The sequence below is a fragment of the Myripristis murdjan genome, chromosome 10, assembly GCF_902150065.1.
Source record: "Myripristis murdjan chromosome 10, fMyrMur1.1, whole genome shotgun sequence".
NCBI lineage: Eukaryota > Metazoa > Chordata > Actinopteri > Holocentriformes > Holocentridae > Myripristis > Myripristis murdjan.
The window spans coordinates 19,412,645-19,484,733 of NC_043989.1; the positions used below are offsets into that span (position 1 = coordinate 19,412,645).

Below are 72,089 nucleotides of genomic sequence, written 5' to 3' on the forward strand. Positions count from 1 at the left end.
ATTGTGTGTATGTTTTGAATAAGAACAGAACAGGGACAGAGACAGAACAGAGAGAAGGGGGGAGAGAGAGAGAGAGAGAGAGAGAGAGAGAGAGAGAGAGGGAGAGAGAGAGAGAGAGAGGGAAAGGGAGAGAGAGAGGCCTGGCTGGTCCCTGTGTGTGTGTTCTTGCTAAATTGCTGTCAGGTCACTACGTCTAGGTGGAGTTGCTGCACCCCTGGACTACCAATCTGTGTAGAGCGTTTCTCTGAGCACTGGCTGCCCCCTAACACAGCAAATTCATATGTACACACACACACACACACACACACACACACACACACACACAAAGACACACACACAAAGACACCATCCCTGCCTCTCCAGAGGCCTCATCACTGCAGCCAAAACACTGCAGCAGTATACATCTTTGATAGTGCGTTTTCGACCTATTCAATTCTATGGCTAAACTATGCATGCAGACAGTACACTAGGCCTCCCTTGGCAAAAAGAGTTTCTCTCAATGGGATTACCTGCATAAATAAACCATAAGCAAATCCCAAACAGTGTGCACAAAAGGCAATAGTGCACTTACACACAAGCACATACACACCTCAGAGACAGATCTCAAAGGAGCAGGTTATGCCGAACGTCATTTGAATATAAAAGGAAAATACCCGCTGTTTTAATGCTCCCAAAGTACGTAGCCCATGGTGGCAGAAACATCTCCGTATCAAACAGTTTGTAATAGAAATACCCATGCTGGAAATACCCCTGAAGTCTCCAATTCATGAAAGCAACTACAAGGGAAAGGCCTTTGAAGATTACTGTACGCTGTGGACAAGGGGCAAAGCATTTTCCTTCCTATTGCATGCACACATCCATCACATGTTAAGCAGAAGCCTGTAAAGTATTCAAGAAACACCAAATCCACATTTCTCAAATTTAAAAAAAAAAAATGTGTACCAAATATCCGAAAGAATGTCTGAGTTTCTGAGCGGCTGAATGATGAATTAGCTCCTGTTTAATGCCACTGCCGGCTACTCTGAAGTGGATATTTGACTCTTTGTGCAGCGCATTTTACTGGCTCGACTGTGATATATGTGGGTTGTATTCTGACGCTGTCGCTGAATGATGACTTGGGGAAATGGGTTACAAGAGCATCGGGAGATAGTGAGCTGAAAAATATCTATTTGCGCACGGCAGAGCTTCAGTATGTCGCTGAATGTTGCTTGTCATGGCGAAGGCTCTAAATAAATGCCAAGTAGGCATCCCGGTCCTTCATGTCTCTTTAAGCTACAATCAGCCACTTGTTTATGACAGCAGAGACTGGGTCACCGTCAAAATGTAAAAATGTGTCTGCATGTGTGCATGTGTATGTTTGTCTGCCTGCCTGTATGTGTGTGTGTGTGTGTTTGTACATTGTGAGACATGACAGGAGTGAAAGTCACAGAATGGGAAAAAAAACCCAGTGCCAGCACAAATTCCTCCTGGTGTGTGTGTGTGTGTGTGTGTGTGTGTGTGTGTGTGTGTGTGTATGTGTGTGTGCTGGAGCTAATACACACAGGGGCACAGGCACGTATACATGCAGCTGTAAATCCTAGAAGTCAAGGAGGCACAGTACACACTTCATACACTCTTCTGCGATGCATCTGAAATGAGAAATCCTAATTATTATTTCCATTGTGCCCCACTCCTGTGACAAGGACCACTAGCTGTGAATGATTATAATTATTACCCGTAGTAGAATAGCAGTCGTGCTGTTGTATCATCAGCAACATCACCCAACACATCAGGGTCAAATCCAACTTGAAATTCATGTATGCAATTCAATTCACATTCTCTGTGTTAAGATATTCAAAAACATTTCTCATTTGATTTCTGCTTAGATGTGTGGAGCATGGATTATGTTTTGCCTCTGGCATGCTGTGGTAAATGGAAAGTAAAGCACTATTCATCAGCTGACTATCTGACACAGAGAGAAATGCATTTGCTCAACAGGCTCTGTCATTCTATTGCCTAAATCACATGTGGTTGAACTACAACCTACGTCGAAATAGTAATTCTATTCAATTATCACTAATGTTCGATTAAGGGCACAAATTGGCACAGTCTTCAAAAAAAAAAAAAAAAAACAGCACTACAATTAAATCGAAATGAATTAAAGCGAATCTTGGACCGAGCGCTGCAACGCCATGAATTGAAATGCTCAGATCGTATGCTGTGAAAGATTTACAGGGGGAATATAGCCTGTCTGTTATTCGTACATAAATTCACAACATCGTTTAGAGTAGCAAACAAGTCTGTCTTGAATGCCTGGTAATTATGTACAGCAGCAAATAAAGCGTGGTTCCTTTCTGAGGCACTGGTGGCTTGTTAAGTGGTGAACAGACAAAACAGCGTTTAGAAAATGAAAGGTGCGGGGAAACATCCAGGGCACAGCAAGCTTCTCTCCCATTAGAAACAACACTGTCTGTCTCACGACCATTTGTTTGTTCCAACTGGCTGTGCTGGGAGGACGCACCCTGAACCCCCACCACCAACAATAACTATGCCTCTCCCTTTTTTCTGTCCCCTTCTATGTGTTTTCCCTCTGTCTGTCCATGCCTTTCTCAATCTTTCCTCCTCTAATCTTCCCTCTATGTCCATCCCCCTCTCTCCAGCAGCTCCTCTATTTTTACCTCTCTCACTGTAGATCCCATCTCTCTGTTTTGCTCCTTTTCTCATCATCAACCCATTTTTTTCATCTCACCCCTCCCCCCTTCCATCCACTGAATCAAAGATAAGGCTAACGAAGGTGGCTTATTATTCCAGTATTTGGGACCCTGACAGTACACACATCCACCGTAACATGGCTATGCGGCTACTCCAGCTCCACCAGGAGGAATTCAAAAAGAAACATGTTCAAATTAGACAAGGGGCGATGAATCTATTAGTGTTATTATATAACCAAAACCAGAGCTGTTATCGCCACTGTGTGCGCCATTAGAAAGGGAACAATACATGGGAGCACACTGTGTGAAACCAATTAAAATCCAGCCCAGTCATATAGCTCCCTCTCTCCCGAGTCATGTTGTGAATATGCTGCTTTCACACCATTCATGTCAGTGCACCTGTGTCCGCTGCATTAAACCTCCACCTCCTTCTGCTCCTTCTCAAATTTCCCAGCGTCGGATCTCACTGTCTCAAGAATCCAATGAGTTCAAATACAGGGGGCCCAAGAGAGTGAGAGCATGGCAAGGGAAATTTCACATTATCTATCCATCTGCAATATAAGGGTCTGATCTGAAAGCAGGAAATGAGCTATGAATGTGAAGCCTGCATGTTCATAGTCCCAGTGGCCACCAGCCTACATACTGAGATCAAGTAGGCAACACTGCAAGTGGCTTAATAGAGCACATTTTAATTGGACTTTTATTTGTTAATGACAGAAATCTTGATGCATCGCTCTCATTATCCTAGCTGAACTAATTCCTGAACATGATGGAAAAAATATGGTACAGAGCTGGCATGCAGTTGCCCTCCAATTGCCCACCTCTCTTCACTTTTTTTTTTTTTTTTAATCTCCTATCCTCAGAGCACTCTTGAATCCTCTGCTTCTCCGTTCCATGACAACCTCTCTGATAGGACTTGTAAGGCATGATAGTTTAAACCCTGTGTGCACTTGAACCAGCCAGCTGTCATGAATGAAACCAGAGAGAGAAGAGGAAAGGACCGAGGCTATTTCTTTTTTTTTTTCTTTCTTTCTTTTTTTTTTCCCCCAAAGCGTTGGGGCCCACCCAGATCCTATATGTGAGCTCATCCATGTTTGCCAGGTCCTTAGAGTGCAAAGCAGCCTTTGCCGGTTTGGCTGCTGCTGGGGAGGGGGGAGCAGAGAGCCCCAGCCCTGCCGGAGCACAGCTCCCCCTGCAGAGCGCCGGCCCCAGCCAACCACAGGCTGCCTCTGCTTATATCCATAGTCAGCCCAATCACACATCAACTGCTCTGTCAATGCAGACCATTAGCCAATCGAGGAAGAGCTCCTTAATGTCTTTCTGATTGGGCTGTTTTTAATTCATTACATGACTGCGCTGTAACAGTTTGCCTCGGTGCCTCACGCCTCGTACTGACACATATTTTCTAAAACGGGGCATTCTTTAAAGTAGATTAGCACAGTTTGCCTGTCGGCTACAGATGTAATTTTGCCTCTCTCAGCCACAGTGTGTGCGCGTGCATCCGAGAGTGTGCCCGCATGTGTGTGTATGTTTACGTGTGTACAGCAGTAACGTGCAAGTACAAATGTGTGTGTCTTCCTGGAACAGCTCCCGTCTGGGGGGCAGAGCAGGCAGCAAAGAGCTCAGCAGCGCCTCAGTCCCTCAGGACACGCTGCAGCTCTCTCCTCGCGGCCATGAAAAGCAATCAGAGCCCAGCCTTCTCCCCTGGACTTACCTCTGCCTTTAATTACAGAACTCAGTGGCAGCACAGAGAAAGGCTGCCTCTGCTGGGCCACAGCCAGCATGTCACAACCCATACACTGGGCTGAGGTCGACGCAGCAGGCTTCTGCATACACTGGCCCGACACAGACCCAGTGTGCTTAAACATACAATGGGCCCAGAGAGGCTCAGCATGCTTCTACATGGACTGGGACAAAGCACAAGGTGGCTCCATACTGTAGGGTTACAATGTGCCATGACACTGCAGTGCTCCAGACAGAAAACACAGCATGGTTTCATATAGAAGAGGATGCCCCTCTCTGTATGTTTAATGAGATACAACACATGCACCATAGCCTGTATCCTGCTATTTGAAAAAGCAGAGGGTAAACCTAATATACTATCTATTATTCAATATGAGACGACTAAAAACAATTAATCATACGTAATTAAGCTTTTGTGATAATAATAAAGGCAATGTATGCTTTAGTGCTGTGGACAGACATGACTGCCAGACTTAATGAAGAGAGGGACAAGCTAGCTCCTTTATCCATGGTGACTACTGCACACAAGGTGAAAAATGTTAATCAGAAACATGATCCTCACACATTATTAACATGGGCAGAGGTAAGGAAAAGGATAACTGATGAGAATCAGTATAAGTGAGATGCTCTCCCATAAGGCAGACATGGTAGTAGAGGCCCAACACATGTGCCTGAAGGCTGAAGCAGAGGAAAAGCCACAGAGCACACATGGGCAAGAGAAGATAAGAGACTATGTACACAAGCTAGTGGGTTTATTGCGGCAACATAACGCTCGAATAGCATTTTAAACACATTTCCAGAAAACCTGCCAACACTTTCCTAGTTCCTGTGGAATAGAGCCATGATTTTGAAATGTTTCATTGGGCTCAATTTCTCACCCAATTTAAAATCAACAGAGAATGGCACTTTGGTGAAAACAATGAGAATGACCAGGTGGGGATGTGCATAATGAAGGCTGTAAAGACAAATCCCTATTGTGGCTTTAGTGGCACATCACAGGATAAAGATACAGTTTGATATGATAGCTCCAGTCAGTTTCCGCATCTATGATCATCAAACAAGGCCAGGCGGCCAGACCAAGGAGGCCCTCTCCCCTCCACACGTCACGTAGCCTCAGGCCCAATGGCACACTGTGCCGTCACACATGATAATGACACCCACATCAACGTGTCAACTCAATTTGGCCCTCTTATGGGCTCTCTTTGACTCAATCAATGCATGGTCTTCTATCTGGTTTCCACTGCTGTCCACACATTAGAGATGGGAGAGAAGCAGAATTTGTAAAGGGAGATGACAGGCACTTGCAAGCTCCTCACTGATATAGCTGGTGTCTGGCCTTAATGGGTTTAATACTGTATATTCTTTATATTTTCAGCACTCTGATCTCTAGATAGGCCCAGTTCTACCAACAAGTAGCCAATGCAGGCTGGGAAGGAATCCCAGCATCCTCTCATCTAGCTGAATGAAAATGCCCACATATGAATCAAATCAAGTCATATCAGGTCAAAATAGAAATGTGTGCTACACAGCTCATTATTATGGTGAGAAATTCATCAACTCTTACTTTAAAATCCTAACTTGTGAAGCATTGCCATAAACAAGAGCCAGGCAAATTTCTAGCTCTTTAAATTATCATCCAATTTAAAAAATCCAATTTAAAACAAACTTTAACAACTAATTCTAACACCTCCACAAAACTGAGCATGGAGCCTATTATTACAAGCTGCAGCTCATTATTTTTCAGCATGGCTTGTCTGGCTGGCTGTGTGGCTGACTGGGACATCCAGTAAACATCAGTCATGAGGCATCCTTAAAGGGAGCAGAGACACAGTAAGCTACTGATCTAGTGACCCCACAGTGCAGACATTCACACACGCCTTGGTGCACCTGCGTGTGCTCTGATATCATGGTGTTTACGCCAATTTAAGAAATTTGTGTTTATAAGTCGCTTATGAATCATTTATTCGCCATATCACTGTGAAGGGGCAGTGCTTTGGCCGAGCTGTAAGATGATGTGTTATCCCACTGGGTTTCAATAACCCATTCATGAATCATTGATTGGTTTGGACTATAGATTATTCTCCTTTATTCATCCTTTATTCATTTTGGGGCTGCACAGCTCGGGATGCATAGCGTTGATTCAAAATGACGTCCACAGGCCACTGTTTGTCTTCATAACATACAAATAGTGGAAGGTAATGGACCCTCAACTCGTTCTGATATGAACGACCACACGTGGCATTTGTATTTGTGTTGTATTTCTGGGCTTAAAGCAAATAGGTCAAAGCCTCTGCTTTGAATAAGTGGGGGTATTTTTCGCAGGGAATAGGTAATCGATGGAGCAGAGACGAATGAATGTAGGCTACGACAGCTGTCCCAGGGAGGTAGGGCTGCTACTACACCGCATGCTTGGTGTGTTCTTCGTTTGAATAAAATGTCCGATCAAATGAAAAGGAATAGCGGGGATTATGTATAAATCAGGGTGTCATGGGCATTTGGCTACCTAACAGAGATCGCTCCCTATTCAAATAGATACGGCACGCTGAATAGCAGCGTAATAACGTTTCACTGCCTACCTCCAGAGCGTATGCACCCAAACTGCGTTTTTCCCCCGTCGCAATGGGATCCTTCTCAGTTGCTTTTGACAGTATCAGAGATGCGTCTTTCCCCCGAAATGCAAACACTTCCCCTGCATGTCCCCCCCTCCCCACCACCAGCAGCAGCAGCAGCCCGGGCCTCCAGTAATAGCAGGTGGACGCGCCTCTCAATGATGGAGACAGCGCGACTCTCCTCTCCCCCGCCGCTCCATTTTCAATTACGGAAGAATTCGTATTCCAGGAAACGCGCTATAGGGCAGCCAGCATGTCCGAATGTCGCCGCTTTTCACAGGAGAAACAGGGGCCGTCGCCTCTCAAACTCCCGATTCGCGGCGCCCCTTCGCCTGTTATCTACCTTTTACGATATGCTTGATGTTGCCATTGTCACGGCGTATTTTTTTTCTTCCGTTTTTGCAGCTGGACCTCTCCCCCTCCTTGCAGCGCGCAGTCTCGTAGGCGCGCACTTTGCCTGCTCCCCCTCCGATTCTTCTCGGTCCGACCTATGAGCGCGCACAACCAGCCGACGCAGGGCCACGCATTGCTTGACGGACGCGCTGAGCAAATCAGGTAGCCCACTCCAAATAGGACTGTATCATAACAGGGCAACTGCAATGACATGAATAATGAATAGGCTACTCATGTATGCCTGTGCTGGATGATAGGCCCACTCACACCACTTAGCAGAATGGAAACATTTTCGGACGGCCCAGACTTGAGTTTGCTGTCTCCCCTTTTGCTGCACTAGACCTGTTCTGCCTTTCCTCCCAAATTGTTCAAGAAACCAAATCATTGCAAAAACAATGAAATAAGAGCAATATTGCCCCGTCCATATTTCCAGTCAAACAGAGTGGCGCAATTGTCAGGTATTAATTAGTCACTGGATCTTATTTCTCATATTTTCTGACCTCATGACATGCAAAAAATATTATGTCATCCCACACTTTCATTCCAAGCTCTATGGATTTGAATATGACAGACAGTGGAGGGCAGGGCCATATACACAGAGAAGCCAAAAAAATGGCAGTTTCATCCGAAATATATTTTGGTACATAATTATGGTAATATACATATTATGGGTGTAAAGTTCTTTGAATAAATTAAAGATATATCCACTCAACAGCGCTGCTTCAAGATATTTATTGTGAAAACAATAGCGAACGCCGTTTTGGCCTAAGTTGTGTTAATTACAATAAAACACGACCTTTTAAAATATAAATTGACGTAATATGTATTAAGTGTATAAAAACTGTATGCACACACACACACACACACACACACACACACACACAGATGTGTGTCCTGCTTTGACGGTGCACATGCATGCTGACACACAGGGAAAGTCTTTGTCACACACACATGCACACACACATGAAAGCACACTGTACATCACCTTGGGGATATAGACAAGAACTACTAGTTTACAAGGACTTGGGCTAATGATCTCCATAGAAACAGAAATTATAGCCACATTTCTTAAAATATCCCTCCGACTGCTGTAATGTTACAGATGTTTTCAATGCGCAAGAGACAAACTGGCTGACAGCTTCACTTAGCAGCTCAACTTGATAAATAAAACTGCTTTGAAAAAAAAAATGCTTTCAAAACTTTCCTTCTTCATGTATGCACAGTAAACATTTGCTCTGTCTGGATGGATTGCATCCTCAACAAAAACATCAAAATGCTCATCTACAAGGACGGCGTAACGTCAGACAATCATTTCATCTGGCTGGTATGAAGCATTATTTATTAGTAAGCATAAAATCACCAGGTTCATAAGGATGACTCAATTACCATAATGGTCATCATAATATTTGTTTAAACAGATGTTTACCCAACTCCATGTTTCATACTCAAGTCAGCTATGTGATGAATATTGCCACTCAAAGCCTGTGGGAAAATTAAGTGCAGCCTGTTTATGTTTGTCTACTGATATCATGAATGTAACATTATGCAGCATCATTTGTGTTCGGCTGGAATAATTAAACTGCAAAGAAAATTACATCACCCTTATGAACTCTTATGTGTTAAATGAGCACTCCCTATCAAACTCAACTCAGCTAAAGGTGTCATGTGTAGCTCAGGGGAAAATCTTACAAAAACAGATTTTATGAAATGAATATTGAAATGAAGATTTTTTTTTCCAGTCAAGACTGTGAAAAGGAGCAAGGGGTGTTTATAGTGAATATCATGTGACACTCATTAAAGTTATGCAAACCAGCATAATCCTGTGTAGTGTAAGAATAACAGACACAGATTATAGTATTGATTATGGTTTAAAAGCCTGAGGATTTGAGTGGTTTGTGACAGTTGAAAATATGCATCTATCTTGGCGTTAACATTACTGTGATCAGCCAATCACTAGAAAATGTCACTGAGCCTCGTGGTTGGATCTGCGTTAACTGAATTTGTTGAGCATGTTTCAAGAAGAGGCCATGAAATGTGTATTGAGGTTCATATGGTGATTTGTGTGAGCCCACCCTCAACTGGCACTGGCACCAGTTGCAAGCAAACATATCAATCAAGCTATTGGCTGTATGCTCCAGGTTCATAGCACTCTACTGGAAAGGTTCAGATATACTGGATTTTTGGATTTTTGTGGCACCCCCTATTGATAGATTTTCAAATAGCTTTTTGAAAATAGTTTTTATTGAAGTTTTGTTAAGATTTGATTGGATAAATTGGAAGATTTTAAAATGAATTTATGAATTTATGACCTGTTTTCATCTATCCATCTATCCATCCATCTATCTAGCCTTAGCTCCAGATATATATATATATATATGCCAGAGAGTGAAGCACTATGTTTCATGATTATTGAGCACTGTATCCTGTACTGCTTTGAGAATGATGTGCAGACCTTTCTCTTAAATGTCGACTTAACACAGATACCATCACCGCATGCAAGTGTCTGGTCTCTTCTTTCCTCTTTTTTGATGCATTAGCCCTGCACACTTTTCCATTTTTGATTAATGAGTAAAAACGGTGTACAAGACCAGGCCTTTTAAGTTTTTACCTTGGACCATTATTGTTGTTAAGAGGTGTCATTCCCGATCCCTGTGCAAAGCTTTATGCCTTCTGCACGTAGCATTTGGGGTAAAACGTTGTAGAATAGAGGAAAAGTGGTCTTTAGAGTGTTTCTGAAGTAAGAATGTAACTTCTAAAACTGCACAGACCTATTAATTTGCAAAAATAATTGCATTGTTACTCTCAACTAAAAAACTGTTTAAACCTGGCATTTGCGAGGTGTTGAAAAGATTCAGCTTCCTTTATTATTCAGAGATACCTTATTGCCTATGTGTATGAGACTCATTGTAAGTTGTAACAATACAGTACATGAGATTCACTGGGCTTTCTTTGTGCCACACATATTACAACAGTGTTGTGTGGCCTGGATCCAGGCCATGCTCACAGGTTGTATCATCTGTAACATACTGAAGATATCTAGAGTTTGCAGTATCACTAGATCTGAATTTCCTGACTTTAAAGCAGCAGAGGTGTGTGTATGTGTGTGTGCGTGAATATTCATTCCCATTTTGACCAGGAGCATTGATATAGTACACAGGGATTACGCACATAAATTTACACACCCACACAAAACGGTGGAAATAACTACATCTTCTCTGCGGCATCGATGCATATTTATCAAGGCGTAGACGCCCTTGGCCACATACTAGTTTCATTGTAGTGGGATGGGAGTGAGCTGACTGTCTGGTGCAGAGGGAGAGCCCAGGGTCTCAGCCTATTCTGCCTGTTATCATGATGAAAAAGAATGCTGCGGACTTCATCAACAGGCCATGGAAAGCTCATTTGGGATTTGAATGTGTGGCTGAACCCCTCTTATCACCTGACTACTTTGAATAGCTTCCATGGGACCATGAATAAAGCACCTTGAGCATGTTTAGAGGATCAGGTTCTACATATTAAACCCATCATTGAATTACCTTGCAGAATAATATGGCTGATAAAGCATGGTATGGACAGATACGGCGCAACAAGCAGACATCATTCCTGCATATTCTTTGTGAGTCTCCTTTAAGGATGTAAGATCTGAAGGTCGTGGTTTGCATTAGGGGCTGACTCTCCTGCTGCGGTCCATATTAAGGATGTTATTAGAGGCCTTTGTGTAGCCTGCCTGCCTGCCTGCCTTTGCGCCTGCATTATGCTGCACAGTAAACAGAGAGATGGCTTCCTCATTACCTTCTGAAGAAACGCAGACAAACAGCTCACAACAGTGCTAATCACATGCACACCATACAAAACAACGCGGTCATTTAACAACTGATTTTGTGATTCAGTGAAAAGCATAACTAGGCAGAAAGCAAATATTCTGTCTGGGTTCAATAGTTAAAGAGTCCTGCGTCCTTGACTGTATCAACACACACAAAGCCAGGGAAAGGGAAAATGCAAACATTCTGCCCTATCCAATATCTAATGCTTTCTCTCAGAAACTGAGCAGATCATAGTGAATTATGTTCGCTGAATAATTAGCGAATAACCTGGTAGAGGCAGCAGCTGAACATTGTTGGGAGTTGCTAATGAATAGGCACATAATCTCTTCCTAGGTTAGATTAGAAGGACGCCATTAACATCAAGTCATCAGCCCGGACATCTGACGCATGAAAGGAGACCCCATCCAACCAGTAATCATCTAGTTGGTTTCCTTTTAAGCAGAGCTCTATCAAAGTCTACTTTCATCTATAATGTGTGACTTTCTCAGGAGGTGGTAGGGGATACACTATGCAGCCCAGCAGGGCTTGGTCTGTCACTTTATATGCGTGCTTTTGTTATTGTCTGTTTCAATTATAATCATACAAAAGGCCTTACAGAAACTGTGCTCTAATGCATTTCATCCCAAAATAAGATCTGGGGACCTCCAGGGATCTTTGAGGGGTTCCTTGGGGTCCACAGCAAAATATGGAGCAGTTTAATTTCACTGCCATTTTATCCAGTAGGCAATGAACAAAGTGACAGAATGTAGTTTCACTCTATCCGCCCATAGGTCCCCATTTATAGCACAAACAGTTACTTATATAAAAATTGATAACTGGCAACAAAACTCTTCTCAGATGGTGTTCCTTAGGACAAAATCTCATCAAGTGCGGTTCCAAGGTCCAGTGTTTGACATAACAAATGAAAGCCTTGGGCGAATTTGGTACTGCAGTCCTGAACCTAGCAGATAAATGGATGTCATTGACAATGCTCTATTTCTGCACTACGACAGAGCTTACCCACTTGCGTTCAATGGATTTTTCCCCACAGGCAGTTGGAGAAATTTGTCTACTATGAAATCTAAAACCAATAATTTCTTTGACTGCTCTCCTGGGTTTGAAGAGACTCAATTTCTACCCTATTAGCCTTTGATCCTGTAAAACAAAGAATACACTTGCATTATGTATACATATTAAAATTGATATATAATAAGTATTTGAAACTATTTTATATACTTGAAAGCAGAATAAATTTGCTAATAAGTATGATTCTAAATATAACTGTTAATTGGTATTTCTATTCAGAATGTACTGAAATTGTGAACCGAAATGTCAACCTTTCAGAACAGCACAAGGAACATTTGGAAACCATTGACTCATCCTTGTTTAGACAAAAGCCAATGTTTATTATTCTGTCTGCAGAGCACTCATACAGTCCACATAGACCAGAATGCTATGGAGGAGGTTTTATATTTTGTGTAGTACAAGACACCCCACTAATGACTCTCTTCATTTGTAGACAGAATCCCACAGAGAGATTCTTAACAAAATGTGCTCATGACATCAAAATACACCCTCAAAATATGAGGATATATGAATATTATCCATCTGTAAATATTAACATTTACATGTAACCTTCAAGACGCCTAAGCATTCTGATCATACAATCCGAAAAGCTGTCTTAGCAATATTAACATGGTGTTAAAACTCTTCACATCATTCGACAAGCCCTGTAATATCAAGGCTAAATGATATAATGATTGTAGAATGTCCCCAAACGATGCTTTCATACTGGTGCCTCGTGTGGTTCTTACTGTGGTGGAAACCATTCATGATTTATTGTAGCCATTTCTTGGCATTGCTTCTCTAAGGGTTACACTTGCATAAATGTGAGTGTAACATGTTACTGCTAATTAATTCACTTGGGAACTATTTGTATGCCTATACTGCAAATCCAAATACCCGCACATCTTGAAATTACTTTATAACCCTACTGCTTATCTTTTTTAGCATGCCGCGTGTTGAAAAATATGTTATAAACATTAGAAGAGTCAATGTGCAACATGGCCGTGCCACACTGAAATAGTAGCTTTGTGGAAAAATGGCATTGTTCAAACAAAGAGGAAACGCACATACATATTTGTGATAAGAGGCTTTTCAATATTATGTAGTAATATGTACACATCCTTAGTGAATAATAAAAAAGGCTAACTCCAAATTTAAATTACAATGAAATATTTTAAAAATAGTTCAATCAACATACGTTTTTTTGTCAACATCAAGGCATTTATGTCATTCATTACATGTATACTCTCACCTGTGCCCAATGCCATGAAAGATGTGAATAAACCTGATGTCAAAAGAAGGGAGGGGGACTCAACCTTGTTGACTAACAGATGTCTTACACACACACGTATGTGATACAATGTCTCATACACTTGGCTTCAGCTGAGGCAACTGGCATAGAAACACCATCTCTGGACATCGGCCAGTGGTAAACACACTCGCTCCCTTTTCTGCTCCTCCTCTTTCACTTTGGCAAGCTATGGCCTTTATCCATAGGAGGAGGGGGAGGGACACTCACATGGGTGGGGGCTTGGCTGGAACAGGACTGCGTGGTAGGGACGTGCCCCCAGCACCCTGCAGGCCTGGAGTTCCAGTGCAAGACCTTCTGAAAGGGACAAGGAGGTAGCAGCTTCTCTCAACAGGAGCAGTTTCCACAGCCCTTCACGCTGTTGAGGATCTCCTTCTGCAACCGACTCCTCTCCTCCTCCTTCGGGGACAGACGCTCGGCCACGGGCTCGGGCGTGCTGTTGTTGCTGTTGAGGATTTTGCTGTTCTGGGTGTTCCACAGGTCTGCATACAGGCTGCCTGGGATACTGAGAAGGGTCTGATGGTTTCCCCGCTCTGCCACTTTACCCTGGTAGGGAAAAGAGAAAAGCAGAGAGAGAGAGAGATAGAGAAGGAGAGAGAGCGGGAGAGAGAGAGAGAGAGAGAGAGAGAGAGAGAGGGAGAGAGAGATAATGAGGTAATGAGCCAGGCTGAGCGCCAAGTTTACAAAAAGTGTCTGCAAAACCAATGAAGTTAAAATGGAATGGGCCATGAATACCAAGTCCTATAGTTAGTTTCTCTTCATAACCAAACAACACCGGCCACACTCTCTGTGGAGAGTCAGCTCTCTCCTAGAATCCCTGCCGCCTCCCCAACAACTGTTGCCTTCCCATTGCAAAAACATGGACACACAGACACACATCCTCATACATACAAACACATACAAAAAACACACATCCCTCCCACACAGTCAAACATGAATAAAGGCACCCCCTTCCCCCACCTCCCACAAGCACATGCAGAGGTGTTGGCATCATCTTTAGCGTGCACAAGAAGAGCACGTGACTGCTTCCACTCGTTATTTTAATGAGCACCCCCAGGCAGTCCTCTTCTGATGACACCAGCGAACGCCATGGCGACATCACACGCAAACATGCCTCCTCGCCACGACCCTCTGATCCCTGCCATCTGACGGTGGAAACATGGGCGTCTCAGAGCGGAACAACACGCGCTCGCTCTCTGCAGTTCAAAGGAACTAACACTTTTCACTTTATCGCATCTGACTCTGGCATTGATGGATAATGTCACTTCACCTGTGTTGCATTTCACATTAACTGTTGCTTTCCAGATACCAACAGACCTTTCTCTGTGTGGATGTCTTCAGTCATACAGCATAAACTGTCATGTCCTCCAGCATTTTTTTGTCATTCTTTTACGAGACTGGAGCTGGCATCATGGATATTTTCCTGATGCACAATGCAATGAGAATAAGTGTAAAAAGATTCACTCTTTCCATGCCATTTTCACCCTGTTTGTCTCTCTGTGGCACCTTAAGCCTGGCTTTGGCACATTTGGCCCAAACCTGGTTAGAAAAACCATTTGAATGGAGATCTCCATTGAAAGACATTTTTAGCCCAGGATAAAGCCTCATCAGTGTCTGGGAAGCTGGCCCATACAGTATTAGTCATTGAGACAAACAAGACTGTCCTTCCATCACGCCATCTGACCAAAACAGCCAGTCAAGTCTGACTGCTTTAATGAGCCCTTATGGAGAAAAATAATACATTCACTTCTACCAACAGTGTCCTGTTGTTTTTGGACTTAATGAGAACAGCCAAACAAAGCATGTTTTCATCACGTACGTGAAAGAAAGGTAAGTGAACATAAATAAGTGGCAAAAATCGAGCCTACTTGCTAAGTTCCTGTTCCTGGCTATTAGAGTGCACTGAAGGTCACACGGTGTGCAGGTCATCATCCTTCCCATCAGTACACAGTCGTCTAATTGGACTGGTAATTAACACAGCATACATTTACACTAGAAAAACCTGAGCAGCTATATAATTGGCTTTTTCTAAAACTGCCACTGCAACTAGAATATTTAAAATCAGAAAACATGTGTTATGGTAGAAGATGCCAGCCTGTGTGGTAGGAGATCAAACTAGAGTTCACTCAGGAGAGTATAGATCTCCACCAGGTGTATCTCCCCTTTTCCAGACTCTTTGTTTTTTGTGCTGAGTGAAACTTGCAAGAGACTCAGCAGCCAATTAAATTGTCATTGTACTGGTGGCTTTTCAAATTACAAATTTAATTACTCTAAGATTCAAATATAATGCAATACAGTATAGAAAACATATTGTAAAACTCCCAAAGCCTCTATAGCTTTTTTCTTCACTCTGTATCTGTTTCACTTTATTACACACATTATACCAGTGGTTGGAAATGTATGGCTCACAAGCAATTTGTGGCTCTCTGTCAAGTCATATGGCTTTGGACAGTAATCATGTTTAAAAAACAGTATGAATTGAAATAGCAAAATTCAAAATTTCAACTAAATCAATACTCTCTCTCACACACATAACACCTGCAAAGATTATGCAAATTAGTTAGCCAACGTATGAAACAGCAATGGCTGTTTTTCCCCGTCTTTTTTTTTTTTTTCTTTTTTTTTCAGCCCTGAGGCATCAGGCTATTTAACTTATTTTAATCTAAGCTCTGACACTTTTTACAGTGGTTGTCTCCTGTGTGTCTGCTCTGTGTTCTGTTGACGTCCTTGTCACCAGTGTGTAAACTCTGCCAAAAAAAAGAGCAATGGACATCCTGGATCTATTCACCTGCAATTGAAGTTAACACAGCCACAACAAAAATCACAAGCACAATATCTGATAGTAACAGAAGTGAATGGAGTTCTTACATGATTGAGAACAATGATTTCATCTGCATCCACAATAGTGGAAAGCCTGTGGGCAATGAACACCGATGTCCTGTCCCTCACCATCTCCTTCATTGATGTCAGAATGTTCTGGAAAAACATAAAGGCAAATAACAACACAATGAGACTGGTAAGTCATATACAAGTTCCCCCTGTATAAAGACAAATGTTATGATAACTATTGATATTATATGCCAAGTTTGCAATTACAGTGGTTGTCAAAAATCAGATGGAAAAAATATGAATGACAGGATATATATGAAATGTACTTTCGAAATTTAAGGCAATACTAAGTCAACAGCGTGCTGCTCAACAAGATCCGCCTTCATACCCTCATGGAGATGATTATTCTTTCCAGTGTTTACTTATGATAATACAAAAATGTGGTCACAACAGGAAGCAATATGAAAGTCTCAAAACTTACAAATGAACTGCTAATTATAGTGAACTACTACAACATATGTCCCACTCCTTTCCTGAAGTTCAGAGAGGGCATGCTGAACTTTCTAATTAAGTTTAACATTTACAAAGACTGTAGGCTTTAGACTGAGCTGCAGATTAAGAGGGGGAAAACACTAGCAGGTGGCAAGGGAGAACATGGGGGTGGTGTGTGTGGCGTGTGTATGTCACAGCAGGAATGTGATGCAGGAGTGAGTCGAATTAGTGTGTAACTACAGTGGGTGACTGCGTGGGTGTTCGTACTGCTGAGTGTGTAAGCAGGAATAGTGAGGGTCTGTGTGTGCCGCAGAGAATGGGAGTTTGTGGCTATGTAATGCACTGAGGCCGGTGTCTGTCAGGGTCTACGTGTTTGTGCATTATCATGCTCACCTCCTCTGTGATAGAATCAAGGGAGGAAGTGGCTTCATCATACAAGAAGATAGGCGGGTTCTTCAGTATGGCCCGAGCAATGGCGACACGCTGCTTCTCTCCACCTGAAACAAACCAAAACTTTGTAAATAAAAGCCGCTCTGGCAGAGGTGAAATGGTTCACAAAGGATTCCTGTAAGGATGTAACAATTCATTCGATGCATTGAGTATAAATTCTGATCCAGTTTCGATGATCAGCTGAAAGAAATAAATAGAATGAATCACACTGACTTTGGCCAGAATTATATTAATCAATTCATTTATAACTGTTAACAGAGAAGACAATGCTGTTATGGTGATCTATAAGCATTCTGTTTTCTGATTTTTCCCAAATTTCAGAAGAAAAATGACCATCTTAGATTATTGAAAGTATTTATTTTAACTGATATAAAATCTGAATCGAACTGTTGAAGTGATTTACAACTTAACTTGACAACTTGACAGAAAATTTTGGAATCAAAGTGATTCTCAGTTAAACCAAAGATTCACACCCTAGATTCCTGAGGTTTTATACATGAGAGGATTCAGTGGATCCCATCCTGGCAAATACTCTAACACTGATACTACAGGCTTTAGACTGGTAAAACAGACTTTCACTTAATTGTGAACAAAAATCAGTGGGGCACAAAGATTTCTCCCACTGCGTCTGACTCTGCCTTTATTGCATGTGAGTTGTGTGTGGCCTCTTGAAAGAAACTCATGTTCAGCAGATATAAATACTGCCAGCAGCACAGAACAGCAAATGAGGTTAAGAGCCTCACAGCCCTGACTTGCCCCCCCTCCCCACTTCTCCCCTCACAAACTCACTGGCAGCTGTCACGTACAGCAGCAGCGAAATTAATAAGTTAGTCATCTCTTTACTTTACCCTCTCTCTCTCACTCACTCAGTCAAGTCACTCGACATAAAGAAAATTGTGCTGCCAGTAATTAAGCCTTGAATGTTGAGTGAAGGTGCTCGCAGTGGTATGTTTATGTAGGCTAAATGAGTAATGGAGTGATGCTCGGAGAAAAATACTACACAGTCTTCTGTTACCAATTCAGATCAAATGAGGATCACTTCTACTGTCACGCAACATGTTAGCAAGAATTGTCCATATGCCAAACAGAAGATAGCAGTACAATACCAACAATGTGGCTAAAAAGTGGAGCCTGTATGGCTCAGTGGATAGAACGGTGGGCTTGTAATCAAAAATGTGGCTAAAAAGGGGGACACAATAATTCATCAACATGTATTCATTAGCGCCGGGCTATTTATTGAAAATATATCGATATGTTGATATGAGAGCAGATATCATCTGGGATTTTGGATGTTGCAATATTGTGATATGGCATAGCTGATTCTTTTTCTGCATTACAATAAAGGGATGCAATTTTCTGAACTTAATGGACTGTTCTAGCAATTATTTGTCCGACACATTACTGACTAGTCATCAAAAACTTATTGAGGCTAAATGTTTTTTCACTAATACTCCTCCCTACAATATGGTCACAAAATCAATATTGAGTTATTCAAAGATATTGTGATATTTCATTTTATCCGTATCGCTCACCCCAATTATTTATGCTTACAAATAAAGGCCTAAGTGTCCCATGCCATAACATAAAATAAAGAGGAAAATAAGGTAAAATGAGGTGAAAACTTTGACTGAGTGGCATGTTGTATTATACTTTTATACTGCGTAATGTGTCTCTACTTTTACAAGACAGTTAATCATAATTATAGTTATCAAGCTGACTTCCAACTGTCACACATATACAGTAATTTTAATACCCGAGTATATATTTTGGAATAAAATTCTCAGCAGGCATTTACTGAGATCAGTTCCTGCTTTCCTTGTTTTGAATTTAATCTTCCACCCAGGGGAACACAGCCAGCCACAGCGCCTCCACCCCGTTTGGCAGCAAAGACCACATTTAAACCAACAATAGTTATAGCGGCGCGGCGTACCTGACAGCTTGAGGCCCCTCTCCCCAACCTGGGTGTCATAGCCGTGGGGCATCCTGAGAATGGCATCATGAATGCCTGCTAGACGCGCTACCCGGTATATGTCCTCTGCGGTGGCGGTGATGTTCCCATATTGCAGGTTGTAGTAGATGGTGTTGTGGAACAGAACAGCATCCTGACAACAGCACAGTGAGCAAGGCTTCAGAGAATATTTTTTGTTGCATGAGAGACAGAGAGAGAAAACTGCAGAAAACAAAGAGAGGGGTAGGAGGGAGAAAGGGAAAGAACGCAAATGACAAATACTGTTCATCTACCATCTGTTCAGATCAGATTGTGAGCTTACTGCAATGAAAGCTTAACTGAATTGAGCTTATTACTAATGCTGTTGTGGCTACTAATTTTACACTGTTCTATGCTGCCCCCTTGTTGTATATAATTACCTCATGCATTTCAGTGAATTACAATTAATCTTAAATAGATATAAGGATAATTGTAAACCTAGACACATGCACATTTCACATTTATGGTGACAAGCCTCTCAGCACACAAACAGATAATTTAATCAATACCTTGCTGGAAAAATTACTTCATTTTATGTACATTTTTTTTCTTGTAATGTTTTTTGTTATTGTGTGACAGACCTGAGGTACAACCCCCACAGACTTCCTCAGACTGTCAAGGCTGACGTCTCGGATGTTCTGCCCCGCAATGTAGATGTTCCCCCGCTGGGGCTCATAGAAGCGGAACAACAACCTCACGATGGTACTCTTCCTGCAACCAGACGTGGAACCAATCGTCAGCATCGTTCTGTCTGTTGACTGCACCGCCCTAGTCTGCTGATGTTACCCACTGATAAGACTAGCTGCACATACAAATGAGATGACATACTGGGCTAGAGTTTCGACAGCATGTGCGGCGACAGCAGCAATGGCATTCCCAGGTCCGATCCCCGATACCTACCCTGACCCGCTGCCGCCGACTATGGCCACCTTTTTCCCGGCAGGCACTTCGAAGGACAACCCGTTCAGGACTTTCTGGCCCTCCAGGTATTCAAAGCAGACGTCCTCAAAGCGGATGGTGGCTTCCTGTGGTGTGACAGCTAATGCTGGGGCAAGATCCTTCTCCTAGAACCAGCAGACAGCGGAGCTTAGACGGAGGAGACGGATACAGAAGAGCCACTGGCAGACTAGGCCCAGTATGATGCAACATTACTTCAACACCTTGTAAAAAGCACCAGGGAGACTACACTGTCTGTGTAAGCAGATACATTCGCAGCAGTTTTGGGAGGTAATTTCAAAAGGCCCTCTCATTGCTTATACACTGTACTTTGTGTACAGGAATCAATAGCTGAGAAAACTTTCTTTACACAGTTTTCCATCGCACTGGGCCTGAGCCAAGGTCAGCAGTGAATAAATCAGTGTTCTTACCGCAAAAGTAAAAGCCTGTTGTGCTCTATACCTAATGGCAACATAATCACCCCACAATCCAACTCAGCCAATGAATAGTGATGATAACACACAGTCCATTAGTATAAACAGATGCTAATTCCACATACCCCAAAATGGAAAAAAGACAACAGGGCCAAAATAAAATTAAAATTTGGTGGAGCAGTTATAAGTGAGGGGGAGTTTAGAATGAGTTAACATCTACATAATAGGCCAATGTATTCCAAAAAAATAAAAAAGAAAAAAAGAGACTGCCTTCAGGCAGTAATGGGCTGCTGGACAGTGCCATCCCACAGGGAAACACAATGGAGAGGAGCATTACTGATGAGCAAAAATAACTGGACAGATTCATTTCTCCTACTGTAATTACAGGCTGGAGACAGGAGTGACATTCGTATTGTTAAGCAGCAGGCGTACATTTGCACTTAAGTATACCCGTGACGCAAGATAGACTGCCGAGTCTTGGAAAAAAAAAAAAAAAAAGGGAAACAAATCCACTGAAATGTCTCACTCAAAACAAGCTATAGTTATTATATTAATAGAATCACAAATTTATATGTGCTTAACATTCCAACCGTTTTAACCAAAATATTTATTTGGACAATAAAAGGACCTAGTTTTAAATATTTTTTTGGATGAATTCACAGATGCACTGCACCCTCTTGACAAGAACAAAATATTAACAGGTACAATGGTTTATGTGAACTGCACAGAGGGACAAGGCACCACCTTTGTAGCATAATGGATTTATGGCCTCTATGAAAGTTGTTAATTGTTCCCTGATTTATGCTCTGTCTGCCTCCTTGATGCTAATTCATATTTCTCATACCTGCCTTATTCAGCTTTTGATTTGATTTGATTTATCTGATTTAATTTAATTTAATCTAATAAATGCTCATTTGCCAGCCACAGCACCCCTGGCCAGCCTGGAGAGGGCTTCCCTCTCCTTGCGATCCTTCCCAAGATTTCGTTATGTTTTTCCCCTTTTTGGCTTTTGGGATTTTCTGGGATTGTTTTTCCTCCTGCTATGAGGGTTTAAGTCAAGGGATGTCATTTTCACTTTTGTTTTGTATAATCTGCGGTCCTGTACAGCCCTTTGAGCCTGTGACTGTGATTCAAGACTCTAAATGAGCCTCAATCACCTTTGGATATTAGTGATAATCACTGATTCCACAAAGAATAAAATAACTAGTCGAAAAGGGTGGGGCAATCGATTGACCGTCCATTATTAACACACGGGTAGACCAGCCATGACATGCAGCACTATAATGAAATTTTAATACTTATTCTTGCTTGAAAGTCTAGGTAAAACGTATAACTTATATTTGGAGATCAGATCTGTCATCATCCTGCCCTTTTACAGGGTTAATTCCTTACTGTGTATGTCTAATATTCTATTGTATTGTTTTATAATTTAACTCTTTTATTATTTTATTATCTTATCATATACTTTGTTTTATTATCACTTTTATGCTTTTATAATATTTTTGTTATTTTATTGTCATTTTATTGGATTCTACCTTTTATTTTGCTGTTGTGAAGCTCGTTGTAACTATGTTTTGAAATTTGCTATACTTGTTGTTGTAGTTGTTCTTAATAGTAATACCAAATCACAAAAAAAAAGAAAAAAAAGAAAAGGACAAATAAATAAACAACTCAGCATCTGAAACAGCCCACGAAAATCTACTTGGCGTATCCCTACTAGAAATAAGAATGAGGTTTGTTTTTTGTATTTAGTATTTAATATTTGTACTTAACTCTTTATTCACTTTCTATTGTTTCAAAGCTTAGCAATGCTGTTCCATTTTGTTACTGGGTAAAGAATAAAACAGAAAAAAAAAAAAAAAAACATTTTGTGACTCTGTAGCTTGGGGTTGTGAAGTTAAGGTCAACATGTTACCTTGATCTTGGTGTCGACACTGAGCAGGGTGAAGAGGGTGTTCATGTCTATCAGGGCCTGCCGGGTCTCTCTGTAAACTGTGCCCAGGAAGTTGAGAGGCAGGGAAAGCTGGAAGAGCAGGCCGTTCACCATCACCAGGTCTCCCACTGTCATTGTGCCTGCACAACAGCAGCAAATAAGCAGCAACAAAAAGCAACAAATAAATCAATCAAGCTTTCTTGATACAAAAGAATTATCTTTAGTATTTAAGAATACAAGATTAAAAAGAAACCAACATTCAGACCTGCTGTTAACTCGTGAAAGCGTTCAATGAAGTGAAGCTACCTCAATTTCTTAAGATCTCACTTTGTGCATCAAGACTATTTTATTGCCCTTTGATGTTGCATTCTTCTACATTGCTATGCTTTATTCTTATTTAGTTTCTATTATCCAGTTCAATAATTTCTGTTTGTCATCCTAATCTGTCATTTGATTTTGTTTTAAGATGTTGTTGAAGTTCATTTTATTTTTTCATTTAAAATGCACTAATTTGTGGTTTTGTTTTTTTTTTTCCCAATGCACTCTTACTACAACACTGTGAGGCATTGTGGGGTATCAATAGGAAAATTCAGGTCATTTAATTGCACTGTACCTATTTAATAAAAGGAACTAAATGTTCTATTTTTCAGAAAACTTTACCTATGAATGTTCACACCGTAAGTACAAATCTTCCACACAACTGTCACTTCTTACGTCTGTACCATTGTTGACTATTCGAGCCAAAATGAGAAAAGTGCTTATTTCTTTTAGATAAATACAAACTGTATCTTGCAGAAGATTGAAAAAATATGATCACAATTTTGAACACTGTCTGGAATATGGCCTGTTTTAGCACAATTCTGAAATTATTTTAGCTAGCTATGTAGCTTCTAAAACCACAAAAGAGACATAGTTCTGTACTTATTTTCACTTCTTTCTACATTTAAATATTATGTTGTATCAGTGTACAAAAAACGTAATAATAATAATGATTATGATGATGATGATAATAACTATGTCCTTTGACTGCATTCTCTTAATCCACTGCAAATGGCCTGCCACCTCCACTCACCTGCCATTATCCCCTTGCTGGCCAGCACCATGATGGAGGCAAGGCCAACGCTGAAGATGGCACTCTGGCCAAAGTTCAGCATGGCCAGAGTGGACGTGGTTTTCAGTGAGGATGACTCGTAGATTTTCAGGAATCCATCATACCTTTCAGCTTCATACTTCTCGTTGTTGAAGTACTATAGCCAAGGAAGGAGACATGAAGGCAGAGAGGAGAGAGGAGAGGAGGGGAAAGACAGGGAAGGACGTACAAGTTGAAGGAAACAGTAAGTGAGAGAAAGAGGGAGGAGCACAAAACATAGTTAAGGTTAAAGGTTAAGGAATCATGAAGTGCAGTGTCGGGCAGACGCTTTAGAGCAGCTTGCCTCCAGGCTGCATTTGTTCTCATTGACCAGTCTGAGTGTTGTCTGGGTCTCGGTTCGCCTCTAAAGCGTTTTTCATGTCTCTGCATCTTCATCTCCTCACCACTGATCTAAAAGGACCAGGTGGGCGATAGCACAAAATACAGCCTGCTTAGCACAGAAAACTATGGGTGATGAAACTGATTATGGCAAAAACAGCAAAGGCATTCAGACAAGCAAAACATTAGGCTAGGATGTATAATGATTAGCAAGTCCAAAACATCACCGGTGAGCTCAACAAACACGGGGTACTACAGATTCATATCTGTAGCAATTTGCACAAACACTGATTAAGAGAAAGAGTAGGGATAGCTCATGAGAACCATGCCACACAAGCAGGGCTTCACTGATTTTGATATCAAACTTACAGCTATCATTTAGTAAAAAGTGTAAGTATGAGCCTGGAGAGTCTTCTCCTCATCTACAATTCAATTTAAACGCCTCGACTGCTGAAAATGCGTCCTGAGTGAAATCTGCTGCCAGAGAGTATGGTGGAAGCAAAAAAAAAAAAAAAAAAATTATAATCCAACAGCAACAACATCAGGCCTCATGAACCAGCCAAAAGCTCGTCTCAGTTAAACTCTGCCAGTAAACAAACTACAGTACATTAGAAACACCAACACTCCTAAACTCTGCTGCCTATTACCTAATAGCGCTGTTTGTTTAGTTTGCACTATTGTTTCTCTGCTCTGGTTAAGTGGGCGATTTGCTTTTCTAGCCAACGGCAGTGGTGCTGCTGCTCCTGACGTGCCATTGATTTGCATACACGGAAATGCAGGGAATAAGAGAGAGAGAGAGAGAGAGAGAAAAGTAGCACATGGAGGACAGACTGAAGCAGTGCAAGGCACCGTGTTCAGGTTCTCATCCAGCCCTTTGTGAAAGTGGAACGGATTTCTGAGTGGGCGGAGATCTAATTACATATGCATACTCACAGCTCACAGTGATGCTAAATCCAGCCGCATTGACACAGATGACACAAAATAACACAGAACAAAACGTTAAGAAAAACAGGACGCGAAATAATACAGCAGAGAAAATAACACTGATACCAAAATATATCTGGAACAGCCAACAAAGCATCTGAGGCTGGATGGTGATTATGTTTGTATGTGCACTGTGTACAACCAGGTTACCTAGAAAGAGACTTAAAACAAGGAAGGATAAAAGGGCAGGATAAACATGCCACTAAGGAAAACATAAGGCAATGTTTATATTCACACTATCTCACAACTGTCGGGTGCCTGCAAGAGCAAGATCCCCCACAAAGTCGCCTTGTCCTCATCAGACATCTCTATTCGAATTAAAACCACCGACGACAGGCATTAAAACGATGATTGATACACAACTAGCTTCTCTGACTATACCAGGAATCAAGTCCTATGAAAAGAGTCTTATATTTTGTGGCAAATGGTGTGAACTGAAACAGAGAAACTGACAGAGGAAAAAAAAGACAAGCGAGAGGACTTTTCTTTAATTAAAAGGCAAACTCTGACAGTGGTAATCATGCTCATGAAACACAACATTATCACAGGAGTGCAAATATTTGCTCACATCAATGTGCCTGGCTTTGATGGAAGAGAGGAGAGAGACTAGTGTCTTTCTCCTTCTCTTCCTTAGGAGTTGTGGAAAAGTACTGACATCCCAAAAGTAGCAATACAGTAACAGAAAAATACTTGTTTAAAAGAAAAAGCACTGCTTTCTAAATTATCGCAAATATCAAAAGCATTCATTTTGAATTCACACACGTGTACAATTATTGATTGTGTTTATATGCATGCTAAAGTCCCATCATTACCTGGGAACCTAAAGTTTGCTGTCTTTGAGTTGGCACACGGAAACACCATGTCCTGTTTACAGTACCCTAGATAAGCTTGTATCCTGGTTATGAGAAACTAAATAAGGTACCTGCAGTAATCTGAATTTATCCAGGATACTGAGACACTTAAACACCTCATCCTGGATACTGTTTTTCCTGTGTACTTCACTGGCTCCATTTTGCAAAGTATAATGGGGTAACATTTAGCAAAACATCAAAACATAGTGGCAAAACCTGAAGATGCTTTGAGTGACAAAAACACAGAACTGTCTTTCTATAATGAAAAACACAGGTGTAAAGCACCAGCTGAAAGGAGTCAGATCACTGTTTCAACAGTAATGTTAACTACCCAGGCAGACTGGCATGTGTGGTTGTACACAGGCTAGGCAGATAAATTTCAATTTTGGACACGGGGATGTGCGAAAGCGGTACATTAAAGATGCATGTCAACAACTTATCCTGGATAAAACCGTAGCCAGAATACAAACTAGTGTGCAGGACTCTGTGTCCATGTAAACACAGTCAGTGATGCATTAACTTGTGAGAAGTATTTTAATATTGTAGGTAGTTCAGGTGGCATAAGGTCTAACTACTCCATGTACTGCTGGGTAGTTTAAACATAAACTCTAAAACACTAACATATTTTATGAACTTACTGTATGTTTTGCAGATAAAACTTTACTCTGCAAAGTATCTACTAATTGCAGTTATCAGCTAAATGTAGTAGAGTAGAAAGTACAATATGCCCATCCCCAGTGTAGCAGAGTAACACTGTAAATCTCACAAGATGGAAAACACACAAGTGCCAGTACCTCAAAATTGTCCTCAAGGACAGTACTTGAGTAAATGTATTTTGTTACTTTGCGCCTCTGAAGTAGGATAATGGAACAGATGAGAGGAGAATGTTGCACAGAAGGAGAGTTTGTGAGGGGAGATTACAGAAGAGGGTGGGAAAAGGTCACGGATCTCACCTTCACAGTCTCATAGTTGAGGAGGGAGTCAATGGCTGCGTTGCCTGCCTCATTGTCTGCTTTGTTCATCTCTATCCGGAAGCGAGTCCTGTGTGCAAAATGGAACCAGGTCAGGTCACACATGTACACAGACCAAACCACAGGCTGAAAGAGTTCAGTGTCTGGTCGAATATTGTTACTGACAGCACACTGAGCCACAAAAAAATTGAGTAAATCGTAGCAAATTGAGAGTGACAAGTCAACCTGGCCAGTCAAACAAAAGCAAAAGCTACTAAGCAACGTTAACAGTGAGTGGCGAGGCAGTGCTGATGCACAAACACACGCAGAAGCATTTTTACCTCCATTGGGTGACTAGAATGGTGAACATGGTGTATGCTGATAAGGTGCCCAAAGTCACTGCTGCAAACTGTCCGCCGCACTTGTAATACTGTGGAGGAGGAGGAGGAAAAGCACATCTTTCACACAAGCTGCGACTCAAGAGCTTTGTGGTAAAAAGTCAAGCAACCAAATCTGACTACTGTGCTCCAATATCGGCGTCACAAGGTATTGTAAGAGTGCACTCTTTTTGTCCATTCCAGTATGAAATTGAGTGTTACAAATGGAGGGGAAAATACAAGAACTAATCGTGCTAATGCTTTAGCTATTTGGGCAATGGAGTCTGCCCTCATTACAGGCAAGCTGACATTATGGTCCAGAGTGGGATAATAACATGAAGCTATAGAGGAGAGGTGGGTGGGGGGTGGGGGGCATCTGTTCAGGGCATACTCTGCAGGAGAACATTAAGCTGCCACAAAGCTTTGGGATTCATCATTGACACTAATAGGCTCCATGTTGCCACCAAAAGTTCATGGCGATTCATATTCTATTTAGAGTGCAAATGAGACCATATCCCAGAAGTCATTTCCAGACAATCTGCTGTGAAAAGCGTCAAGGTGATGAAAGATCCTGAGCTGACAGGGGGACTGAAACAGAATAGCCTCAACACATTATCTGAAGATGCAACTCACTTGAAACAACAACAACAGGAAAACAAATCAAGAGCCAGAACTGCTCTGGCTGTTAATTAATCAGATGTTTCTCGTGCTATGCTACAAAAATTGCCACACTAGTCATTACAGATAACAGACTCATGAATACAGTCTATATGTGCATCTAGACTTCATCCCTGGGACTCTGCTCACCAGGATGGCACTGACGAGGCTCATCTCAAAGACCGTGGGTCCTAGATTGAAGACGAGTGCACTGAGGATGAAAGAGATGCCCCTTGTGCCCCGGTCGATGGCCTTGGACAGTGCTCCCGTCTGACGGCTGAGGTGGAAACCCAGGTCCAGGTTGTGCAAGTGGAGGAAGACATTCTTGGCAATGCGGCGGATGGAGCTCTGGGCAACCTTGCTGAACACAGCGTTCCTCAGCTCGTTGAAGAGTGCCGCACATGCCCGTGAAACGCCATCTGGGATAGAGGAGGAGAGAGGGAGAGTTTAGCACATCTGCTGTGAAAAGCAAAGAGGTCCAAACAGCAGGGCTGGGTGCCATCAAGTGAGAATAGCTACGACTAAATCTATCGTCATCTGAAATGCTGAGGACAGTTATGCAGCTGTAAGAGAAAGGAGGATGCAAAAACAAGCATCTGACCCATACCTTTCCTCTCCTTTAAGATGTCAAGGGAATAGAGACTAGACAGGGTTGAGGCTAGTCAACCGCTCTTAATTGAAGGCTTGTAAGAGGCACTGGGGCAGGTCTTTCACATCATCTCTGGTCTGCAAGCCCTACAGTACTAAAGCAGCAGCCCCCCAAGCCTCTGTAATTAAAGAGCAGGATGCTGTCTGAAGCCTCGCTACTATAGCAGGCCAGTGCTCTGCAGACACAGGGAAGGAGGGTATTTGAGTGTTTATGAGTGTGAGCGTGTGTGTGTGTATGTGTGGTGGGAAGGGGGCTTCATGTGTGAGCAGAATAACAGAAGCGAGGGAGAAGGTTTTAATAAGAGTATCCGGGGAGGGTGGGGGGGGTCCAACTATTGTCAACAGACGAGCTTAATTTCACCACTGCCTGGGCCTGGACGTTTCTCACCGATCTGCATACACAGGATGGATGCAAGCAACACTGCCTTTGTTCACTGCATTTTCTTTGTTGGATAATTTCAGACTTAAAAAAAATAATTAAAAAAATCAGGCTGCTTCATAAGCTGCTAAGCCAAATAAGTTCCATTAGAGTTTCAGCTCCACACAACACAAATTAGTCATCTAATTCTAAGAACATCAATTCTTTGATCCCGTAAACTTGTTATTATGAACTGTTATACAAGCAGATGGCTTGCATGACTGTCACAAATTAATATTAGTCTGTGTTTGAATGACACATGGCCTTCCTGTGGCGATTCTACTGAGCTGTGTGAATGCACAGCTTGTCTGCTGAAACCAAAGACAGAGTAATAATAGCTCCGTCTGCCGGTCTTCATGGGCTGTAATGTGGCGTTAAATAGGAATGCTCATCTAATGAACAATGTGTCCACATCTGACAAGGTAGGATGAACACTGAGCAACCTTTACAGCAAAATTACACCCACCACTGCAGGCTCCAAGTATCGGGCCACAGGCATCGCAAAAAGGGAACAAAGAGCACAACTCCCTTCTCTACGAGCATCCCCTTCATTCTTCCTCTTCATCCTAATTCTCCCTGTCTGGAGTTCTGTTCCTGTGCTCCAATTATTCCACAGGCAGCATTACTGTGCAAGACCTAAGTGGGCTCATTAAAATAAGTGGCTACAGGGCTAAGTGTACAGTGCATCCAAGCTGATCTCACTCAAGGCCACCGTCACTTGCACTGAGTGCCAGGTTCACAATATTTATTTGATTTTTTTTTTCTCTTCATCAGCTCCTCAGAGGAACAGCTCTAATCAGGAGGGAAATTCACATTCGCACTACAGCTGACCCTTGACCCCTCTTGTATTCACGGGGTCCACTTGGGCAAGCAGAGAAAAAGGAGCATTGAAAGGACAAAAAAAATCTCCCCATCTAGCAACTACGACTATCCAACCAATTTAAAAGAATATTAAAAATCTCTGTCCCTCTGCTTTACAGAAAAACCCAGCTCTGTTTGGCTCAGGAGTGCACAGGTAACACACTGAAAAGTCAACAGCACTCACAAGAGGGCCATCTGGATTAACAGACGTGAACTCCGACGCAGAAGGAAGAACATAATGTAAATAATGGGATGGAAAAGCGGAGGTTGCGGAGTAGCATTGATATGAATGTGTTGGGAAAGGTCAGCCTGTAGATAATAGGTAGTCCCACAGTCCCCTCTGATGAGCTCGGCACCTGCCAGCGGAACACAAGTCTGGGACTCACAGCCAATCAGCATGGCCGTTGCCATGGTAGCCACGGTGCTTGGCGCGTCACTCAGGTTCAGCATGTGTCCCGACATCTGGTTGAGCTCATCCACCGCATACTTAAACATGAAGGGCACCATCACATTGGTGATCTGGGGAGGTGAAAAGGGAGGGAGAAAAAACAAGGAGAAAGAGTTTCAAATAGCCTATTTACACCGATGCATCTTCAACATATCCCAGTCCTGTTTTGTTGCTCCTATGCAGGGCTTGGGGAAATGGATTTGGCTTATTCAAATGCATTCAAGGGTGTGTTTGTATGTATATATGTGATGCTGTGTGTATGTGTGTGTGTGTGTGTGTGTGTATTCTCTTCGACTGGCTGTGCTGATGCTGGTGAGGTGGCTGATGCTTCCTGCTAATGGAATTGAGATGGTTATTAGGGCTAATTAAAAGCACAGGGACAGCTGTGTGACTCAGGCGAGGCAGACCGCAGTACATTAGGACAGCCAGAGAACACAGCAGCACACAGCAAAGCGTGTTCATTTGGGGCCCATTTCATTTGAACCTTTCAACTCCAAACACCAGGGAGGTCGTCTTTTTTTTTGTTTTGTTTTGTTTTTAACTCCTGTTTTTGTTCCTTTCCCCTGTCAAATTAGGAATGATACAATTCTGATAAACATAATAGTGAAAAAATATTTAAATAAAGAAGAAAAATACACAATTTCAATCCTACTGAAGCAAATACACCTAATGGTGCACCATTTACCCTGCAAAAAGCTACATCTCCAGGGTTCTCGCTTCATACCCCTGAGCATTACCCTCAGACAATAGAAGTCCTTTGAGTCCCTCAAGGCAAAACAATATCAGCCACTTTGCTACCAAGACAACAGAACATGACACAAAAATAGCCCTAGCCTATTATCGCCAGGCAAAAAAAAAAAAAAAAAAAAAACATTTCTTCAATTCTGCCATTAATACATGACAAGGTTGGATGTGCTTCTTTTATCCATTTATAGTCAACACTGCAAATTATCTCTACACCTTGTCATTCTGTACCAGGAGATGTAACATCTCAAATAGAAGATATTGGGTCAAGTGGTGAAGGAGAGCCTTCAGACTATCAGGAATTAGCTTATACTTAGAGTATGATTAAATGCATAGTTGAGATAAGTATCCAAGTCAAGCCCAAACAGACAGAGTACTTCATCTGAGACCAAAAAATTTGAAGAGATTATAATTATCAATGATATGAAATGAAAATGTCACTGATGATGTGGGATGCAGAGGGGTGATGCATTGTAACAGAGTAGTTATTCAGCTGATTTAACAATTGTCTCAACCCAGCTGGTGGTTTCAGTTCAAACAGGCAAACCAGAGAAATCTAGGCTAACTCCAGCCAAGCAGGAAAATAGGTGGAGAAGATTGGCTTGTATGTGTGTTCTCTCCTCCTTAGCACACACTAGAGGGAGCCATGTTGAGTGTCAGCAGGATATGCTTATTTAGGAGCTGTGAATCTGTGATTGTTTTCCAGGGTGTAAATTTGAGACCATCAACAAAGGAAGAGGAATAAAATTGCACACTGATTGATGTTTGCAATCAATTATTGAAAAAAATAGGGTCTGTTTAAAATGCACACTGTTTTAGATTACTTTTATACAGGATCTATGCTGTGTAATAACCTAGAGTGAACATTAATATCAGAGCAAGGATGTCATTTGGATTATGAAGTCGGTATTTCCAACCTCATTCGTTCTGTCAAATTGCACTGGTAAAAAAATCAAGAAGCACACCAATAATTTCTGGCATCTAAAAACCACTGCCATCCATGTCTTCTTCTGGCAGAGACCACAACACAACACTCCTCTACTACAAGGCACTAAGACACAGGCTTACAGATGGTCCACAACATCGGAATAATTTTTTTGGGTTTGTTTTGTTCCTATTTGATTTTTTTTTTTTTTTTTGGCATTTCTGCTGTGATAGTGAAAGTAGAGATAGACTGGAAAGGCAGGGGAGAGATGATGGGGGTGACAGACAGCAAAGGGCTTGGCCTAGAATCGAACTCAGGGCCCTGAAATAAGGAATAAGGACTGCCTTAATACACGGGGCCTGTTAGGGATGAAAAATATGGTTTAAAAAAAATGATATTGCCATTCATTTTTCAGATGCTGTGACTGTAACATGATCCACCATTTTAGTAGGAATTGCAATTTTTGCATTATAATTTTCATTTTCACCAAAAAAGCTATTAAAATGATGACAGTGTGATTTCTGCACAAAGAAATATGTTTTCTTACATCTATAAAATGCAATTTGTGGGCCAGGGCGTTTCTGTAGCACCATAATACTTTATTTGCAAACATTTTTTCACACATTTTACCTCTATCAAAAAATTGCAGCTCCTGCAATGTTGATATGGCACTTGGTGATATTGTGATTTTGATAATATTTTTGCTCAGCTGTAGTACATGCTCTAAAAGGTGAGCCACCAGGGTGACCCACGAGAAGTAATTTGTGACATCCACAATACATCATCTATCTCAACATCCATAACGTAAGTTCAGAAACCAATAAACAGAAGCTGAGGGGATAGCTGACCCCGCTAAAATGAATACCAAGTGCAGAAGTTCAAATATCATACTGTGCCAACAAAGAAACCAAAAGTCAACAGGACAGTGGACCCGACTCTCTTTCAACAACCCAATCAGCAGATCATAGACTGTGCTGTGTAGGCAAACCATACACTTAACTATCCATGTAAAGCAGGGCTGGGTAACCATGTGCCTTGGAGGGCCAAGGGGCTGCAGGTTTTCATTCCAGTCAAAAACAACACCAGGTGATTTCCTCCTCTCTGCTTTAAGGTGAGGTAATCAGTGAAAAAACCTGGTGTAGTTTTTGCGTGGAATGAAAACCTGCAACCTTTTGGCCCTCCAAGGCACACTGTTCCCCACCACTGATGTAAAAGAATGACACCAGCAGCTGGGAAGAAAGTAAATGTAGTTGTCCTAACCAAGTGACTAATCAGAATTTACTGGGCCCACACCAATCACAAACATTATATATGTTTTTTAAAGAATCAACCCTAGCATTCCTACCCAGTTGTGCTAACAAAGCTTTAACATTATGTAATAAATTCAAGCATCTATTATACTTTTGATATGGATTTCCAGACTGAAACACAAACAATACCCTTTCTCTTTAGCTACAACCACCAGCTGGGCTTTTCAGTTGCTTTTCAAGCTGTCTTTTTGACTTTATATAAGCTGTTATTATAAATTCCCACCTGTCTGAATTAAAAAAAAAAAAAAAAAAAAAAAATGAAAAAAGCAAAGTAAGTTGTTGTGGCTAGAAATCAACAGAAGCCAAATTCCATGAGACACATCCTTGTTTTTCAGCCTTTACGCAATATGCTTGCTGTTGGGCTGCAGTGGCAGGTCAGGCCTTAGGCTGTCTAACCGAGGCTGGACACTGCATAAATCACCCATCTTCATCTGAACAATTAAATTAATCAAATTCCCATCCCAAGTAACACAAAACAAGTCAAATGCAACAGAAAGAATGACCCAATTAAAAACCAATTGCAGTTTTTCAGCTCACCTTCGCTCCACCAAGCAGGCCCAGAGAGATGGCAACACGGGCCCGCAGGTCTGGCCTGTCCTTTGGCCACACATAGGAAAGCATGGCAGACAGGATCTGGGCTGAATTCACCTCCTTCAGCTGTAGATAAGACAACAACAAAAGCCAGGAATCTCTTTAGACCATGGCACATCTTGTTTCATCATGAGCCTGATAATTTCTGTCTTGGTGAGTTCAAATGAGACAGGTAAAACAGGAAAGTATTTACCACAACGCGAACTTCCTGACCTATTAAGTTTGCCAATATTGGCAGCTAAGTTTGCATTTTGCATTCAATCTGACAGTCACACTAGCCAAGTCGTGGCTCCCAGGGTATACACATGAAACATCAAATGTCACAGGGAGTCCCTTGGGTGGTCTGGGAGCAGCAACAACAGCAGAGTCTCCAGGTGGATCTGGGGATCCAGCCTGACACTACAAATCCCAGGAGACACCTGGGCTGTCAACCAGGCTGAGGTTGAGAGCCCACTGGCGCCAACATGGCTGTTTACCCACGCTCCACCACACACCTGCCACAGGGACTCTCCATGGGCCGAAGAATATGCAGTAATTCCTCTAATCCACTCAATATGGTGGCACTATGTCATGACGCTGCTGCATGGCATCGCCACTGAGCAAATTAAAGTGAAATTGTGCCCAACACCTGCCTTTAATCAAATGCAATCAGGCAGTAACTGATACAAGCGAAAGGAGTAAGGATTAACATTAACAGTTGGATGCACTAGTGAAGGTCTGTGCACCATATGTGGAGCATTCATGTCATTGTATCAAAAAAAAGACATCAATCTGCCAAACTTATTACTATTTCTGTTTATATCCATAATTTTATTAATCACACTTGGTGAGTTTTGTGCTCAGACTTGCAGTTGGTATTTAACAGTTTGAGTCTTTACTATCTAAGCTTAGTTTATACTGTACTAGGCAGCTGCCAACATGATGAAATTTTAGCTGATAATTAACTGTCAAACAAATAAATGCAATTAAAATTTGAATTGTTTTTGGCTCATTATATGCTATAATTATAGTATAAGCTTGATAACAGCAAAAATAACACCTTTATGAAGGAGAAGAGACATTTTTTGTAAGTAAGTGTTGGAACACATGAATAAAAACAAATTCTCTTTCCCCTGTAGGTTAAATAAACAAAAATGTCACACTGTTAACTCATACTTCTAAAGTGATCCTATATCATTGCTCCAAAATATTCCTGTAAAATTTTGCCGAAACACTGAAATGACAGTGAATGAAGACCGATTCATGTGGAAACTGTCTAATAATTTAATGTTTACTAATGTTCAAAAATAAACTTATAAGAGCTTTGTGTAACCAGATATCCCTGCATGCTGTTTTATTACTCCAACAAAGATGCACGTTGCTTCAAACAGGTCATCAATTAAAATCTTTGTGCAAATGGAAAGATGATTAAGTAGCCTAATGATTACATAAAATTTTCACCATAAGCTCAAAAAAATCGCAATCATGTGATTATGTAATAATTGTGAAATGCCTATTTTGCTGTAAGTAAAACTTCATCAGATGGTATCTGAACATCCAAACCATGTCGCAGGTGCATGAGAGGCAGGTATTTTAAACCATCTTTCCCTGTGATGGACTGGCAACCTGTCCAGTGTGTTTCCTTGCCTTCCCCCTGTGACTGGTGGGTTAGGCTCCAGCATCCCCTGACCCAGCGGAGGAATAGGTCAGTGTGAACGATGTATGGATGGATGGATAAGCTATCTTTGCACAGCTGATCCAGCTAAAAATAATGTAGCAGAGCTGGGACAGAATTAATCATCATCAGTTTTCATTCTTCATCAACCTTTTACTGAGAATGACCATCTTTACACAGTGGGAGGGAAACCTTCAGGAGCAGCAGTGTCTCATCAAACAATGTACCCTGTGCAGCAATAACCTTTGTATCATCTTGTGCATGGATGTTAAAATGATACCATTTTAAGACTCGGACCGTTACACAATCCAGTATATTCAAGTTGGGTTGTTGAGGTGTCATCTCTGTTAAGCTAGTTTAGATTTTTCTGATTCAGGTTCTCCCTCACCTGAATCAGACACCAACTGATTTTTTGTCAGTTTTGCACTGGAATTCTGAGTTCAGTGCACACCTTTCACACAGGTGATGGTGTTAGATGGTTGCCACGGTTACCATGGCTACCATGGCTACCATGGCACTAGGCACAGCAGTTTCTCTGAATTTACTCTGTCCAGAACATATTATACAGGTCTGGATTCGGTCCTGCTGTGCTACTTGGTGGTGATGGTGGTGGGTCAAGGCAAGGTTATTTATACCACTTTTTTTGCTGGCTTGACATTTTTACACAGAAATCAATTCCTGGTGAGATGTATCAATATCCTGGCATAAATGCACTATGTAAAGAAGCCAATACATGACAACAATACTATTACAACAATGCTTTTCCTGCAATCTAAATGTGTTTTGCTGATGAATGTTGCGTGAATGTCACACAGACTGCAGCAGGACTGAAACAAATAGTTGATTCATCGACTGACAGAAAAGTTATCAATTATAATCTGTTTTAATCAATTCATAATTTTAGCTGTTTACCCAGTAAAAAAAATAATCAAACATTTATTGGTTCCAGCTTGACCAATGCTATTAGACTACAGAAGCATTCTGAGGAATCACATTGGGCTCTGGGAACTTGTAAGAGGCATTTGTTTTTATTTGTAATCATTTTATAGTCAAAAAGATTAAATGGCTAATCGTAAAAATTTGTGACAGATTGACAGTAAAAATAACTGTGAGTCGGCCTAGACTACAATTTCTGTTCTCACATCTGCCTGAGGTTGCATCAGTTTCATACACATATCGAAAGTTAATCCAAAACAAAATTGAAAGCATAAAAAATTCCAACAAGTAGAGGAAATAATGAACTGTGGTACTCACCACATTTTTTGGATCTGCATGTAGTCCTCCTCCTGCATGTCCGTGCCAACATGTTCGTTTGTCTGTCACCTGTAGATGCTGAGAAAACAACATGCTCAGAAAAGGACACAAGTGATGACAAATCACTATGATACATTTATCCTTAACACACGGGTAACACACTAAAAAATATAGATATATAAATCATTATTTTGTGTAAATTTTTTATTTTGATGTGAAGTTGATAACAGACAGCAATAAGTGTTTCTGACTCTGTCGTACTTACTCTTGCTGCCTCCAAAATGCGACGGCTGTTCTCAGTCCTGTTGACGCTCCACCCTGCTGTTCTTAGGTGTGGAGTAGAAGTCAGCTAAAACACACGACAGAGATTATTTTTACTGATGTAAATAATACTGAGTAAATATTACACAAGCACAGCATATACTGCTCATTGTATTTTATTTGATAAAATACTCACATTTTCGTCAAAGTTTAAAAGTTGTCTCTATGCTGAACAATAGGTCTAGTGCCGAGTTCAGAAATAAACAAAAGACTGTCTTTTGTTGCTATATGCTGCAGTAACATATTCACAAATGTCAAAAGTGGCAAACCACATGTCACACAATAGCATGCTTATGGAAATGAGAACTCCAATGCCAGCCTATAAATAGCCTATACAGGGTAATGACTCTCCAATGAGACCAACATGATGGACTAGGTCCAGAAGGTGAGTAAACCATGACCTGCAATCAGGATCACCATTATGCAAATATCTAACAATATAAACAAAACATGAGATAATGCAGTTCATGCTTAATAATCTAGCACCTTAATAAAACTTACACCAGTTTTATAGTGGTACTCTTTAGTAGTTTCTATCACAACTATTCAAAAAGGTGGGTAAACTTTGCTCATATGACTAAAGATGCAACTGAAAATGAAACTTCAAAGTTGCCTCGGCCAGCAGACTGTGACCTCCCATCCTGCTGCACGAGTTTGCTTAGGAGGGACAGGGCAAAGTTGAAAATGCACGTCTCGCCAGTTATCAGAAGCACGCTGCTGCTCCAACATGATGACAATGATATCAGCAGCTGCACACACAGGGAAAGTCTTATCTAAGGCCAAGAGGCGTTCACTGTCCCCTTGTCACAGTCTGCGTTTGCAACACGTGACCGGGGCCACTGACAGCCACCGCAAGCCGCTAAAGCCTTAGCAGCGTTCAAATAAACTGACAAACACATAGCCAGGTTACTTTGGCTTGTAATCAAAACTCATACAGAACGGTGTTTTTTTTTCTAAAGCTGCTTCAGTATACACCATGGAAAGGAGGAGAGTCACTAACTAATCAACTCAACACAGCCCATCCGGTTGGCTAGCGTTTAACGTAGTTGCTGGTTAACTAACATGAACTTCCGTGGCAGTGACACCGTTTGAAAGACATATGAGACACAACAAAACACACATAAACAAACATTACCGGCCAATTAAGAGTCCACCCGAACTTAGACAACGCGAAACTAGCTCAGTTAGGACTAATTCACATGCATGTCCTTGCGTTGTGACTGTCGCACAAAAACACAGTGTCCTTTTTCAACGATTCAACTGAACACTCACCAGGTATGTATTTGGGCGTTTGTCGTGCTCCCCACTTTTATTTCCACCTCTGTTCCAGACATGATACGAGCTGGTTTGCCGGAGCAGCAGCGCTAATTTTCGTCTTTGAAAGTGAAATCCACATTTCAGCGGGACCAACATCGGCGCCATGTTGACGAAGGAGGGCAACAAACCGGCTGCGTCATTTCCGTTTTCGACAACGCCGACCGTGTCTACGCTAGCAAGCGAGCAACTGCTGGAATATTCATATATATATTTTTTACATGTGGAATAGAAGTCTTTTGTTTGATATTGACGCGACGTGGTCGAGTGTCTTTTAGTTAGTAAAGCCGGCCCAGTCGTGTTGTATCCCGGCGGTAAGTCAGCTGTGTAACCGGGAGCTTGTACTTGACTTGAAAGCACAAACCGAAGCTAAGGAAGAGCACGTTGCCTGGCTGGCTCTCTTTGACAGCAGGTCAGTGGGTCGCAGCTACCACTAATACATAACATTAACATCAGCTTTGGACTTTTACACACCATTCAGAAACTTGTATTTATGTATTTATTTATTATTCATTCCCGCCACAGTGTATTGTTAGTCAGGATGCCATGCCATAATCAGCAGTTGAACAATGTGAGCAGCGGCCAGGAGCACCACATGAAGCAGGTCCGGTTTGCAAGCAGCAGCAGCAGCAGCAGCACTAGCAGCAGCAATGTCCCTGCCGTGGTCTCCTCTGAGGCAGGAGATGTCAGCCTGCAGCCTGTAAACCAGCATGCTTTGGGACCTCAGCTTAAACTGCTTCCTCTGAATGACCAGATTCGTGAATTACAGACTATAATCAGAGATAAGTAAGTCTGATTGAACTGGTGGTTGTGTTTTGAATGGCCTGCCACTGTGTCTATTGATGTAGCAATGCTTGAAATGCATTATTATCCACAATGTAAATTATACACCGTCTAAACTATTGCTACATGATATGGACACAATTTCATATCTCTGTATTTATGCCAAATATCTCAATAGCGATACAATATTACTGTGGGTTCACTGACAATTAAGCATTCTTTTAAAAAAAACAGCATAATATTACCAAATGGATGTAGAAAATGCAGTTACTTCACACAAAGTATTTTATCTATCAGAACAGACCAGGCACTGTCTAAGCCTAACACTAACCCTAAATTTGATATTGTCCATTTTGTTGTCTTTTGAGATATTAATATCTTGCGTGTTCATGTCTAGATAATGATGTGATGATGATGATGTATCGTTCAGCCTTAGTCTAAACTGATCAAATTACGCCTTACGTTTTCCTTCATGTTTCCAGGACGACCAGCAGAGGAGATTTTGTGTTTTGCGCTGACCGACTGGTAAGATCATGATTTAGTCTCGATGCGCTCTTTGTGTCTGTTTATGAGTTGTTTCGTGCTTTATTTGCTCTCCATCAACAGATCAGACTAGTGGTGGAAGAGGGTTTAAACCAGCTCCCATACTCAGAGTGCACTGTGACCACACCAACAGGTGAGAATGTCTTGCGTTACTAACAAACTCTGTGCCGGGCTTACAGGATCTGAGCTTCAGCATGGATGAAGTTAAATAGATTGCACTTACAAATTAATTGCACTTACTTCTCTGCAGAAATCAGAGCGCCTGTGCTCCCTGCCTCCAGTATTTTACCTCCAATATGTGTGACTGTGTGAGATTGTTCAGAGCAGCTACAATTTCACAGCTCCTGCTTCATTTTTTCCCCCTCAGGGTACAAGTATGAAGGTGTCAAGTTTGAAAGAGGCAACTGTGGAGTCAGCATTATGAGGAGTGGTAAGTCAAAGGATAAGGGGAATCTGTCACAGCACACCTACTGAATTAGAGTTGCTTCTTTGTAAGAGCGTGTATTACATCTTCCAGGCATATGAGCTTTGTGCACACCTACATACATTATGCTGTGCCCTTATTCACCAGGCTGGGCTGTTGCGCACACTGGATGAGGCCGTTTTTATCAGCAGTCAGTCCCTTTTCTCCCAGTGAACCTGATTGTTCATTTGAAAGCTAAGAGCCTGTCACATGGTAACCAGACTGACATGGTGGCTATGTAGCACTGAAATACATGCGTAAATCAGGGTATGCTCATGGAGAACATGAGACAGATACCTTGCATACTTTTACAAGTTCCCTGAAAGCATGGCTGTAGGTTTAAGTGTTGTTTTTTTGCCTTTTATCCTCTCTTCCTCATATTTAATGAGACATTACACACTATTACTGCCTTTGTGACAGTTACAGTGGAGCAAAGAATTCACGCCCTAACCCACAAACACTATGCCAGAGCAGTGATTACTGTATAATTGCTATATCCCTATACAATAATTAATTATTGCGCAGGGATACAAGAGAAGGTATCTTCAGGACTTAAAGTACTTCAAGTGTCTTAAGTTCAATTTTAGGCTTTAAAGGCATTAAATAGTGTTAAATATGTATTTATGGGATTTTAATTTCAACATAAACATTGTCTGATTTCATTTGTCTTTCCTTTTGTGAAAATTTGTCAAATTCATCTGTATAAGTAAACATTTCTGATGTAATGATACAATTCTAAGCCTACCACTGAACCCACTGCCTTTATACTTACCTGCTGTACTTACCTGTTGGGACATGCCTATTGTAGATTTAGCCAACTCATTTTATACATACCCATCATGTTTACCTGTGGAGAGAGATCCAAGAAAACCTTGATTAACTTGTCCCAAGTTCTGTGGTGAATAATAATTAGATAAATGGCAGTCCCACCTTGCTTCTGTAACCTAAAGGAAACTGTTGTTCATAGAATCATATAGTTGATAACTGACTAAATTCCAACTCAAACTGAGGGTTTGACTGATATGTTTGTTTGTTTGTTTTAGACTGATACAATTCTGGTTTTTATTTTTATTTTACTGAAGCTGCCACTAGCCACTAGCCAATATTATGTTACTATGCAAAAAAAAAAAAAAAAAAAAAAAAATTCCACAGTTCCTGATACCCATTTTGGTGCCACGGTAAAAGAAAAGAAAAAAAATCCCATTTACGAACACATTCCTTTATTAAAATATGTTGAACATTCAAGTATTTAAGCCTTAAAGTTTTTAAAACGAGCAATCAGTCAACTGTGCTTAAATGACAACTTCTTAGATTGCACAGGATTTCAATTGCAGTATCCAACAGAGATGTGTGGGAAAAAATGCATATAATAAATATGCTTATGCATAATTAGAAAAAGAAAACTATTTAACAGGAAACTTTGATGGCACCGTTTGGGTTTTGCAAATTTATTCTTATATTCTGAGCATCCACCTCGAACGCAAAATCCTTCCGTACACGACTCTTGCTGTGTTTCTGTTGTCCAAGCCGAGGCAGAGCAGTATCGGTTCTCGTGACATCCCTACTCTGTTTACACGCAGGCTTGTGTGTTTGTGTGTGTTTCCCCACAGGTGAGGCCATGGAGCAAGGCCTCAGGGACTGCTGCCGGTCCATCCGCATCGGCAAGATCCTCATCCAGAGCGACGAGGAGACACAGAAAGCCAAAGTCTACTATGCCAAGTTTCCCCCAGATGTGTACCGGAGGAAAGTGCTGCTCATGTACCCGATTCTCAGTAAGTGATCAGTGTCCACACATTTAACACACCGTGATCACACTGCAGTTTATCCTCCCGGTGATTCAAAAGCACTTAACCGCATTCAGCATCACATAAATGATGCTACACATTTTCCTCTGCAAATGAAGAAATGTTTATTTATTTATTGGTTTTATTTCATTATTATTTTTTTTCAAAATGTCCTTTTGAGTTGACCTTCACCACAAGCTCAACATTTGCACATCATAGAAGCCCATTCACTCTCTTCTGGTAATTATAGCTCTCATGGGTAAATTATACACTGCCTGTGAGATAGCCACCAAGCTGCTGAATAGCATAATGAGGGCCTACAGAAATAGTTTCCTGATAGCCATGGCGTCCCCTTGTCACAAAGCAGAGGTTTTTTCTGCATCCCAGTCACAAAAAAATACGGTAATGAAACCAGGTTGAAGGAATGTTTTATTACATCAAAGTGATGGGACGTGTAGTTACAGAGTGATGCAGGCTAACAGGTCTGAAATTAACACCTGCCAAGTGCCAAATGCCTCTCTTTGTCTTTGGCCAATAAATCAGTAAAGGTGTCCCCACTGCACTGGTCAGAGCCTTTTTTTTTTTTTTTTTTTTTTTTTCAGATAATAACGCTGACTGTGAAATGGTTACTAATGGTGAAATTACAGCACTAGTCATTTGAGTTCTGTTGCATTTGCTGATGAATTATTGGTGCTTTTTCATGCTGTCATAAATTCTAAGACTCCTAGATTTCTTTTTGATAAAATTTGTAAATTTGCACACATTCATCCTCATCTTACAAAAGGAGGGTGCAGATGACAATACCTTGACCAAAATAAAATTCCTTGAAGAAAACGGTTATTTATCGAGCCATTATGAGTTGGAATTCCTTACCTGTCACACTTCTGTCAATATCTAAAAAGATACGCTTTAAAAAGAATCTCAAATGGTACCCTAAGAACCTTAACTTTATAGAGTTTTGTTGATATTTTTTTTTCCGTTTGTTTTTTGTTTTATGTGTGCTGATGTTTTGGTTGAAAGACATTGCTCTTCCTTTTGTGCTTGACTTCACTTGTGCAATTATTTACTTATTTTGATTTATGTTGTTTTTGTATAGAGGTTTTTGTTCTCAAATGTAAGTGTTGGTTGTTTTTGCCCATGTGAGTCATAATGAAGACGAGATGGTCATCAAGGCGTCAGCTAATGGCAATCCTTATAATAAGCAATTGATAAACAAACTTGATCCATTGATTAAGCAGGTGAACAAGTCTTAAATTAAACACGTCCTTGATAAATACATGAAACACCTTTGGAAACAGATATAGCAACATATTTTTACAAAAAAAAAAAAAATTAATTAATTAATTGGAGGGTAAAATTATTCTTGGCAGGTAATTTTTTTTTCTAATTTACCAGCTTTCGGCAGAGCAGACAAAGTTAATTTTGGAAACTGGCACACACACACACACACAAACACTAATGTGATGACGTGATTGTGTCTCATGGTTCAGGAGTATTACAGAGAGAACTGCTGGAATGTGAAACTGCAGGATGTGAGAGAATCTTAATTGGCTTTAGTACAAAATGTTGGATGATTACGCATCCACACTTTTTAGCTTTCAACAGGAGTTTCAACAGGATCTGACCAGTGGAATGCAAGTCATAGACTTTTTATTTCTGTGTCTGCAGGTACGGGGAACACGGTGATCGAGGCAGTGAGGGTGCTGATAGAGCACGGCGTCCAGCCTAGACATATTATCCTCCTCAGCCTCTTCTCCACACCTCACGGTACACCACTACACCCAGACACACCACATCACCACTTCGCTGTTATTTACCCACTTGATCGTCCATTTAATCCTCAGTCATCCTGCCCGCTGCTGCACCCAGTGTGTCAGTCTTCACACCACTGGCAGCTACTCATATACCAATATTATCAGCCAGTATTTATTGGCTCATCACATATACATCGGTATAGGTGTGTATGTCAAAGCACCTGAGGCAGTTTAATACATGTGAGGATTAATTTGTCCAACCGCTTTTTTTTTTTTTTTTTTTAGGGTGAGTTAGCAAAGCAGCATTTCACAGCTGAGGTGACAGTTGGCCCATATATTAACAGAAGTTGTTTTACTCACATATCTATTGTCATCTGTCCCAAAAATCCAGTGTATTGCGGGCTCTACACATCAGAAAGAACACAACAGCAATGCTAGTTCAAAGCTATTGATGGGCACAAGAGTGCAGCTTTTCCTTGGCAACAAAAGAATAAAAAGCTACGGTTCAGTTAACTTGAAATTTCTCTGATCAGAGAAAACGAGTCGACTTCTGGAATTTGGTTTCTCGGGTTTGCAGTGTGAATGCCCAGTCACATGTTTCCAACCACTCCTTTGACTAATCCCTTTCTCTACTCATCAACGATCTGCTTACACGGCACCATAAGAACTTCATGCGGTATGTAACACCATTCTATTTTTCTCCTAGGAGCCAAATCTATCATTCAGGAGTTCCCTGACATCACCATCTTGACCACAGAGGTGCACCCAGTGGCTCCCACACATTTTGGACAGAGGTACTTTGGCACAGACTGAATCAAGGACAGCATGAGCAACGTGATATGCAATCTGTATGAGTGTATTTAGCCACCTTTATTTAAATGTATCTCATGTTGTCTTTGTTGTGCCAAATGCTGCAGTTTGATCTCCAAAGGCTTCTAAACTGACACAAAATTAATCTGACGGACTCTTTGTATAAGGGGGTTTTGTGTGTGAAACTTGCGCTATAGAAACAAAATGATGCAGAACCATAGATACATTTAACTTTGACAATTTTATTTAGCAGGTTATGTTTACTGATGGATCAATAAAGAATTTTTTATGTTAATGGACAGAACAGTGAAACATTGTCAGTATTTTTGATGGTCAAGAGGTATTGAAAAAAGGAAGCTCCATAATCACATACTGACAAGAGGGATCATAATGTGCTCCAGTAATACTGTGTTCCTTTCTGCAAAAGTCTCATGTACAGTCCACTGTGAGTGATTTGTCCTTTCCCCAAGGTAAATAAACATCTGAATGTTTGATAAATCCAGGCTGTTTCGGTTATTTTAATTTCCACTCGATGATAAAGGAGCAACATGTACAGATACTGCCCACGGCAGCTACAAATGAATAAACTCAATACACAGAAAAAAATCTGAATAGCATTTCAATAAATAGACACAAGACCACATGAACATTTGACACTCAACATCCACATCTTTCTTCAAATCTCTACACACACTTTCAAACATAAAAACATACATCACAGAAAAAATGAAGTATTTTAATCAACAATATGCAGTATTTTTCAGATATGATGAGCATTTGATTTGGCTTGCCCAACATAGTAGGAAAACGGATATAAAGAAGCAAGTAAAAGTGTCAAGTAGATAAACACCTTCATAAAGGTTTTGATATATGTATATATATTTATCTGACTTTCCCCTTGTATTGAATAAATGGGTCTTTTCAATTACAGTGCATGAGTCTGGTCTTCAACAAAGTACACAGGCTAAGATCCTATGAGTAACTACTCCTCAGTCTTCTAAACGGTCTCAATGAGGAAAAGTCGTTTCATTGGTTTTAAAAATCTTTACATAAACATAGAAAAAAAAAAATCAACACATCATATTACAGAAGAACACTGACCTCTACCAACCAGTGGATGAGGATCAGTCATCAGTACCTCATATCTACTTCTTTGAACTCTAATCTGTAGAAAACAGGAATGGTCATAGCATGTGCTGTATGTCCACAAACAGTTAAGAGACGTACAGAGACAAGAGCAGCATGGTTCTCGAAAGTTTCAGGTAGCATTTCATATGATCAAAAAGCAGACAATGGACAAATGGGCAGATGCGCTCTCTCTCGGATGTGTGATTTTGTGCATGTGACCAATTTAAGCTTCACTTCGCCTGCCTTGTCACTTTATACCCAAACAGCCGGCCAGTCATCCCAACCAAACCTGTTGTAATGTTACACTGTGATATTTCAGCATAATTTTCAGAAAATAACAAGCTGTGAAGTGAAAGCTACAAATGTATGCCAGTTTGTTTTTCCTACTATAACCCCAGTCTGACTGCACACTGGCAATGGTATACTGACTCCAATATCGCTGCTGAAAAAAGGCTGTCCTCAACACATGTAATAGGTCCTTTTGAAAATAGGTGCCCAGTATGTTGGCACAGACAGGGCGCAGTGTGCCCACAAGCAGGACACCAGATACATTCTTTGGAAATAGATTCCCAAAACACAGGAATAGATAAGGCGCAGGTTTAGTCAGGTTTTGGAAAAGAAAAAAAAAAAAAAGATATAATCTGTTAATGTACTGTGAGACACTGACTGGTAAACCCCAGTGTCTTACATCACCACAGGACACCTCTAGGGCATTATGGGTGTGAGCTTAAATTAAATAGACCAAGAGCTGAGGTGTGATATTGTATGCAAAGTTAACTCAAGGCCCAGCACTGGAAAAGAGAGAGAGAGACTTACAGTATAAAGAGCACAGTGCCAGACAGAAGCATCCCACTTAACGATCATTTATAGTCCCGCAGAGGCCAACGCCTTGAGATGAACACCCAGAGGGAAGTGTCAGACCCATAGTAAACAACACTTGTCTCTAGAGTATGTGAGCTGATATTTGACAGGTTTTTGTTTTTCCTTTTTCCCAAATCGAAGTGATACTGTCGTTAATCCGTCCAAGCAGGAGGAGCAATGCTGTTGGTTGCCCATCTGGTTCCTTTTTCTCTGTGATTAAGTAGAACACCAGGGTAAAAGTGGCAATGACGAAGAACTGCAGGTTTCATCCACACGTTTGGCTTCTTTTTTGAGTGCGTCTGAACATCCACAGGATTCAGACTGCATTTGCCTCATGGTACAGCGTGTGCGTTTGATATAGATCTACATCACCTGTTCCAGTATATTTAAATATGTGTATTGTTCCATATGTTAAGCATACCCATCCGCTATTCCTCCATCTCTATGGTAACAGAGGGGTCTCTCTCATCAACTGGAATACAAAGAAAGAAACTTAGTGCACAAATGAATCATTTCTCTTTTTCTTTTTGTAATTGATGACTTTGCTCTCACAGATGTTATACTGCATAAGACCACCAGATGGTAGTAGAGTGCTATGGCCAGACAATTTAATGGTAATTTAATAGAGTGATATTTGAGCAAACAGACAATGAAATTCAAATGTGTTTTGGATTTGTATGTGATCAGGTTTGGTACATGGTATATGGGACATTATGTCATCATGGCGGCATCTGTTTCAGTCTGTGTTTGACCACAATCACTCAAGAATACATGAACAAATACATGATAGAAACAAAGTACTTAATGCCACAAGTTTTCATGGTAGAGTAGATGATATGTTAGAATTTGGAGCATAAATTTGCAACACCTATAGCTCCTCAAAAGATAAAATCCATGTTATGTTTTTTTGTTAAGTTTTCCTATTGCTATAAATTCCCATGTAAAAGGTCCTAAACCCATCAAAGCACTTGCCAGTTAGAAGCTACTTGTGCCTTTTCTGCTGCAGGTTTTCCTTATATCCCAGAAGTCACAGGCTTCCAATGTTTAAAAAAAAAAAAAAAAAAAAAAAAAAAAAAAGAAAGAAACATGAACAGCTGGGAGAGACATATTGCTGCCTTTACTAATTTAATCCATCATTATATCCCTGAAATGACAGGTCAGGGACATTATGGATTCACCCCGACCATTGCTACAGGTGATGACTGCAACATGATAAACTCATGTACTTTTTATTTGACTGTCTTCAAATATGCTGTACACATTCATGATGCCTGGAGGGAAACCCTTTTTGATTTTTGATGTCTAGCACCACCATCATCAAACTTTCAGCCTGTGAGCATGATAATCTTAGCACAAACATCTTGGCAAACTGGGATGTGTTAGAGACTTTGCATTGTGGGTAGATCAGGAGCACTAAATGATCTCATTATTTGGGGCAGTCATAATTAACACAGCCCTCCTCTGGTTGGTCAAACCATTGAGCCAGATTAAGGACATGGTCACAAGGTGTCATTGAGGGTTCAGGTCATTTCCAGGATATATACCCTGCTATTGTTCACTATCAGCATGTCTAGTTTTAAAACACGTGTACTGTATTTTTCCGTGATAGACCTTGTAAAACCAAATCACTGCAGTTGTAGCATCAGCAAAAGTAGCTCTATTCTGCTAGAAATTAATGTCACCTGGCATTTCCTGCTGGATGATGGTTTTCCCTCTGCCCTAAAGGTGCACTATGCGTGAGATCTGATTGAACTGAGAACATTTAGATTCTGCTGACAAAAACATAGACTATGTGCACACAATGTATTGGTGAGTAAGACATAATGAGAACCATGTGGTCTCAACCATCAAATTACATGCTCATTGCACACTGCCTATCAGTTGAATCTAAAAAGTCTTAGCTATTTAAAATGGTCGTTCAGAATTTCACACATATGGCGGTATTTGTTGGCCTATAAGAGTGTAGCATATCTACCAAGTTGAGTGTACCACTGTATCAAACTAGTTCCACCATTTTGGACACCAGGAGGCTGGAATGAATGCTGAAAGTGAAAACGAAACAAACGTGTGTTGTTGTGCATCCTTTAAAACAAATTGTCAGCTTTATGCCGCCTTTTAAAATTGTGTTGTTTTCCGGTCTTTATCTACTCCATTCATTTTGGAGCAGTACACTCCCAATGAAGCTTGTGTTCTTGTGACAGGGGAGGCGTTAATGAACCAAACTTGGCTGTGGATGTATCACACTCACATCGACCAACAGATACCACTATATTTGTAAAATTCTATACCTTTAAAATGTGTAGTGCCTCTTCATTGCCACAAGACAGGGTTGCGGCACACAAGAGAGAGAAAATTTTCAAGAGAAAATTTTGTATCCTTTCCTTCATGTTTGAAATTAATTTGACATTATTTGTGAGGATATTTTTCTGGAAAAAGTTTTACTTTAAAATTTAAATGATAAAAACAATTTACTTGGAATTGTTAATTTTGACAACACTCTGTAAAACAACAAGGCTGTTCTGGTTGTTCTCACACCAACAGAGTCAGCTGTGGTTAATTATCCCCATTAAGACACAGACATGTTTCAGTATATCTACCTTTCATCCACTTTAACAGTCCATTACATCTGTGATCTCCAGCTAAGCAGTCAGAAAATTAACAGTGCACTGCACCTACATGTCGCATGTTGGCCTTTGAAGCTCCACACGACAAAAATTATTATCCAGATTCTAGCAACTATCAGAAATAACAGAGTGCTTTGTGTCTCCTCTGAACCTCCTGACTAACTGTCTTTAGCCCAGCATCATCTGTACCATTTGGTGTATTCCTTTAATCCTGTTACCTCCGTGAGAGCAGGTGAAAGCAATTTGGAAAAATTACCAGGAAAAGAAAAGACATAGCTGGACTGGAGTGAGTTGCAACTTAGGACCAAACCATATTTAAAATATATTTAAAATAGTGAATCCTGTGGGGAGATATTTCTCATGCAAATAGGCATCACCTAAAAATTTAAGAACTATCATTATGACTTTTTAAGACATTTTATGACCTTAAATTCTGAAAAACTTACTTAAGACTTTTTAAGGACCTGTGGGAACCCAGCAAGAAGCAACCATGTGCAGTAAACATCATAATATAGTTTTAAAAATTCTAGCTACATCACAAAGTTATTTTAGTGTGTAAAAAGTGTGAAACAACATTTGGCCCAAAAACTACTGCTTTTGGTGCAACTGCAACAGAAAAGGGGGCCTGGTGAGGCTGATTCAGCAGGCATGGTGTGGGTCTACAATGTAATTGACAAAGCTTAACCAAATCCCCCCAGCTAAACACAACATAAATGAGAGTATGGTGGCTGCAAGAGATATTGCAACACCACGACTTGAAAAGTTTTATGAGGGTAAGAAACGCCTTTATGGTGTTTGTTTTTTATAGTCGGACATTTATGGTGGGAGATGTTGAAATCTGAACTTGGATTGACTTGTTTGAAGTTTGTTTTTTCAATATTCTGCTGCAGTCTAATATATTAAAATCAAACTGGCTAGAGGCTACCAAAGCCCTAAGAGGGAAAACAAACAAAAATATATGTTCAGTTTTCAAATGCAAATACTCAGTTTCACTGATCACATCCAAATTCAGAACGCATGCGCAAGGTGGCACAAGATCTCAACATGTCAAAATGTCATCATTTGTATTCTGGAAAACACAAAAAGCAACTGGAAAAGACTCAAAGTGTTCATGCGCAGATGTCAAAACTTAAGTGACTCACCCAAACTCCCTTCGTCAGAGCAATCATCCGACTCCTCCCACATCTCCTCATTAGCTAATAAGGGGTTCTGGGATTCACTCACATTCTTCAAGGGGAAGTAGTGTCCATTACCTTGGCTGACAAATACATTGCACAAAAGAAGAAGGAAGCTAATTATTAAGAAACAAAGACTGTTACAATGCCCCAGTCATCTGTGCAGCCGCTCCTTCTACATTTTGTCCCCAATTTGAGATGAACTTCATCTCCAATGCTACTGCTGAAAAGTATGAAAAAGGAGAAGGAAAACCAAGCCACATATGTATTATTTGCTGTCCCTTGACTTCAAACCCACCTTGTGAAGACAGGGATGAGCCACAGCCTCCTGTCCTCTCCAAATACCTGCTGCAGGTTTCTACGGACACCAACATTGAAGCCATTTCTGTCTGGACCACCGACAAATACTGGAGCTGAGAAGGCCTCTGAAAGAAGACAACACAAATCTGGATCAGAATATGTTGTTTCCTTACATTCAGCACACATCGTTTCACAAAGGACCTAACTGCAAAAGACAGCTGACTTAGACGCCTCCTCTCATTTCTGCCACTTTATCAGCAGCAACGGAGAGGAATCTGAGTGCAACTCGATAAGAGCAATGTAAGGGGTATTCCAATAAATATGTAAACCCTTACCTAAAGTGGACCTGTTCTTGGCCACCAACCAGCAGTGGTAGCCAAAGAGGAACATGAGACTGACGAAGAACATGAGCGCCACAAACATGAGAAAGAGGACATGGAACTTTGCAGGCCCATTTGGCAGATCCCCCTGAGAGAGAGAAACAAGAGAAGCAGAAACCTGAGAAAATCGGTGGGCTTACAAAAGGCATAATCTGTATGACAAATATCTAAGTTCTCTGTTCCCTTTATTTGTCACCAGGCATGCTGACTGCACACATCTAAATCTTGTGATATGAGTAAATCACAAGACCTTGAGCATCAGCGATTACAAAACTATGAGCACTCACCACCCAGAACTTGAGAAAGTACTGAAAGACCGTGGCTGCAATGAATATGCAGTACAGCATGGAGTACGAGAGGAAAAGCAGGAAAAACTTGTAGTTGGAAAAGCCCACACAGTTGTTCACCCTGAACAGACAGACATATTTGGGTCAGAACCAAACTAATATACTGATATATATATAAATTTCTACTAAAAAGCAAATACAAAATACAACTTACCATGGACAGTGATGGTCCATCTTCAGAACACATCTGAAATATTACAGCAGTATTAGACCAAAATAAAACCTCAAATACAGCTTTTAGTATGTATACCCTTAATAAATGTGTCACAAAATATTTGTTTTTGTCAAAATACAATGTATGCAGTGTCAACGCTACAGAGGGTTTATTTTAACAGATAAAAACTTGATCATATAACTCCTACTGCATTTTGACAGTCGTTGATCTTTCAGTCTGACTGCTAATACAGCCATTTTTGTATGCATTCAGCAGTGTGCTGATGCCGCATGTGCAGGTTATACCGCCGCTCTGATTGAACATCATAAGGTGTTCGTTCTAACAGATTGTGTGCCCTCTAAGCAACACCTTCTAATTATCACAACAGCCTCTGGCCAACGCATATCTCCTTGCCGGGGGCAATCTCTCTCGATGAATGGATTGGAGAGGAAAGGCTGACTTACGTTTCACAAACGGAGCAGTGGTGACAGCGGTCAGGCTTCAGTACTTGGCAGCGGTCACAGAACCTGATAGCTGGAGACAAGAGGATGGCCAGCTGAGAGAACAGACATTTGAGCTGACCCTACCCTTCACTTACTTCCTGCAGCCCAGAACCTAGTCTGAGCTATCAGCACTAATGAAAGAGATACATTCGCTGATTACTCAAGATGGGGATGCTCAGGAGCACAAGCACATGGCTAATTGCCCTTGCTTCTTCGTTTTCAACACACACTGATTATGTGCAAGATGATGGACTGTGGCTAACGCCTGCCTTTTCACCCCACTGGCTTCCAGATATGGCAGACTAGTGAGCAACAGCACTTCACTGGACTGAATCACATTCTCCCAGGAGATCAGTGTAAAACCGAGGTTACTTTACAGAGAAAACTGTATCTTACCTCCAGATTGAGCTCGGGTGAAGATGGGCAGTTTCTTTGCGATCTCAACCAGGATTTGTTTCTGAGCATCCGGCCTCTCTTCCATCTCATACCTTTCCTTGTCAGAGTATGACAGCTGAAACTAAGGCAACAAACACACACGATAATCAGCACCACAAAGTTACAATAAGACAACACATCCGCGTCAATCACTGTATTGTGTCAGTGTATCCAGATTGTTATAGGCTACCTTCTTGCATGGTGATGCAGGTGGAGTAAAGATGGACTTCCAGTAGGTCCAGGAAAACATCACAAAGCAAACATGAAACACCAACAGATACGCCACTGCAAGCACAGTTAACATCACGTTACACGGCAGTCACTTTGCTTAGCACCCGTAACATCCGACAAGTCACCTTATTTTCCTGTTTAGCAGTGTACCAATGGATGTAGCACAAACATGAGAGACACACTCACCTTTTTCAAACGTGTTGGTGAGAGTGACTGTAAAAACAAGAAGACGGCATGATAAAATGACAGGCCTTTATGTCAGGGACTAGCCACATTGTTGTTAAGATTAACGCTAGTCCTGTGCCTAACGTCCGTTGTAGCTAATGTTAGATTCAAAAGCGAAACGGTTACCGGCGGCTAACCTAGCACTACTAGCTTGACAGGTTATACGAGAGACAATGACAATTGCTTGTGTACAAGGAAAATAACTTAGTGGCCTTTTCAACGACGAGGTAAATTAACAGTGCCAATTATTTAACGCTAACCGTAATGTACCGAAATAAAAACCCGTACAACTTAAAATACTTCCGGCCAGTTTGCTCGCTTCTGCTGTGTCTGTAGCGTTAACGTAATTTTTGTCAACACTGCTGTGCTGCTGCTGCTACGATGTCTATAGACGACCACAAATCAAAACAGAGACCAATCAGTTACCAATACTTACATAAACATAGCTGAAATACGTAGGCGTAGTAGGACCACAACACCACGGAGGTTATGATAAGCACCGGGATCCAAGAGAAAACCTTTTGACAGCATCTCAAACCTCTGGAGAGAGCCATAGTCCATCCAGCCCCTGTGCTCATCTGCGCTCCACTGCCATGCCTGGGATGTTGTTCATCCCTGTTATCTGGGAGCGATTAACCACGCTCTCAGGAGGCTAGGAAATTAGCTTTGTCAGTTGTGAGTCCAATCGGGTCCAATCTAATGGAGCTTTGCCGGGTTTTGATTGGCTAAAGTGATCATGTTGATTAACTTGTTATGGCAAACGAGGTTGATTTGTGAGAACAGTAGCAGCTATTGTAGCCAAGCCATGCAAAAATTACAGGAGCCTATAAATGTAATAGGATTAGTGTTGAGACAAGAGCTCCCCTACACAGATATTAGTACACAACTCCTGGAGCAAGACATGCAGCTCAAATGTATGCGAGAGCTAGTATTACTGGATTAAACACCTTTTCCCCCTATTTTTATTTCTTCCATTTGTGCAGATGTTTGTCCAAGCAATGTCTGCTGTGCATCATGATTTTAGTCAGGTCACACAAACACAAACTTCCAACTGCTTTGCCCTCCCAACTACAAAAAAATGATCAGCATTCTAACTTTACAGCATATGTTATGTATGTGTTATTTGCTTTTAACATATGTCTACCTCGCCTACAACACACAAGCCCAAGTAGCCACACAAGCCCGGTGAAATACAGCTTGTTTCTCATTTTAGTTTAGTGTATTGCTTTTACACTGGATTACTTCCAGCTGTCTTCCCCCCTACTCTCACAGCCTGGCAGTGCTGCATTCTAAATTTGATTAAATTTGATTAGATTAGATGAAACTTTAATGATGCCCCTGGTTAAATTGGGCTATTGAAGCCACAAGTAGTAATAGGACACATTAAAAAAAAAAAAAAAAAAAAAAAAAAAAACATAGGCTTTAAATTGGGATAGAGCAATGGGTTTGATATGTGGACAGTTTCATTATTCAGACATAATAAGTAGGCTTTGGATTACAGAATTAATGGGATCTGCCAAATGAATAGATTTAGAGCATTGGTGAGAAAGATTTAATTTTGCATTATGAAAAAAGGCTAAGGATTATAAAAAATATGCAAAACTGATTTTATGCTATGTAAAGAGTGAGATAATATACAACAAAATATTTAGGCATGCAGACTTGCACCGAGAATATTCCCTGTGTATACTTCATATACAGGGTATCCAGTATACAACCAAACTGATAGCTTTAGGCTCTGTCTGTTTAGACAGATAATGTGAAATGTGTTGGCTGTTTGCACAAAATGACACTTAGAGCGCTCTGTGTTGCACTTTAGGATGGAGGTGCAGGCTGAAGGTGCTCAGTGCATCAGCTCACCATGCTGCTGTCCAGGACGGAGATCAGATTAGTAGTCATTCTGCTCCCTGCCACTGTCTCCAGGGTGTCCAGACTCATCCTTTTTCACCTATTACTTTATCCTCCCCTGCCTTGATGTCTCCAGTGCAGTGTGGCCATATAAGATGTAGAGTAATGTTACATACATTGAGACACCTGAGCCTCCTCGAGGAGAACAATCTAACCTGGTTCTTTCTTGCACAGCGCCTCTGTGGTATCAGTCCAGGTCAGGTTGTTGTTGGTATACAGCTACTTGCAGGTGCATGTAAAACCGCACCACCTCTGCCCCTTCACGGTGACAGATGTCGTTGGCTTCTCGCTCTATTGGAAATCCACCCCAGCTCCTTCATCTTACTGAACTTGAACTGCAAATGGCTCTCCTTGTAATACCTACCTGACATCTCTTCCCGCAACACTCCTATTCTCCTCCTCATGACTCTCGCTGATGCATGCAACAATAGAGGAGGCCATCTGTGAAATGTTTGGATTTGAAATCTGAGGTGTGAAAATGAACAAGAAAGGTGACAGTTCCCTAGGCAACTGTAATATGTCAAACACACTGCTCTGTCAGACAAACTGCAGCCTCTCTTTAAGGTTATTTGTAAAACAAGAAACCACTGGGCTATCCACCTGCATCACTCTGAACAATAACATCTTTAGTATCGAACAGTTGCTTGAAGTTCTGCTAGTTATCCATTTAAACTATTATGCAGGCCCTTTGTAGTGCTCCTGTTCTTTTATTGACTGCTTATTGTGTGGAAGAATAATTCAGTGAGAGTTGTGTGATGTTGTGACAAAATGAATTGATGAAATTAATCTGTTGTTAGCTTTTTTGCCAGCATGCACAGCACAGGTTTTATTGGAGGGAAAAAAAAAATACTTCTCTCACTCAAAATTTACTGCTTCAGTTATTTCATCACCTTTTATTGTTCTCACTTCAAATGTCAGACTCCAAAATTGGGTTGAACAATACCAAGATCAACATTAGTTAAAGACGTTCCATAAGTCACCAATGGGAGGCGCTGTGAGACCATCCTAAAACCATAGACCTCCTTGCAACCAGACAGTTGATGGTGAACTTGCGACAGCACATCTTCAACTGAGGGCCGTTTCAAGGTGCTCATATTTGAATATGAATTTGAATATTATGGTTATGACTGAATGTCATGATTTTAATGTGACATCATGGCCAGTGTTAGTTGTTCTTGCCACTCTGCAGAACATAATATCTGCATTAAGGGGGTTAGGCTTACATGACTTCGGCTTATCAGCAGTGTGGATCAGGATACTCACTTTGACCAGTGATTACATTTGTTTTACTACAGTTCAGCTGTAATGCAGAAAATTAAGCCCCTCAGAACAACATAGGTAGATCCTTATGTCTCAAAGTGTGGTTGATGTCACTGGTGAAGTGGGAAGAGTGGATCAGTGCTGATGTCTGTTTATGAGCATGCGACTCTCATCTTTAATATACCCCATTAATTCCTCCTCCGCCCCTCCAGAGAGATGCTGCCTTATTCATTTATTCCTTTTGTTCAGAAGATTTATGGCATTCCGTCATCCTCTGACGTTGCCGTCCAACACAATGCATAGCAACCGGCGAAATAGTCTCCCCATTACTGAATGCTGTGAAACTTTTCATCATGTCTTGGGACCCCAGAGTCACTGGAGCATTTAACCATGGAGTCTAACAGCCCAACAGCACTGCTGATCACAGGCTTTGTAGAGGCTGTGAGAGGGGCTTTGTGTGCTGCACAGTACCACCTGCTCTCCCCCTTTACGTAATGCAGACTCCCTCACTGCTGCACCGGGTCCATATGGGATGGGGGTGTGAGGTGAGCTGCACCCACTACTGACCTCCCCTCTTCCATCACACATATTCTCCCCTTTCTTTCTCCTAGGCCTACTCCTTTCCCTGACATTTTCTCCCACTTCAACACATCGTCCGTTTGCTGGCTCTCTGTCCAATTCCTGTTCTCTTTGGCCCCCCAAGCCCCCACCCCCACCCCATCTCTCAGGCAATGGTGACGGCAGCCGGGTGATGACAGCTCCTCTCTCACTCAACCGCTCACTGGAGGCAGGGAGCGGCCGTCCATCCATCAGCACGGCAGCAAACCCCTCCACTACAAAGCCATTGTGACTAGCAAAATAGTAACGGCCTTTTAATCAAAACATTTACCAACGCGAAAAAGTAAAACACAAACACCTCATATCAGCAGGTTGGGGCAGACTCCTTGTCTGAAAGTGTGTGTGAGTGGAGCGTGTTGGAGGTGCATTCCATGCCGCCCTGGTGGCAGTCTAGATAAACAGACAGCGGGGGCTGGAGGAGCGCCCGTTTGGGGAGAAGTCATGCGTGGCTGGGGAAAAGTGTGAAAAGACTGGGGTTAACAATGTACCACCATTGAGGCTTATTAACTGGCAAGAGAAACACAATGGCCATGGCCGTTCGGTGTTATTTAAGTTTGCTCTTGAGCTGCTTCTCACTGTTATGCCTTGAAGATGAAGTGGCACTTAGAGTACGCTGTTCATTTGACCCCTGAGACTCTCATGTCATGTAGTTCAGCTCTGCAGTCATGACTGATTCAGGGAATGCTGATGATGCTAAGCACTTGGGAGGTTGATTCATTTGGGAGGTGTATGTGTGGGGGTGAGAGAGAGAGCTTTGTGTGTGTGTGTGTGTGTGTGTGTGTGTGTGTATTTGTGTGTATCTGTGCATGTGGAGAGGAGTGGGCTTAGTATTATTAGTTATGCCTGTGCGAGCTACTCTTGTTTTGGACCCTTGGCAAGCCTCCGGGTGTTTTTTCGCATCAGCGCGAGATGCAGTATCGAGTTTGATAGCATTTCCATTTCATTCCCTGCATGCTTCAGCGTCTGGACAGGGAATTCATTATGTGTGCACCCGTTTGAAGTCAATATGGAACACATATTGGAAAGTCTGCATTCATCTTAACATATTGTCATTGGTGTGTGTCCAGGTGATCAAAGAGTCACTTGTCTGAGTTGCCCACATTACCTCATTTAGACAAAAGGTATGTGTGCATAAGTCAGACACAAGCACAGGAGTAATTAGAGAGACGGACCAGTACAAGAACACAAGGTTATGACCTTACAGAACATGCTCGAAAGGATCAGCCTCACATGTCATTCACAATTTATTTTAACATGACACAGAAAATGTCTTAAGCATTCTGCTATTAACCTATTAACACAAAATCAGTGCTCTGCAACATGTTTAGAAATATAACTATTACTAACCAAAAATGAGCAATTACTGGTTCCATGCACTCCCATGTTCATCCAGCAGCTGCTTTTCCCCCAACTCCGTTTGGTGCATTATGCATGCATGAATATGTTATGTTGGAATCGATGAGAGAGGTGCATGCCATTTCTGCATTCTTACATCATACAGGCAAATGTTCTGACTCTGAGGACAACGACTGAGTTGCGAGGGCTGGTTCTCACCCACTGACAGACACAGAGGGCTGTAGACGTCTGGAAAGCTGTTGAGTTAGTGACATGAGCAAACGGCACTCAGTGGAGCAGGAGAAGCCCTTAAACAGGGCTATGTTTCTGCCCGGCCTCTGCTCACATTCACACTTAACAGCAGAACAAACAATGACAGGGCGGGGAGGAATTGCAGACACCTCACCCAGCATGTGTGAAAATAAATCTGCTCTAGGGTGGAGCCCTGTGTGTCTTCCACAATCATGGAAATTTCAATGGCCGTGCCACAAGGAGGGCAATATGCGGTTTAATATAAGCATTTAATTGAACCGTGTGCATGTCATGCGTTACGTGTGCTCACTGGTATTTTGTATCACTGATCCATTGAAAACCTGTGTTAGAATAGGGCTGTAACTCATTTCCACTGGCTTAAAATCAACAGCATATAGACGATAAAAGTTTTTCCTTTGCAACATTGTTTTGTCTCTTAAACTCAGCACTTGTCATCAACCGGAATAATTGCATCTTGCCAAGTGATAAAGTAATACATTGTCTGCCTCTTACCACAAAGTAATATTTGGAGAAGAACATCAAAGCACAATTTTTGTAGCAGCTTTGTCCCTTTCAAGAGCCGGAAACCTAAAGTTAACCACCTCTTTGCAACTGAAAAAAAAAAAAAAAAAAACCCTTACGGAAAATCTGATCTATAAATGCCTAGGAGGCTTGACAGAACAAAAGGCAATCCTCTCACTCATTTTCATCACCCTCGGTTCACTTTCCATAAATACTATTGGTTGCATTAATATGTGTTGTTTTGCTGAGTGACAAGGAAGCAGTTGTTAAGTGCCACTGCTGAGATACAAAGGTTAGGGAAGTAGTGCTGTACAGAGTGTGCATCTGACACAGAGGGCAGCTGGAAACTCCATCATCTCACAGGTTTAGAGGCTGTTTGCCTTGTATTGTGCGCCAACCTCCAGTTTCCCCCCCAAGGACATGATCTGTGTTTGTGTACTCTTTCCGTGAAACACATGTCACACAGGCACAGTAGCAACATGCACACAGAGACACACTCAATACCGCACACAGGGAATGATGTGCTGATGAGTACAGCCCTCTCCCCCAAGAGAAAGTGTACCCTTCTGGATGATTAGCTGCAGGAAATGAATTTAAAACCTCTTCAAGTGCAAACACTCAACGTTACTTTAAAATCAAGTGCAGATCCCAAGGCTTCCAGAAATACCAAATATGTCCTGATGAATTACAGGCAAATGTGTATAAAATGATTCACAAGACGCTGAGATATTTTCTATTTGATGCAATAGAGCTGCCAGGAAACAATGGCATCTTGGGTTTGAATATTTCACTCAATATAATAATAAAGTTTAAAGCTACTTAAGGGGAAATTTCAGGGGAATTCAGAGGTCAAGGGGTTAAGTAGGTGACGGAAAACCTTATATCTCTCCTGCTTGTATCAAACTGTGGTGAGACACAGCATCATATGGCGCAGCTCGCAGGGAGAAACTGCAGGAGCAGTGACTGGAACACAAAAAAGCTAACATCCCTTTTTCCCATACAGCGGCTCTGCTGCTTCAGAAGGCAGACTTGGAGACTTTTACTCACTGATGGTGCAGCAGGGAATAGACTGAGGCAGAGAGTGGAAGGCCTCATTGGGTTCTGATGATCCAGTCCTACTGACGCAACCGAGCCAGAATCGCATGGGGCCAAATCAGTCCTCGTCTGCCGTGGGTGTCTGTCACTCATCCTCACAATTACACATAGCAATACCTGTACGCACACATACACACCATTTACAGAATGACCTCTATATATCAGTCACTCCCTCTTAGAGTTAATGATGCAGAAATATCTAAGCGTACATAAACTTTACAGACATATTGCACACTGTATGAAAGGCAGTAATGAAAAACCCAGGCGGCACTTGGCATTACTTAACAAAACCTTCTTTGTGCTGGTTTGTGAATTCGCTGGTTGTCGCTTGCCATATTCATTGCGCTGCGCACAGCAGTGGTTCTTGGAGCATCCACTCTCACCTGAGGACACGGCCCCCGGTTGACGATACCAGGAGTTAACTGAAGTGTCAGCCCAAGAAACCCTTGTACCAGATGTGTATAAGCGTCAGCTCATGCACAGGACCGAGCTTTGACAGAACAGTAATGTGGCAGAGAGAAAATCTGGGTGAGAACAGACCATCTGCCTCCTACTATGACAGCTCACAGCAATTTATGAGCACTCCATTTGAACCACACACAAGTAAACGCTTTCCAGGATTAAATGCTCATAAATATTCTAACGAATGCCTTGAGTAAAGAGGTGACTCCATCAATGACAATAATTTACATTTCAAAGGGTGCAAAAATAGTTTAATGGCTCCGTTTTTCTCTCCCCTTCACAAACTGAAGTTTTGGTTGACTGTTTTCCCAGTTCTGCATGGAAAGGATCTGGAGTTATCATCGTGACGGGGATGGCAGTGGAATTCCAGAGCAGGTACTTAGGGGAATCTGTTTCCATGCTCCAGTTTAACACACGGGAACTGAAAGTGCAGAGACGCAGACTGCGAGAGTGGAATAAATAGAACAGAGCGAGAGATGGAGAGGTGGATGTGGGAGGGGGGGAGGAAGGAGGAGAGGACTGGAGATGCATGTGGAATAATAAGGGTGAGGAGCAGACATGAGGGTAAACAAAGAGTAGGTAAAGGAGATTAAGAAGATAAGTGGCTGAGAGGGAGGGGGGTCTGAGAAAAGAAATATTCAGGTAAAGTGAGTAGATAGAAAGTGTATGTGGGAGAGAAGGGGGTGATGAACAGATATAGGAGGGAGGAGTGGGGTTATTGAGTTAGCGAAGCAGGCAGAGCTCCCAGCAGCCAGTGGGCTGTAAGGGAGAAGGCAGCCAAAGGTGGCGCAGCCAGCGAGCTGTAAACCACATTAAAGAATCCCAACCTTTGCATTCAAGCTGCCCCTATTGTAGACACTAATGTGTTTTCATGCTTAGGGTTACCAAAACAAATGGGGTCACAATGTTTTGTTTTGTTTTCTTAGGAATTTGACAGATGCAGTCTCAAGCCGCAGGGGGCTGGTTGGTAGTCATAGCACACGTTGTTTGACCTTGTCTGCACCCCCGATGAACCTGGATCGGTTTGTCTATCTGATACATGCCTTTGAAGCGCAGACAGGCAGCCGTACAAATAGGGCACATGTGCCAATTCAAATCATTGCCTAGGCCAGCAAGAACACCTCATTAGCTGACACTGCTTGTAAAAATAGAAAAATAATACACAAACCATGTGTCTTGCGAGTTGTAACTCATACCGTTGAGAAATGTCCTTCTAATTTGTATCGTAGCCTACAGCATTAATCTCGAGGGATTACAAAATGAAAGATCGCTGTGAAATCAGTTGTGATGATACAAAGTCACGCCAGCAAAAACCTGATGGTTGCCATTACAAATAGTAACCTGGCTTGTTGTTTGATTTGCTAAAGCTTGCAAATTTTGGGGCTTGATTCCCCCCAAAATCTAAGAAACTCTTCAGGTAAGTAATGTAGCCTTGTAGCAAAAGAAGAGGAAATGAAAAAGAACAAAATATGCTGAGGTTGAGGAAAATGGGCATTAGAGCATAGTGCTGATTGTTACTGTCAAAACTCATCCACCAAAATGATACTGAATGAAAACGTTACACCAGTTGTATTTAACCGACCCAACAGTCCTTCAGGAAAATCTCCTCTCTTTGATCAGCAAGTGCTTAAAGTGTTTTTAATAGACAACGGCACCTTTTTATCAATGCGGGAAAGCTGGTCTCACTGACGCTCTTTCCACTGATGTATTTTGAACACTCCATCTTTCCATTGGCAGTGTCATGGAAACCCTGGCAGCTGACCTCCTGTCCCCTGTGTTGGATCCAGTGTTACACTCCCATCACTGTCAGGAGCCACCCGCCAGACCGACAGCTGCCAGGAAAGAGCGTCTCCTGGGCCCAAGCGGGACCTTTGTTGGGGTCCCATCATCTCCAAGTGACTTTTCACAGCTGTAAATCCTACTCCGCCCTGGGTTATCCCAAAACAACAAAAAACACAGATACATACACTCGCACAAACTGCAGAGTGCACCGCCAGCGACTATTGTAAAATTGACAACACAAATTAGAATAATCACTGTAGGAAAAGTGCAAACACAAATGTTTCATAGTGTGTGTGTATGATTCATTGATGGGAACCAGCAACTGAACGGGTAGAAACGTGTTTCTCTTGGATAGTCATGTAAGGCTAATATTATAAGCAATTGCTGTACTTCTGGTTTGGACAGAGTGCAGACCATTAAGAATGGTACTCCTGTTAATGTGCTTCAGCACATCTCCAGCACAATTTGACCATTAGCAGCATTGTTAGCCTAAGTATTACAGTTACCTTGACCGTGGATTTGTGGGTTTGTGCAAAATCCGTTTCGCAAACATTCGCTTTCCTTCCTAAGTGGAGTTCTTCCATTTCATACTACTATAAAATCACATCGGCGATTGGTGTTGTTGTTGTACAGGCAGAGATATGCGTTGTATATACAGCAGTGTTTCTGTCTCCATGGGAACAAATTCAACTTGCCCACATGTCATCAGGTGGCTGATAATGGACACGTCTTGAAGTGATGATATCAGTACGTCTACACAAAAGAGAGCTCCAGCATTAAATAGAGTGTGGAAGAGACTTCTCATTCGCAAAAGAGTTCTGTGTTGAGTTAAGGATTAGGGGGGAATTAGAGTGCCAGTGTCACCTTCAAATAGTTCCCCCATCTTTTAAAGTCACATAAAAAGTTAAATCTATGCACTTGGGCAGCAATGAGAACTTTGTTACATTGTATTTTCCATTCGGATACAATAGCCAAGAAAAATATGGCATTACCAGCAGTGCTACATCAAAGTCAGGAATTGCAAAGGGAGTAGAAGGGGAGAGCAGAGAGAGAGAGAGAGAGAGAGAGAGAGAGAGAGAGAAAGGAGGGGTGCTGCTCTTACTGCTCCTGTGTACCCCTCTCCCTCCTCCCACCCTCTGGCAAATAACGCAGGCACGCACTGCCTCAGTGCACCGGCGCTGAAGCTATGAGCTGGGACGGCAGCCTAACTATGTAGCCTCCACAGCCATACACCCTTCATGCTTGACACCTCTCCCCTTAGTCCCTCAACACATTAGCATAACAAACTTTCCACTTGAGGTAGTATTCTCACTATTCTCTTTGGTTTATACAAGGTCTCTGTCGGATGTCTGGTTCTGTTTCTGGTGGCCGGGCAGCTACTGATGCGAGGGTAAGCAGGCAATCACAAGGCCTGGATGTGTCATTGGGGTCCAGGCTGCCCTCCTGGGCCATGGGGCTCTCATAAAACCCCAGCCGCTTGTGAAAGGGCCTTTCATGTCACCCGGCTCGCTGCTCTCGCTGCCGAAGATCTTTCATGTTCGGCAACACTCTTGTACAAGGGTGTTTTCTCGCACCTCTGCTGTGCTTGAACCCCAGACATGGCACTTATTATTCTAACTTTTATTCTGTACCTGAGAACAGCTATTTTAATATCCACACTACAAAAGGGCATCACATCATAACTAATTCACCTCAATATAACAATAAAATGATCATAGCTGACCCACAACTTGCGGCTGTGAGTTAATATATCTTTTATACATTTGTTCAACCCATTTAACTCTGATTTTGTCTTAAATGTCTCCTTAAATAGATTCAAAGTTAAATGACATTTAATTGAAGCTACATCCCCCAATATTCAGTGGAGTACACCCCTAAGGGCCTTTGTTTTATGGTTTCATCTTTACATCCAATAAAAAAAATAGATCTAGATGTATTGTGCATCATTTTATATACATTTCCCTGTAATTCAGCAGGACAAATTTGGTATCTTTGGAAAGCTTGGGATCTGCACTTGAATTTAAAATAAAGGTCTGTGGGTTTGAACAAGTCTCAGCTGCAAAGCATGCATTTATAATGACAAAAGTAATGATAGGAGAGGCAAGGTTGAAGAGAGACATATGGCACGCCCAGCCTGACCTGAAGTGGCTCAAGAAAGAAAGGAAGAAAGAAAGAACAAATACTGTGCAACATTAGTAGCTGTCCAGACAGCCCTGATGCTCACACACACACACACACACACACACACACACACACACACACACACACACACACACACACACACACACACACACAGACACACACACACCCACACACACACAATATGGGGTGCAAGACCTCTGGCCTCATTTCTCCTCCCTGTTACACACAGTAGTTGGAAGCTGCCCACTGGCACCTAAGCTTTGGTTGTACCTGTTGCCATGTGCTGCACCATCCATCTTAACTCTGACAGACACCAAGAGACAATGAGAGAATAAGAGATGAGGCTGTGTTGTTTTTTGTTGTGTGACAATATGTAGAGACACCCAGGTCATGCGGCGGACAGCTGGGGTCACAGCACCGGCCTGATAATCCCCATCCTCATCCCTGCGCAGGACTCACGTCTGTATTCAGCCTCCTAATAGAAAACAGACACCATTAATAGCAGATTCCTGCCCGTGATTAATGATATTGATTCAGTTTTCCAAGCCTGTGTTTTTCCCCCTCTCTCCCTCTGAAATGTTTCATCAGTGTTGCCATGGCCAATTAGTCTGATTGCTCTCCGCTGGCATCAAAGACCGGCTGGGAGAATGGGCCTGGGTCCTGTGCTGTGTGTTCGACATGCACACGAAAGACTGGAAAACAAGCCCAATGTCTCTCATTAGAACTGCTCTCACGTAATCAAACAAGACTCAGGGAAAATGTCAGCTATTTCAGCTATGCTTTTACGTCTGCTCGCATAAACAGTTACAAGGATTAAAACCTGCCCTAAATAGCCACTAGGGGGTTGAGATACTGTGCAAGAGGCTTCCCTGATGCAGGAGCAGAGGGCTGGGGAGACAGGTACGCTGCCATAACAAGACCTTTTAGAATGCAAATTCAGCTGAGCTGTTGTTGACAGGGATGAAAATGGCAGGGGAGATAAAACTGGGAAACGGAAATCTTTTAATTTCATAGTATAATTAAATCACTGTGATATGGTACAGGAAATGTCAAGGAAATGCCATTCGATAGGTCAGTGTCAGATACAGGGCTGAAATAACAAGTGGTGAAGCAAACAATGTGTGTCTGCACCTGGAGACGACTGGCCATCCACCTGAAACACCCACAGCAATGTTCTCATTCAGTGCTCTCTCTTTCTCTTTCTCTTTCTCTTTGATATTTTGTTTACTGACCTCTGTTGCCTGCCATTATTTGATATGATTTCATAGCAACTCTCATCAGTGATTGTGCCTCTATAATGTGCAACCAATTAAACTGAATTACCTTTGCACACAAGCTGCAGCACACGGCTTAACAGCTGTTTCTACTGGCTACGTTCAAGGAGACAGGGGATAGTGTTTGCTGAATGAATGTAGACAGACAGGGGACTTTAGAAAGGGGAATAGTTGGATGTTAAAAGAAAGGCGCTGAAGAGAGAGAAAAGTCAAAAGAAAGAAAGAAAGAAACACACAACGAGAATCGGTAACAAACATGTCCCTAACGTGTTGAGCTTCCAGAAACTTGGGGGCAGTGGTAGTCTGTTCCTGCGGCGAGCCGACTGCCCCAAAACACAGAGACCAAACCTGCTGCTTCCTGCCAGAATGATCTGTGCTTTACAGCCCGAGTGGCAACACAGAACACTTTAATGGTGCTGAAATTTGTGCAACATGTGGTTCACAAGTTACATACCAGAAACAGGAGCGGGGGTGGGGGAAAGACAGACAGACAGACGCTCCCAAATGCACAACGGTGCACCATCATGGTACAGCAGCTCCCTCTGAACACGGCGACTGCATCCTACTGTGCGTTTGAGCGTTTGAGTGTTTGTTGCACACCGTGAGTCTAAACATGCTAACGAGCCTTTATCGAATCAGTAATGACATTCCCGTCCACTCTATCTCCACAGGGTGCCCCACCCTAACTCAATCCAGATGAGCTCCATCATGTCATACTTGGAGGGGAACCAATCTTACATGACAGAAGTGGGTGGGTATTTCTATACTTCTGATAAAAACGGAGAGAGTAGGAAAAACATTTCTAAGGGGACACTCTATTAAAGAAAAGGCATGAGGCCTTTTCCACAGCTGTTTTGCACATTGGCCTGAGTCAAGCGGCGCGGCTGGTAATGGAGTGATAGGCAATGTGGAGGCTTGGTCCACTGAGGGCCATTTTACGCTTTTGAGGGTGTTGAAGAAGTACACTAGCAGGACCGCACACACTCACAGCCCCGCTTTCTCTCTGTTTGTTTCACATGCACACAAATGCGTTTACATGCAAGACATAGATACTGTCCAGACTCAAAGAGAAACTGCAAGACCGAAAGACACCGACACAAAAACATGTGCACTACACCCACGTCAAAGTGGGGATTTCAGATTTCTTTAAAAACACATGATGTCCGTTTCGATGTCTGTTTAGTTAACTAAATTCAGAACAATCGTCTAATAAAGTTCAGCATCAAGTTCTGTAATGACATTATATCCAGGGCTGCGCGTTTTACCATTTACCGGCTGACAACGAGGAACAAAGGTTGCTTGGGGAACCAACTGTTATGACTGTCATCATTGGTCAGAGATTGGTGACACACTTTTCTTTTCCATGACTAGCTCCAGTCCATATACTGTGGCAGCAGTGAGGCCTAAACAGCAGCAGTCCTCCAACAGCTCAGCCTGCGAACACCTCAGACGGCTTGATAGGCCGGGCGGACTTGGTCTGTCCCCCAGTTTGCACAGTTTAACTGCCTGGCGTGCAAGAAAACTCATTACACGAATGTGCACTTCAAAGTTCATTTGGATTCCTGTGCTTCACGCGCACTGATTGCCTCACTCATACATTAGAGTCATGTGCAATACTAAAACAGGCTGTAAAATCACAATGTGACTGTAATGTTTAATGCATTTTCTGGTGTTTGCTGTGCAGTGCAAGACTTAATGTTTCCTTCCCCCACAGCCAAGGCTTATTTCAGTGCATGCTCCAATGATCACTTTGGATTTATACTTAGCAGCACTCAGGCAACTTTTGTCCCTTTGTCCCGTACAAAGACATACATCTAGCATCATATGTGTCACATGCTATTAAGTGACCAGCTTGAGGCAGACATTGTAAACTGGCAGCAAAGACAGAGACACAGAAGAGAGAGGAAAGCGGTGAAACATGAGACTGTGACTGCAGGTCCAGTAGGATGATGAAGTTGCAGAGCAGGTCAGGTTCCTGTCTGCTGCACAGAGAGAGAGTGTAGCCTTTGCTGTGACACCACAACAAATAAAGGCCCGGGGTCACAGCAGTAGAAAGTTGCTGACTGGCCCACAGGGGCCCGCTACACTTCTGTCTCCACTCCACCGCACTCAGCAGCTTTCATTGCTCCTCGTTTGACTTGGAAGACTTTGCATCTGTCTCTCTAACGCTTTGTCTTTTGTTCATGTTCACACTCATGCACGCTGTTGTTTCTTATCTGATAATTGCCTCGGTTCTCTTATTATCTACTTGTCTCTGTCTGCGATACAATCTCTGCTAGGACAAAAAAACAAGCTGACTGTCAGAGTGCACATCAAATTACTGCACAAACACAGGCATTACACAAAGCTAAATGCATTAAAGAAATTCATATGAGACGGTAAAATCACTTCCACTGCGCCGCATGTCTGTTCACAGCACTGATATACAAAGACAATGTCTTCATTAGAGCATCGAGACAGGCAATGTCTATCTCGTAGATGTGCTCTGTTCTCATTCAGGGTGATGATTCATGTAACTGAAAACCGTCTCCACAGCCTAAAACCCAGGGCTTTAACTAGCCGACCATGACCAAAGTCAACCACTGACCCACCTGCTTGTAACAAACATCAGCTTCAAACCCTCTGTGGTTTTGCCAGCATTAATGACAAGGTCTCGTAAAAAACACATACAGTATACATTCATGGACTCTCTTTCTCTGTCTCTCTCTCTCTCTCTCTCTCTCTCTTTCTCTCTCTCTCAGACACAGACACACACTGTGCATTCACACTTGCACACCCAAATAAAAAGAGAAAACAGAATGAAACTGAGTCTTTATGGTCTTTATATTCACCTTATGTTGGAGAATTTATCCCTCTGCTACAGCTATTCCATTTGACTTTACAGCGCCTTGGGGAGCACTTAAATCAATTAATATATTGAACAATAAACAGCTTCACACAAGCATTTAAGGCAACACTAGGCCAGCAGCCCTCATCAGTCCAACACATACAGCACCGAAAATGCAAGTTTCATAAACCACTGCGAACACTGACAGCTTAACTTGAGGGTATGGACAGTGGACAGCTAGTGATAGTCAAGGGCCAAAGGATTCACTTCCAGTTTTGTCCGCTGCCAGACACTCATGACTCTATTAGTTCACACCTTGTACCACAGTGAAACATGCTTGTGTTAGTTTTACGGGTTTTGGCCAATGTTGCAATGTATCCACACTGACCAGTAAAACCTCTGAGTGCACAGTGGAAAGTCAAGGTAGTTGGCTGGAGTGTGTAATCAGACAGAGACAGTCGGGATGGGAGAGATAGAGGCCCTCACGACACACCAAACACACAAAAATGTCACAGAGTGGAGAAATGAATCCATGGAAAAGACACATAAGCCTCATTACAAAGTGTTTGGCACCCATTTATATGACACATGTGACTGGTGAACAATTATGCATTCTCTAATCCCATCAGCTGGTCAGCAACCACCCTTCTGGAGTTATAATGTAATCTCCTAATCAAAACAGGAACATGTCACGTTCCTCTCCCTTTTCCTTTCACACTCTTTGTCGCTATTATACATTACATATTACATTACATCAAGCACCCATTTGACCAATTACGCTCTCCGATAATGCACACACAGCCTATACGGCTGTGTCGAGCATGGGAAAATCTGCAGTGTAAACGTGCATGTGTGTCTCTGCGTGTTTGCGGGCATGTGCTTGAGCAGGATAATAGCTTTTGGGAAATAGCTTTTCGTTTGATGTTGCCTCGCAGGGTTCAATTTGTTCGCAGCACTCTGCTTTGATTTTTTGGTTTCTATGGCCACAATTCATTAGAAACACTTTTCTTGTCAAAGCATTTACTAGGCTATCAGCGGGCGCCTTGCCCTGTCTTTTAGGTGGAGGAAGAGTGTAGGAGTGGGAGAAACAGAGAGTTTGGGTGGCGGCGGCAACGGAGAGAGGAGAATGAGGACACAATAAACAATAATGCACTGGTGACCTTGCACAGGGATCAGTGACAGCTACCAGAGCGGTTTAGAAAACGTATGCACGTGTCTGTGTGTGAGACCGCGTTCGTAACTGCGTGCGTGTGTGTGCATGTGTGTATTGTCCTCCAGAAGTGGTCTGTGACGGTGGGGTTCGCTGTGTGACCCCGTGCAGGGCTCCTCCAGCAGCTTGTCAGTGCTGGCGGCTCCTTCGCTGGGACCACTGGCTCTCTTATCCAAATTGCAGTCAAGCTTCAGAAATAAAGAGCCCCTGAGACCCATTCGCCTGAACAGGCAAACCCCGCGCCGCCAGTGCGTCACAAACTCCACATTGACACTTTCATGACTGCTCCTTTTTTTTTCTGCGTCTTCGTTTTTCATTTCTCTCTCTCTCTCCCTCTCTCTTTCTCTTTCTCTTTGTTTTTTTTTTTTCACCAGTGCTTTGACCTGTGGAGAATTTTCACAATTGTTCCCTCTCTCACCCTGCCTGTATCCCTTTTTTATTCTTCCACATTTCTTTTTCCTCCCATTATGTTTTTTTTTTTTCTTTTGCTCTTCCCTGTCTCTTGTTTTGTTTTGCTGTTTCTTGCTCTTGATTTCTATGGTGACAGTGCGCTTCCCAGGAATAATAGAGGCTGGGGGATTAGGAGGCGTGAAGGCGGATGGATGGCTTTCTCATAAATAGGTAGGAAACTCCTGGAGCTGGCTGGATGGGATCAGCAGATGTGTGACATGAGCTCAGGCTCTAATTGGAGACTTTTCTATCACTCAGAGGTACGGGAAACCAGGGAACATTGAGACAGGCAGGGAAATAGAGACGCCATCTTGTTCTGGCAGCACTCCTCATATCTTGCATGCTTTGAACCGAGGGGGCAGCTATAACCAAACACAGTGAATATGCACAACTCACATACACACATGCTAACCTCCTAAACTCACACAGGTAATGGCATTATCACATCCTACAGTGACACTCGTAGACTTCATCACAGAGAGGCTCCATGTTGACAAGATCCCATCCAGCTCCACTCCAAATAGCATGGGAAACACACACACACAGGCCATAAAAGCCTCGGGTCAAAACACATCAAAACACTTAGTAGACACACAAGGGCAGTCAAACTGGAGGCCCGAACTGAAACAAGTGCCGAGTGTTTATATTCCGATGTGGCTTGTTTGGAAGAGAGGTATAGGCTATTGGTCGGTTCACAGGGATGTTTCGCCGCACTGTGCAGTAATTCTAACAAAATGTAATGAGGGAGTTTGGTTTCGACAAGTGGTTTCGTGCAGCAAATGCCAATTTCTGTGGTATTGTGCGCGGCTGGCCTTCTGAGAGTGAGAGAGAGAGAGAGAGAGAAAGAGAGAGAGAGAGAGCGAGGGACAGAGAGAGGGAAAGCGAGAGAGCCGGAGTGTGTAGTCGGTGTGCATGCGTGTGTGTGTGTTTTAGAGAGCGTTCATGTATGAGAGCCTAAAACATTCAGTGGCTGCTGGGCTCCATACTTCCCTGACCGCGGTAACCACAGGCGAGCCACAGCTAAGCCTCCAAAGCCAATTAAAATGTTATGAACTGGGGTTCCTTTTATTTATTTATTTACTCCTCTGGGCTGGGAATAGCCAGACGGTTACTGTAACTACAAACTGAACTGGCTGTGAGTATCTGGCCTCCTCCTCCTCCTCCTCCTCCTCCTCCTCCTCCTCCGCCTCCTCCTCTGCCTGTGGGAAACATGTGAGCGGAGGTCCCGCTGGGGCCCGGTGGGGCAGACAGAGCCTCCAGGTTTAAGAAGGAGCCCTCTGACAGACTGACAGGGCAGAGGAGGAGACTTATAGGACGGGCTGCCATGAAACAGACATCAGAGAGAGAGAGAGAGGCTGCAGGATAGCTCTCGCTGCTGGACAGAGACAGACCTACATATTGCATACCAACCATATTGCACAGTGACGCATGGCGTGCTGACCACATAATCCTGTGCCGTCAGAACTGCAGCCCATATGCACCTGTGTCTTTGCATGTGTGTGTGTGCGTGTGTGTGTGTGTGCAGGAGGGGAATCGCCTCCCCTATAAAAACATCCTGTGAGTCCAGCTGAACACACACCGGAGTCCCCAGCAGCCCTCAACTCAACACACTGCACTAGGACCTGTAGCCAACACCCCAGGAACACACACACACACACACACACACACACACACGTTTTACACCCTCACACACACACACACATCCCCACCCTCGTTCCCCTACTTCCCCAAGGGAACCACAACCATGCTTTTCCCAGGCTTGGCTCGTATCGTGTGTCGCAGGTGTTTAAGCGCTGGTTTAGGCAGCGCAGGAGCAGCGGCGAAGCTTCGGAAATACTCTGCTGCCAATCTCAGGCGTGAGGGAACATGCTTGATATCGCCTTGACAACATGTTTATTTCTTTGCTGTTTTTCCTTCCCCTCATCAAAATGTCTCTCCCTAGTATTCCCTGGATAAGTCCCTGTACAGCACCAACACCCTGCAGATGACAAGGCATCACCTGAA

General features: G+C 42.1%; 3 protein-coding genes across 3 annotated transcripts; 1 reads left to right on the forward strand and 2 right to left on the reverse strand.

Moving 5' to 3' along the window:
- Window positions 1–12,620: 12,620 nt before the first annotated feature.
- Window positions 12,621–38,608, reverse strand: abcb7 (ATP-binding cassette, sub-family B (MDR/TAP), member 7). Its single transcript, XM_030061336.1, has 16 exons — window positions 38,407–38,608; window positions 37,079–37,162; window positions 36,814–36,891; window positions 33,852–33,971; window positions 30,274–30,406; window positions 28,111–28,379; window positions 27,268–27,356; window positions 26,930–27,017; window positions 23,746–23,920; window positions 22,656–22,813; window positions 20,271–20,434; window positions 19,952–20,081; window positions 19,314–19,485; window positions 17,327–17,430; window positions 16,481–16,588; window positions 12,621–14,158 (listed from the first exon to the last, which is right to left on the reverse strand). Exons 1-16 carry the CDS (start codon window positions 38,554–38,556, stop codon window positions 13,940–13,942), a joined length of 2,241 nt encoding a protein of 746 aa, XP_029917196.1. The 5' UTR covers window positions 38,557–38,608; the 3' UTR covers window positions 12,621–13,939.
- Window positions 38,609–38,719: 111 nt separating this feature from the next.
- Window positions 38,720–45,083, forward strand: uprt (uracil phosphoribosyltransferase (FUR1) homolog (S. cerevisiae)). Its single transcript, XM_030061338.1, has 8 exons — window positions 38,720–38,860; window positions 38,974–39,234; window positions 39,714–39,756; window positions 39,838–39,907; window positions 40,142–40,204; window positions 41,848–42,009; window positions 43,690–43,788; window positions 44,482–45,083. Exons 2-8 carry the CDS (start codon window positions 38,990–38,992, stop codon window positions 44,586–44,588), a joined length of 789 nt encoding a protein of 262 aa, XP_029917198.1. The 5' UTR covers window positions 38,720–38,860; window positions 38,974–38,989; the 3' UTR covers window positions 44,589–45,083.
- zdhhc15b (zDHHC palmitoyltransferase 15b) lies at window positions 44,757–53,560 on the reverse strand. The gene is made up of 11 exons (XM_030061337.1): window positions 53,385–53,560; window positions 52,910–52,936; window positions 52,683–52,777; window positions 52,454–52,574; window positions 52,019–52,088; window positions 51,555–51,587; window positions 51,341–51,461; window positions 51,009–51,141; window positions 50,672–50,798; window positions 50,341–50,456; window positions 44,757–47,046 (listed from the first exon to the last, which is right to left on the reverse strand). The coding sequence occupies exons 1-11, from the start codon at window positions 53,524–53,526 to the stop codon at window positions 47,003–47,005; spliced, it is 1,029 nt and encodes a 342-aa protein (XP_029917197.1). The 5' UTR covers window positions 53,527–53,560; the 3' UTR covers window positions 44,757–47,002.
- Between the last annotated feature and the right edge of the window lie 18,529 nt (window positions 53,561–72,089).

Bases quoted from the DNA above. Each gene is read 5' to 3' on its own strand.
- uprt (XM_030061338.1), top strand. From the start codon at position 38,990: ATGCCATGCCATAATCAGCAGTTGAACAATGTGAGCAGCGGCCAGGAG. The intron at 39,757-39,837 runs GTAAGATCATGA...CTCCATCAACAG, and splicing joins TGTTTTGCGCTGACCGACTG to ATCAGACTAGTGGTGGAAGA. The intron at 42,010-43,689 runs GTAAGTGATCAG...CTGTGTCTGCAG, and splicing joins GCTCATGTACCCGATTCTCA to GTACGGGGAACACGGTGATC.
- abcb7 (XM_030061336.1), bottom strand. From the start codon at position 38,556: ATGGCGCCGATGTTGGTCCCGCTGAAATGTGGATTTCACTTTCAAAGA. The intron at 20,435-22,655 runs GTAACATGTTGA...TGCTGGTTCTAG, and splicing joins GTGTCGACACCAAGATCAAG to GAGAAGGATCTTGCCCCAGC. The intron at 16,589-17,326 runs GTGAGCATGATA...ATGTTTTTCCAG, and splicing joins TTGATTCTATCACAGAGGAG to AACATTCTGACATCAATGAA.
- zdhhc15b (XM_030061337.1), bottom strand. From the start codon at position 53,526: ATGAGCACAGGGGCTGGATGGACTATGGCTCTCTCCAGAGGTTTGAGA. The intron at 52,089-52,453 runs GTAAGATACAGT...TCTTGTCTCCAG, and splicing joins CACCCGAGCTCAATCTGGAG to CTATCAGGTTCTGTGACCGC. The intron at 50,799-51,008 runs GTAAGGGTTTAC...GTCTTCTTTCAG, and splicing joins CAAGAACAGGTCCACTTTAG to AGGCCTTCTCAGCTCCAGTA.